We start from the raw sequence: 61,110 nt of genomic DNA on the forward strand, positions 1-61,110 counted from the left end.
GGTGTGGATTCTTTTGGGTTTTCCATATAGAGTATCATGTCATCTGCAAAGAGAGACATTTTGACCTCTTCTTTGCCAATTTGGATACCTTTTATCCCTTTTTGTTGTCTGATTGCTGTTGCAAGGACTTCTAGTACTATGTTGAATAATAGTGGCGAGAGTGGGCATCCTTGTCGTGTTCCTGATCTTAAGGCAAAGGCTTCTAGCTTTTCCCCATTGAGAATGATATTTGCTGTGGGCTTTTCATAGATGGTTTTTATGAGATTGAGGAATGTACCCTCTATCCCTACACTGTGAAGGGTTTTAATCAGGAAAGGATGCTTTATTTTGTCAAATGCTTTTTCTGCATCTGTTGAGAGTATCATATGATTCTTGGCTTTTTTCTTGTTTATATAATCTATCACACTGATAGATTTGCGAAAGTTGAACCACTCTTGCATCCCAGGGATGAATCCCACTTGGTCATGATGGATAATCCTTTTAATGTACTGTTGGATCCTATTAGCTAGGATCTTGTTGACAATTTTGGCGTCCATATTCATCAGGGATATTGGACTGTAATTCTCCTTTTTGAGGGGGTCTTTGCCTGGTTTGGGGATCAAGGTAATATTGGCCTCATAGAATGAGTTTGGTAGTTTTCCTTCTGTTTCTATTTTTTGAAATAGGTTTAGGAGAATAGGTATTATTTCTTCTTTGAATGATTTGTAGAATTCCCTGGGGAATCCGTCAGGCCCTGGAGGTTTGTTTTTTTGGAGGGTTTTTAATCAGTGCTTCAATCTCTTCATAATTAATTGGTCTGTTTAAAAAATCAATTTCTTCCTGTTTCAGTCTTGGTAGTTTATAGGTTTCCAGGAAGGCCTCCGTCTCTTCCAGGTTGCTTAATTTATTGGCATAAAGCTGTAGATAAAAGTTTCTAATGATCCTTTCTATTTCATTGGTGTTGGTTGTGACCTCTCCCTTTTTATTCATGATTTTATTAATTTGAGTCCTTTCTCTATTCTTTTGGATAAGTCTTGCCAGTGGCTTATCTATTTTATTTATTCTTTCAAAGAACCAGCTTCTGGTTCTGTTGATCTGCTCTACTATGCTCCTGGTTTCTAATTCATTGATCTCTGCTCTAATCTTGATCAACTGCTTTCTCGTGCATGGATTAGGCCTGTTCTTCTGTTGCGGTTCCAGCTTCTTGAGGTGAGAATATAAAAACTGCATTTTAGATGTTTCTATTTTTTGAGTGAGGCTTGGATGGCTATGTATTTCCCCCTTAGGACTGCCTTTGCAGTGTCCCATAGGTTTTGGACTGTTGTGTTTTCATTCTCGTTGGTCTCCGTAAATTGTTTAAATTGATTTTTGATTTCCTGGTTTATCGATTCATTCTTGAGCAGGATGGTTCTTGGTCTCCAAGTGTTTGAGTTTCTTCCAAATTTTTCCTTGTGATTGAGTTCCAATTTCAAAGCATTGTGGTCTGAGAATATGCAGGGAATAATTTCAGTCTTTTGGTATCAGTTGAGACCTGTTTTGTGACCCAGAACATGACCTATTCTGGAGAATGTTCCATGTGCATTAGAATAGAATGAGTATTCTTTTGTTCTGGGGTGTAGTGTTCTATATATGTCTATGAGGTCCAACTTGTCTAGTATGTCACACAAAGCTCTTGTTTCTTTGTTGATTTTCTGCTTAGGTGATCTATCTATTGCTGATAGTGGAGTTTGAGGTCCCCTACTATTAACGTATTTTTATCTATATGTCCCTTTATTCTGGTTAAGAGTTGACTTGTGTATCTTGCTGCTCCCCTGTTGGGGGCATAGATATTTATAATTGTCATATCCACTTGTTGGATACATCCTTTAAGAATAATATAGTGCCCTTCGGTGTCTCTAACTATAGTTTTTAATTTAAAATCCAATCTGTCTGATATGAGAATTGCTACCCCAGCTTTCTTTTGAGGTACATTGGGATGAAAGATGGTATTCCATCCCTTTACTTTGAGTCTGGATGTATCTTTAGGTTCAAAATGAGAGTCTTGTAGACAGCAAATGGATGGGTCATGTCTTTTTATCCAATCTGCAACCCTGTGGCATTTTATGGGGGCATTTAGGCTATTTACATTGATACTTATTATTGAGCGATATGATTTTAATGATGCCATTGCCTGTAAAGTCTTTGTTTCTATAGATTGTGACTTTCTGTTCTGTATCACTCTTGGGGCATTTTTACTATTATAGAACCCCCCTTAATATCTCCTGTAGGGCTGGTTTCGTGGTTACGAAATTGGTCAGTGACTGGAGATTCTGAAAGGTCTTTATCTCTCCATCAATTCTGAATGATGGCCTTGCTGGATAAAGGATCCTTGGCTGCATGTTTTTCTCTGAAAGAGCTTTAAAAATGCCCCTCCAACCCTTTCTCTCGTGCAGGTCTATGTAGACTGGTCTGATGTAATCCTGATACCTTTACCTTGGTACGTGAGAAATTTCTTTGCCCTGGCTGCTTTCAATACTGTATCCTTGGATCTAATATTTGTGAGTTGCACTATGACGTGACGTGGTGTAGGTTTGTCGTGGTTGAGCTTGGGAGGGGTCCTCTCTGCCTCTTGGACATGAATGCTTGTTTCCTTTGCTAGATTAGGGAAGTTTTCAGCTACAATTTGTTCAAATATCTCTTCTAGACCTCTGTTTTTCTCTACCCCCTCTGGGATGCCGATGATTCTGACATCAGAACGTTTCATTGAGTCAGTAATCTCCCATAACCTACATTCTTGAGATTGATTTTTTTGAGCCAAGTTTCTGCTTTAGCTTTCTCTTCTAGCAACCCATCCTCCAATCCGCTGATTTGTTCTTCTGCCTCATTTACCCTGGCCGTCAGAGCATCTAGTTTTGACTGCATTTGATTCATAGCTTTTTTAATTTCTGCCAGATTCGCTCTCATTTCCGCCCTTAGAGAGTCTATATTTTTGTTAATATTTTTTTCAAGTCTACACATCATCTTGACCATTGTTACTCTGAACTCCATTTCTGATAATTTGGTTATATCCATATCCGTCAGTTCTGTGGCTGAGGCCACAGACTCATTGTCTTCTCTTTGCCGCGGGCGGGGGGGATTTCTCTTTCTCGTCATTCTGATGAGGAGAGGTTGCGGGGTTGTCCAGAGCCCAAATTATTGACCAGGACCCATGCAGTGTGCACTTGTTTTATAGGGACCTTAGGGATGTGGGCTTTTTGATTTTTCAGCCTGCCTTCTGGGGGAGGGCCCTGCCGCGCTGATACTCAGGGAACCCTGTTTGGGTAGAGTCTCCCTGTCCCCTGCGAGGGGAAATGAGGATGGGCACACTGTGAGCTGGTATTTCTGGGCTTTTGTTCTCTGATGGCTTTTTGTGGCGGTTTGCTGTGCCTCTTCTGAGAGTCAGAGCAGCAGTGGCTGAATCCCAGCCTCTGACTCAGAAAAGAGAGATCGCAGTCTGCTCTCCACTGAGCTCTTCTGGCCACTTTAACTCTGTTTATGTTGGTGCTGCTAAACCCTACAGTGTCCTGGGATGTGCGCCCCACAGCCGGCGTCTCAGCCCTCACTTCCAGGGCCGGCGCGTCTCTGTTCGTTGTGTTTATAACACCACCAGCCACCAGATGCCAGACGCCAGCCGGCCCCGCGAGCTCCGTAGCTCCGTTAGAGTGTTGTTTGCGTGCACTCCGGAGCTCTGGTTTTCAGACTGGTCGCGCGTGTTCCCAGGCTCATGGTCTCAGTCTGCTCTCTCTCGGGTGCCGGTTCGCGAGTCAGCCAGCTCCCCAGTGGAGGTGGCTACTGCTTCCCGCTGCCCGAGCGCAGAGGCTCCCTCCCCCTTCTGTTTATCTCCCGAAATATGTGCACAGATTCACGGCTCCCCACTTCGTACCTCAATACTCAGTGCTGGAGTTGTTCATTTGTAGAGATCCAGATGTATCTTCCTGCGTCTCAGGCTGATTCCGTGGGTGTTCAGGATGGTCTGGTACCTATCCAGCTCGACTCAGGGGACCAGCTGAAAAAGGGGACACCTACTCCTCCACCATCTTAACTCCTCCCCTATGTGTCTGTTTTTGTGCCAATACCATGTTGTCTTTGTGATCACAGCTTTGTAATATAGCACAAAATCAGGCAATGTGATGCCTCCAGCTTTGTTTTTCTTTTTCAACATTTTTGGCAATCGGGGTCTTTTCTGATTCCATATAAATTTTAGGATTGTTTTTTCCTGCTCTTTGAGAAATGCCAATGGTATTTTCATAGGGATGGCATTGAAAGTGTAGATTGCTCTGGGTAGCATAGACATTTTAGCAATGTTTATTCTTCCAATCCATGAACATGGAATGTTTTTCCATCTTTTTGTGTCTTCCTCAATTTCTTTCGTAAGTGTTCTGTAACTTCTAGAGTATAGATCCTTTACCTCTTTGGTTAGGTTTATTGCTAGGTATCTTATGGTGTTTGGTGTTATTGTAAATGGAATTGATTCCCTAATTTCTCTTTCTACAGTTACAATGTTAGTGTTTAGAAATGCAACTGATTTCTGTGCATTGATTTTGTATCCTGCCACATTACTGAATTGCCGTATGAGTTCTAGTAATTTGGGGATGTAGTCTTTTGGGTTTTCCACATAAAGTATCATGTCATCTGCAAAGAGAGGAGTTTGACTACTTTGCCAATTTGAATACCTTTTATTTCTTCTTGTTGTCTGACTGCTGATGCTAGGACTTCTAGTACTGTGTTGAACAATAGTGGCGAGAGTGGGCATCCTTGCCATGTTCCTGATCTTAAGGGAAAAGGTCTCAATTTTTCCCCATTGAGAATGATGTTTGCTGTGGGCTTTTCATAGATGGTTTTTATGAAACTGAGAAATATTCCCTCTATCCCTACACTGTGAAGGGTTTTAATCAGGAAAGGATGCTGTATTTTGTCAAATGTTTTTTCTGCATTAATTGAGAGGATCATGTGGTCCTTGTCTTGTCTTTTATTAATGTGTTCTGTCACATTGATTGATTTGCAAATGTTGAACCACGCTTGCATCCCAGGAATAAATCCCACCTGGTCATGATGGATAATCCTTTTAATGTACTGTTGGATCCTATTGGCTAGGATCTTATTGAGTATTTTGGCATCCATGTTCATCAGGGATATTGGGCTGTAATTCTGCTTTTTGATGGGGTCTTTGCCTGGTTTTGGGATCAAGGTAATGTTGGCCTCATAGAACAAGTTTGGAAGTTTTCTTTCTGTTTCTATTTTTTGAAACAGCTTCAGGAGAATAGGTATTATTTCTTCTTTAAGTGTTTGGTAGAATTCCTCTGGGAATCCATCTGGCCCTGGACTCTTGTTTTTTGGGAGGTTTTTGATTACTGCTTCAATTTCCTTAATAGTTATTGGTCTACTTAGATTGTCAATGTCTTCCTGTTTCAGTCGTAGTAGTTTATAAGTTTCCAGGAAGGCATCCATTTATTCCAGGTTGCTTTATTTATTGGCATATAGTTACTGATAATAATTTCTAATAATTGTTTCTATTTCCTTGGTGTTAGTCATGATCTCTACGCTTTCATTCATAGTTTTATTAAGTTGGGTCCTTTCTCTTTTCTTTTGGATAAGTCTGGCCAGAGGTTTATCAATCTTATTAATTCTTTCAAAAAACCAGCTTCTAGTTTTGTTGATCTGCTCTACTATTTTTCTGGTTTCTATTTCATTGATCTCTTCTCTAATCTTTATTATTTCTCTTCTCTTGATTGGTTTAGGTTTTATTTGCTGTTCTCTCTCCATTTCCTTTAGTGTGAGATTAGCTTGTGCATTCAGGATTTTTCTACTTTTTTTGAGAGAGGCTTGGATGGCTATGTATTTCCCTCTTAGGACCGCCTTTGCAGTGTCCCATAGATTTTGGGCCAATGTGTTTTCATTCTCATTGGTTTCCATGATTTGTTTAAGTTCTTCTTTAATTTCCTGGTTGACCCAAACATTCTTTAGCAGGATGGTCTTTAACTTCCAGGTGTTCGAATTCCTTTCAAATTTTTTCTTGTGATTGAGTTCCTTTTTCAAAGCATTGTGGTCTGACAATATGCAGGGAATAATCTCAGTCTTTTGGTAGGGGTTGAGACCTGATTTGTGACCCAGTATGTGGTCTATTCTGGAGAAAGTTCCATGTGCATTCGAGAAGAATGAGTATTCTGTTGGTTTAGGGTAGAATGTTCTATATACATCTATGAAGGCCATCTGGTCCAAAGCTCTTGTTCTTTGTTGATCTTCTGCTTAGATGATCTGTCTCTTGCTGAGAGTGGGGTGTTGAGGTTACTACTATCGAAGTATTATTATCAATATGATTCTTTATTTTGGTTAATAGTTGACTTATGTAATTGGCTGTTCCCATGTTGGGGGCATAGATATTTACAATTGTTTGATCTTCTTGTTGGATAGACCTTTAAGTATGATATAGTGTCCCTCTGCATCTCTTACTACAGTCTTTAGCTTAATATCTAATTTGTCTGATATGAGAATTGCTACCTCAGCTTTCTTTTGAGGTCTGTTGGCATGAAAAATGGTTCTTCATCCCCTCACTTTCAGTCTGGATGTATCTTGAGGTTCGAAACGAGTCTCTTGTAGACAGTATATGGATAGGTCACATGTTTTTATCCAATCTGCAACCCTGTGCTGTTTCGTGGGAGCATTTAGGCTGTTCACGTTGAGAGTGACTATTGAAAGATATGACTTTAGTGCCATCATGTTGCCTGTGAAGTCCCTGTTTCTATAGCTTGTCTCTATAAATTTCTGGTCTATATTACTCTTGGGGTCTTTCTTCTTTTATAGACTCCCCCTTAATATTTCTTGCAGGGCCAGCTTGGTGTTCACATATTCTTTCAGTTTCTGCCGGTCCTGGAAGTTTCCTTGTCTCTCCATCCATTCTGAAGGACAGCCTTGCTGGATAAAGTATCCTTGGCTGCATGTTCTTCTCATTTAGCACCCTGGATATGTCTTGCCAGCCCTTTCTGGCTTGCTGGGTCTCTGATGTTATTCTGATGTTCCTCCCTCTGTACTTCAGAAATCTCTTCCCCCTAGCTGCTTTCAGGATTGCTTCCTTGGTTTTAAGATTTGCAAGTTTTACTATTATATGTTGGAGCATTGGTCTGTTTTCATTGATCTTGGGAGGGGTCCTCTCTGCCTCTTGGACACGAATGCTTGTTTCCTTCCCCAGATTAGAGAAATTCTCAGCTATGATTTGCCCAAATATATCTTCTAGTCCTCTCTCTCCGCCCCCTCAGGGATCCCAATAATTCTGACATTGGAACATTTCATGGCATCATTAATCTATCTCAGTCTGATCTCTTGGGCTTTTAGCTGTTTGTCCCAGGCCTCCTTGGCTTCCTTGTATCATCTTATCTTCTAGCTCACTAATTCATTCTTCTGCCTCATTTACCCTGGCTGTCAGGGTATCCAGTTTAGACTGCATCTCATTCATAGTATTTTTAAGTTCAGCCTGATTAGAACTCATTTCTGCCCTTAGAGATTCTATACTGTTGCTAATATTTTTCTCAAGCCTAGATATTGACTTCATAATTGCTACTCTGAAGTCTGTCTCTGACATCTTGCTTATATCCATATCCATTAGGTATGTGGCAGAGGCCATAGTCTCTAATTCTTTTCTTTGTTGGGGGTTCCTCCTTTTAGTCATTCTGCTGAGGGGTGGTTGAGGTAATTTACAGAGTCCAAAGTATTAACCACAACCCAAGCAAGATGCACCTGTCTTATAGGGACCCTAGGGGTTGTCGTCCTCTTGTTCTTCCAGCCTGTCTTCTTGGGGGAGGGGCCTGCTGCACTGTTACTCATCTTGCTTGGGCATAGTTGCCCTGCCCCCTGTTGGGGGTGTGGGAGCGGGTGGGCTCAATGGAAACCAGTTTTTTGAGCTTTTGTTCTCTGGCGGCTTTTTGTGTCTCTTCCGTCTCTTCCGAGAGTCAGAGCAGAAATAATGACCGCACCTAAACCTCTGACCCAGAGCAGAGAAATCGTAGTCTGCTCTTCACTGAACTCTCCAGGACACGCAGTCTCCATTTCTGTCTATGCTGCTAAAAACCGCAGCCTGCCATGATGATGTGCGCCCACAGCCTCTCCCAGAGGTCCATTCCAGGGCCGGGGTGTGTCTCTGCCCTTTGTGCTTCTAAAACTGTGAGCTGCCCGGGTTTGCACATGCTCACCCGCAGCTCCTGGATCCTGTCTGGGGTGCACTAAAGTCCTTTCCCACCGCTACCAGTCTGTGTGTCTCCAAGTTTTTCTTTTTTAAAAATCATGAATAGATGGTGGAATATATCAAATGCCTTTTCTGTGTCTATGGAGATATTCAGAATTTTTTTTCCTTTAATCCATTAATATGGTGAATTGCTTTGATAGGGTTTCTTTTTTGTTATTATGAGTTTTAGTTTTTTATTATTATTAGTTTCTTCATTTCATTTGGAACTCAAGGATAGAATTCAATTAATAATTCTCCTTAATTGAGGATACCCTACCATCATTGGTGGATGGCTCCTCCATTATATTATTTTACTTATTTTTATTTCACTATCCATAACCCTATTCCATTTCTCCTACCCCCAAAGGCTTTTGCTTTAAGGTGTTTATAATATATCCTGATAAAATAAAATGTTATTTTTTGTGTATGTCTTTGTGTTAATTTATGAAAATGGTATTGTCTTATATATTATACTTTGTTTCAACTCTTTTCACTCAACACTATATGTTTGAGATCTATTTTGTTGCTGTATATGCATCCAGTATACTATTTCTAAGTGTAGTATAGTACTTCAGATTCTGTATCCATTGCATGTATTTATCTCTTCCCCTAAGGGTGGTCACCTAAAGTATCTTTCAACTTTCTGTAACCACAAAATAATATTGTGGTAAATATCTTCATGTAAGTTACCTTTGATTTGTGTGCTAGTTTCTTTGATGTTTATACCCAGGTGTGTGATTGTTGGAGCATGGGATAATGTGTATATGGAATTCATTAAGTACCATCAGATTATTTTCCATAATACTGCTTCACTTACACTCCTCCACTAAAGGATGAGAAATCTTATTTCTTTACTTTCTTACCTACAATTGGTGTTATCTGATTTTTAATTTTTATTAATCTGATGGGTGTTAAGGTGTATCTCAATATTGTTACAATTGGTATTTCTCTGATTCTAGTGAATTTCTCTGATTTCTGCACTTATTTGAACTTCCTTTAAATGATTTGCCTACTTATATCCTCTGCCTATTTTTCGCTTGAAGTTTCCTGTCTTTTTGTTATTCATTCGTAGCTGTTCCTGTACATACCATGTATTGAGCTAGTTTTCCTAACACTATCTGGAAAGTAGTTGTGGTGTGACCTTACTTTTCTGATGGCTCTAAAAAGAATTGTTGATTTTCAGTTATTTAGCTTTTTTCTTGTTGTGAAGATGGGTTGAGGACCCCTAAGCTCTTTACATGCGAGACCAGTGCTGTTGATTATTATAAATTGACCTTGTGTCTGGTAACTTTGCAGAACTTTCCTACTAGTTTTAATTATTTGTTAATTCTATTAGATTTTCTATGTCACCGACAAATAATTACACTTTTGTATGTTTCTTTCCAATTATTGTATCTTCTATTCCATTTTTTTTTTCTTCTTACTGCATAGGACTCTTTCCTAAGTGACTGCTAAAGTTCTATGAATAATTTCTTAGTATAGTGGCCATATAAATAAGAATAAGTTATCTCCTGACCCTTTGAGACTTTAATAGTTAACAATAATTTTTTAATGATTTATGGACTCTGAAGTGATTTATCTTCTTAGGAATTTAGAATTTTCCCTCTCTGGTGTCTAATTTCATATCCCCACTTGAAGATTTAATGCCTCTTTTTATTTTTAAATGATCAGGATTTAGACATTAAGGTTCACAGTATCAGGTTAGTAAAGTTTTCAAAGGTTTCATTTTTAATGAAAAATGGTTGAATTATAATATACTTTTATGCATGCATGTATTGAGATGATAATTTTTGTTTTTAATATATTAATGTGATGAATTTTGTTAATTTTCTAATATTAAACCACCTTTGGATTCTTGGTATAATTTCAACTTGTTATAATACATTATTTTTTAAAAAATTTAAATTCATTTTATTTTATTTATTTTTATTATATATTACTTTTTATATATTCTTCTGGATTTGGTTTGCTAATGTTTTATGGTTTTTTCCCCTGACTTTTCCAGATATAAAACAATACTTCCTCCTTTCAGACATCAAAGAGTTTTAAAAATCTTTCTGCCTATAAACAAAGGATTTTCTTCTAATATAACAATCACTCTTTGTCTTTCTTAGAAAAAAATCACACTATTGCTATATTAATAGCTGAATTTACATTTTATTAGAGAGTTACAAATTTGATTGACATAATACAGTTGAGTTCCTGAAAGGCTATGTGTTGATTCAGATCACTGTTATTAAGTGGTTAGTTTTCATTATATCAAGTCCTCACAATACTATGTGCACATCATACTTTGTGGATATTTTTTATGTCACAGGCCAAATTTGAATTTCTTTGAAGGTATGAAAATATTTATTGATTTTTCCCCCTTTTTCCCCTCTATGCTGTGCCTTTTATTCCTGTGACTTACTCCATACCTGGAAGCCTGTACCTCTCACTCCCCTTTACACATTTTGCCCCTCCCCCCACTCCCCTATATTCATTAATTTGTTTAGTGAATATCTATTGGATATCAATTATGTGTCAAGTACTATTCTAGAAGCTGAGAATACAGCAATGAAAAAGAAAGCCCTGCCCTGATGAGGCATCATGGTGATGATACTCTTAGGACCTTATAAAGTCTCAGAATATAAATAGGACTTTATTGTGATGTTTCACAATGCATACAAAAAAGCATTCTTTCTAGTAGTCATGTCATACCTAGGGTCAAAACTTTAATATACCACTGTTAATAATAAAAAACAAATTTGACCTTCTTACTGTTGTAGACCTTTCTCATTGAAAAATTATCTTTATTGTCCATTTTGATTATAGTTTATATAAATATGCAGTTTTCATTCATAAGCAAGAATGAAACCTAAATAATTTTACCATAAAATTATGTTTGTTGTTGATATATAAATATTTTTCAAACAGCTTAGATGAATTCTGATTTTGTTAATGTATGAAATGAATTTGTAGTACACTCTGAAAATGCTTCTTGAAACACCTTCAAGTACAAATATGCATTTTCTTTTTTTATTGTGTTAATAAATGGATTTTTCAAAGATAGGAAATAGTATATTCATTTTGATTTACATTTAGCAACTAATTAGTTCATTAATTAGTATTAATGAACTCAAGTAGTTAGGAAATTTACAACTTTGTACATTTACAAAGAGTTTTGTTATAGACAAGTATAGCAAGTTAAATTCTAAATAAATGTTAATCAAGTATGTATAAATTGAATATTATTTCTAATACACTTCTTAGTTTAAAATATAGATAAAAATCACAGCTAATCCCCAAATTGCCAAACTGGTTGCAAAAATCTTGGTACCCAAAGCAGGGACACTGGATTCCTGTGGAGGAATAAACTTGGTTGCTTGTGCAATGTTAGAAACCTCTGAGGTGAGATTACCTTCATGGATGGCTTGAATTGCAATATAGAATTTGGTGCCATTTTCTATTTTAAAAGGTTCTGGTTTAAATTCAAAATTTTCTATTGAGCCAGCCTCCTTAGGTATCAGACTAGTAGTGTTCACTAAAGCAGCATTGTCAAAATCTTCTTGGAGATCCAGGAAACACTTACTTATTCTTATAATGTAGCTGTTGGCTGAAAAACAATAGATACTTCATGTATATTAAAATCACTAGGATGCCTTATTACCACCATACTGTCTTATACTTAGAGGCCCATCAGAAATGCACACTAGGATTTGGACATGGAAATCATAGATGTAGGTTTTATCTGACTATTCCATCTTCTTTCTTTTAAGAACAAATATGTGAGCAGTTTGTTAATCTAGTTATCTAATCACAAAAATTAATTCAAAATCATATAGTACTAAAAAACAAAATCTAGATTTTTTAAATCTTATTTGACAGAGACAGCCAGCCAGCGAGAGAGAGAACACAAGCAGGGGGAGTGGGAGAGGAAGAAGCAGGCTCCTATTGGAGGAGCCTGATGTGGGGCTCGGTCCCAGAACACTGGGATCATGTCCCAAGCCAAAGGCAGATGCTTAATGACTGCGCCACCCAGGCGCCCCTAGATTTTTTTTTTTTTTAAGAAATAGAAATATAAAGATCTGAATCTACTTTTAGAACAAGGAACACAGTAACATTCAAGTATAGGGAAGACATTCAGTACCTCACAACTGTATTATTTCTCATTAAGCTGAGAGGGAGTAATAGGAGGAGGTAGTGGGAGATCAGTAGAGTGGGAGGACAGGGATAAGGATAAAGGGCAAAAGGAAGCAGAGAGGCTAGGATGTGTACTAATTAAAATGTGCTTAAGAGCTCAGGCAGACTTTGATTAGTACCTTAATTCTACACTTTCCAGCTGTGTAACAAAGAAAAATATATTTCACTTTTTTTTACCTTCAGTTTTCTTACCTATAAAGTGGAGATTCAGTCATTCAATTAATTCAACAAATATTTACTGAATGCATACTACTTGAGTGGTGAGAATTATATATGATAATGCATGAAAAGTGTTTAACAGAATGTCTGGGACCTAAATGTTTGAAATATTAGTTATTATTATAACTGTTACTTTGTCAAGAAAAGAAAGGAAGATGCTGATGTGATTTTTTTTATTCCAAAATGCTTTTAGAGATCTACCAGAGCTATCAATATGAAAATATATTCTCACATTCTTAAATGCCATAAATAAAACATCAAATGTCTTTTTTTGAAGTGAAGACTATTTTTTCATGAAATGTTGAAAATGTTTTAAATATGTGGTGAATAACTTCAATTTATAGGTTAAAAAAAATTCAGACACTCTGCCTTAACATTCTAGTTTTTCAATAATAGGCCTTATTAATCCATTTTACTACTCTTCACACACACCCTGCCTTCCATTTAGGTGGTTCTATCTATCTATCATTCATCTATCTATCAATTTATTTATCATCTAGCTTTTATTTTAATTTAGATATTTTATTGTGAAATTTTGCTTTTTGACCTTGATCATATTATTTGGTTCCTTCTCTCCCTGTCTGACTCCCAGGATGTGCCACCCTCTCCCTATTTATGCAAATTGTACTCATTCTTCAAGGCCCAACAGGAAGCCCAACGTCTTCATGAAGACTTGTTTACATATTTTATCCACCCTGATGACTTTTTGCCACGAACTCCTATTTCATGGAATGGAGCTTTCTAGATTATTTTATGGATGTTCAATTTATCTTTTCAATTAGATCATATTCTTTGTCTTAGGACAAAGGGTATGTTTTATATTCCTTTTGTATCAACTAGAGTATCTGGCACTGTGTTGGGTTTGTATTTGATCTCTTATTGACCAACAATATAGGCATTAAGTTGATGCCCCAGGTGATAGAATTATAGAATTATAAAATATTGGAATTACATATACTTGTTTTAATACTTCTAGGTCACCTAGTAATTCTTATATTTGGCAGGTATGGAAACTGGGTCCCTGAGAATTTAAGAATTTAATTGGATTTTATAGAGGTTTTCATTTATTCTTTGAGATACTGCCACTGCCTTCTTTTGCAATGCTTGATGATAACATTTGATAGCAACTACAACCTCTTCTTATTTGTCACAAAGAAAGAGAGATTAGATTCCACCTAATTTTAGGTATTTGTTTATTTAGGTTAAACATAGTGAAGTTCTTTCTCTCCCAGGATCCAGATTTAATGCAATCTTTCTTCTTTTGGTTTCTATAATCAGCATGAGGGCATTTATTATGAACCCAATCTTGAAGTAAAGGCACCATCTTGACTGAATTGAACTCAGAATTAAACATTTGGTCAGGTAAATTTATTTGTGGCTTTTTCAGTGGAGGTATTTTTTTTTTAAATTCTGCTATATCTTTAAGGATCATGGCATGAAAAAATAATGTATTTCCAAAGTCGTCATGATAAGAGTTTTCAACATTGAAGTACAAAAGAGCTCTTTGTGGGTATTCCGTTTTCTTTGGTTTTAGAATGATTTTTTTCCTTATATAATGTGACAAAAAGAAATACAGCTTTGAAAAATGCTACATAGGAAATGAAAGATTAAAAAGCATCTTTTCTTTTGAGAGTACGCGCAGTGTGAGGTTTATAGTAATCCAGGGGAAAGAGTGTTGAACATGGGGCTTTTCAGCTCTGACAACCCCTGAGAAATCGTATATGTTGATATGGTCTATTGATTTCATTTTCCCACCTTTAAGGGAAAATAGCAAGATTGGCTTTATCTCAAAAGAATCTACTAGTATAGCACAATATTGGAATATGATAGGCATTCAATAAGTACTAGTTAAATTCAGTCTAAAGTATAGATAAAAGTGACTCAACCTTTTAGAACGAGGACAATTTATTATAAAGAACTTTGAATGAATGAGATATTTCAGCTTTGAACTTTATTCAAACTCCATGGCCAAATTTCTCCAACTAGTGAGTTTCTCTGCATATGATCCTCTCTCTCCATGGGACACCTTCACTTAACTTTGCTAATTTCTTTCATTCTTTAAATCTTAGGTCAAGGATAGTCTTCCCTGGGAAGCCTTTTAAGATATACCTTGTGATCTTAACCCCTGCCTAGGAGTTATGACTTTCCAATGGGCTCCCATATCATCCTGTGCTGACAACAACACTTTTCATATCACATTCTGTACAATTGTGTGCTTACTTGCCAAAACTGTCTTCTGCACGCAACTGACTGTTAAGAGTAGGGTTTATTTCTTAGGAACCTAATAGTGTTTCAACAAAAGATCAATGAATGAATGAAGTTGTACAGATACAGAAACACTTAGAAAAACTTTTCTTTGTTAAAGGGAGAAGAAGATGCAATAGAAAGCTGTTAACTCATTCTTCTCAAAGTCATTTCTAAGATGGTTCATATTGTGAGAGGCAGTTTGGCACAACAGAACTGATAAGAGTGGGTTAGATTTCTAGGATATTAAATATAGAAATAATTTGGGCCGTTCATTACCTCTTTTTTATATCTGAAAGTTGGTGAGTAATGGCCCATAGTAAACACTCCATACATATAATTTATACATTAGACAATTCCTAGCAAATGAAAGCCAAATGGATTTCTTTTATATATTTTAAAACATAATATGACACTTACCTTTTCCTTTGTCAAGGACGTTGCCAGGGGCAGTCCATGAAAGTTGAATGTGATCGTCTTCAACCTTAGCCTCAAGGTCTGTGATTTTGCCAGGTGGGAACACAGGAGTATGACTACCAGCAGGAGGAGCTCCTGATACAGTAAATGACCCTCCAGAGGTTAGTCGGCTGAAGTCTTCTACTTTAGCTTCTGACACGTCATCTTTGACTTCAGGTCTGGGTGGGTTCGGTATAATTTTACCTACAAGAAAGTAATTTTGTGACTTTTCATAATGCTAGGTCTATTCTTTATTTTGTAATCTCATCTTGCAGCCATAGAGGGTTTAATATTGATTGAGTGTAGACATTGAAAAAGTAACACCTGTTAGTGAAAAAAAGCTTGTTTTATTGGTGTCATTTTAAAATTGATGAGACATTATGCAATGTTAGAACTATCTCTTAACACACCTATCTTTATTACTTAACTGTAAATTCTTTGAACACAAGGATGGTGTCTTATTTATCTTTTTAGCTACATCATCTAGCACAATGCTTGCCACATAGAGAGGTGCTCAGTAATTTTTTTTTTAAAGATTTTATTTATTCATTTGACAGAGAGAAAGAGAGAGAGAGCACAAGCAGGGGAAGTAGCAGGAAGAAGGAGACGGAGAAGCAGGCTCCCCGCTGAGCAGGGAGCCCAATGTGGGGCTTGATCCCGGGACCTGTGACCTGAGCTGAAGGCAGACACTTAACTGACTAAGCCACCCAGGCACCCCAGTAATTTTTTTTCAATGTAAATGAAATGAACTGAGGGGGGTATAAACAAAACATGTGGGAAGCATAGTCCTGTGCTAGGTCTTTTAACATAAATATGGCTTTGAAATACACAGATGATTACATAATTGTATGTTTTCCATAGTACATAATATTTTCAGTGCTTACCACATGTAACTTATCTAAACAAATGACACATTTCTATATTAATGCCACTTACCATTTTCAACATAGCCTGGTATATACATAGCTCTGTTTTGTTGTTGTCTTAAACTTAGTCTAGCGATGTTATTTCTCGCTTGGGCATGTACTTTTAAACTGTATCTACCATTTCCATGGTATTCTGTAAAATATCTTGAGTAGATGCCATCATTCTTCACAGTATCAGCGCCTAGATATTATAATATAATAATTAGCCATTCAACAGAATGACAAGTCCTAAGCACCGTTCATGACCACTAGTGTTGGCAATCATTTTGGGAGTGAGTATAGCACGGTGGTTTAAGTACATGAACCCCAGAATCAGACTGCTTGGGTTCAGAGCCTGGCCTGGCTACTTGCTAACCTTTTACCTTGGGAAAGTAATTCATGGTAAACATTTAATTAACATTAGCTATTATTATTTCATATAGGAATCCTAACAAAATAAGGAAAATACAATTAAACTGGAAGAGGCATATGCAAAACACTGACACTAATAAAATAGAGAAAAATTATACTCAATTTCCATGAGGAAAGTAAAATTGTTCATAAAATTTAAAGATAAATGTGCTCATATCTAAGTGTAGTCAAGATAGCAGAATAAAAAGTATTAAAAACAAAAATCAAATTTGATTTACTTAAAAATTGATTCATTCACATACGTAGGAAATATTGATTTCTAAGTTATGCAACTGTAGTAGGATTTTAGGTTCAGTGAAAGTTGATGCAGATTCTTATTACCTGCACCATTGTCCCAAAGCTCCATTATTACTTGATGTCCATCTTCGGTTTCTATAATGGCTGTTACGTTGATTCCCAGAACAGGCAAAAACCCTTGACTGACTTGTGCGTAAACAATCATTGGGCTAGGATAATGTGTTGTACTTCGGCTCATGTGAGCAGTTGCAATTACCGGGAGTGTGGTAGGACTTCTTGCTCGAGTAGTCATTGTCACCGTTAGCATCTGAGATTTGGCATGTTTATTTAGAAGGCTGTAAGTCCAAGTACCTGTCTGAAAATCCAACATATCTATTTGAGAGTTTTTGTAATACTTTCCTATTCTTGGTTGGAATAAAAAATTATTTAGAAATTTAAGCAGAGTAATAGTAATGATTTTTAATATTCAATTTTATAAGCTGGTAAATAGTATGGATACAAATCTCTATTCTTGGTTTTTTTTTTTAAGATTATTTTGAGAGAGAATGAGAGTGAGAGAAAGAGCAGGGGCAGGGTGGGGTATTGGTACGGGGAGGGGCAGAGGGAAGGGTAGAGGGAGAGACTGTCTTAAACTCCATGCTGAGCACAGAGCCTGACATGGGGCTCGATCTCAGGATCCCAAAATCACAACCTGAGCTGAAACCAGGAGTTGGACATTTAACTGATACCACTCAGGCATCCCTTGGCTTCTTTTTTGTGACAGATGATCTGTTGCTGCTTTAATATTGACAGTGTAGTAGATGTTATCTTCACTTTTCCCCCTCGAAGTTGATTGATAAATCATGGAGAAAATAAAAGAATATTCTTACCTCTGCAATACCTGGTATTCGAAGACGGGCAGACCGAATATTTAGTTTATCTACTTTGAAATCTGAGGCTTCATATTTTGTTCCTTTTGGATCTTGGAGAAGAATTTCTGGCTTTTGTATTGTCCATGTGACAACAAAGAAAGTGTCATTTCCAATTGTACTATCCACAGGTACTGTACCATTTATCCATTTTCTTCCTGTAATATTCAAGGCTTTACTTTCTAGCTGTTATGTAAATAAAACAAAGAACAGAAAGAACCAATCTGTAATTATAGTTAATAAAATTTCAAAGCTTTGTCAGTTCAGAGTAATTCTAAATTTATGTCTAAGATTTCAATGAAATAAGAATTATTTTCAAGAATTTTACAAATAAAAACATTATGATTATAAATAATAGATGAATCAGAAAAAAGATGGCTACAAGTGTCACAGAAAAGCAAATTCAGTAAGAATGTTTTTCAGTAAAATATTTTCAGGCAAAAGAGTTATTTATTAGAGAAAGAAATGACTAAGATAATGGAAATTTATTACAAATGTGAAAAGGCAAATAATTTTTCTGAGATACCAACCTGAATAGCCTGCTGAGTGATGCTGCCACTTCTAGATGAAATTCTACTGAAAGCATCAGTAAGGCCATTTATGTCTTTATTGGCATAAAAACGATATCCTCCTAAAATGGAATTGTATTTACTTTTATAATACTAATTTTTATTGGGAAAATCATGCTGTTCTTGTGCTCTTATCAATATAAATTTGAAGAAAACTTAAAGAACTGGCCAAATATTATTGTTTTTATATCAGTCATTAGATGTAAGGGCCTGACACATTAGTAAAGCTGATCTAATCCCTAAATACTGTTATAAAAATGAAATTTAAGACGATATTTTGAACAAGCTGCTTATTTTTAGTTGTGTCTAAGGTATACCAAAACAATTTTAGAGAATACCAGTTTAGAATTAAGTAAAAATTAAGTGAGAAAATAAATAATATAGGAGTTAACAAAGAAATTACACAGGAATAAGGAATGGAAAAGGATGGGGACGCTTGGGCAGCTCAGTCAGTTAGGTGTCCGACTCTTGATTTTGGCTCAGGTCATGATCTCAGGGTCATGAGATCCAGCCCCTCCAGGGGCTCTGTGCTGGGCATGCAGCCTGCTTAAGATTCTCTCTCTCCCTCTCTCTCTGCCCCCCCCCCCACCTTGTGTACACACATGCTCTCTTTTTTCTTTCTCAAAAAATGAAAAAAAAAAACACAAAAAAACCCAAAAAACCAAAAAACCAACGGAAGAGGATGGATTGCTGGGGGCAAGAACTGGTAATCAGGACTTTATAGCCTTGGGCAAATTGTTTGTACTCTGTAGGTTTCCATTTCTTCTTCTGTGAATTAGGGTTATCTGAATCTTGACTGTATGATTGAACAGGACAAATATGAGCAAGAATTTTGGAATTGCAGTTGAGGAAGTCATTAGTAGCCATGGAGAAAGAAGTTTCAATTTGGTGGTATTGGTAGAAAGTGGTGAGAAATTAATGAAGACAGAGAATATTGACGATATTAGAAGCTGGTATATGTAGAAATGCAGAGAGGTGGGGGCAGGGAAGAGGAAAGATTAATTTGAAGGATAAGGACAAGGAAGGGACAAAGATTAAAATTTAGGATAGGAAATGTATGAGCAGTGTTGCAGTTTAAGGGGAAAGAGCCCTGCTAATGGGAGAGACTGAAAATATATTTTCTATTCAAACTATATTCCAAAGGTTTACCAGTCATATTTGACAGGGTCTCCAGTTCTCTGGCAGCAGAACGTCCCAGAGCAATGGTGTGGATGATTGCACCACTTTGCTTTACCTCCTCAAAGCATGAGCTTATTTGATCATCTTCCCCATCTGTTAGTAATATGATTTCAGAACCAGAAGTACTCTGGTTACTGTGGATAATTGCCTGGTAATGAAAAATCAGATGATTAGTACAGAATATCATAACTCAATAAATTTAAAATAAGAATAAACCCACTCTTTAGTCTTGGAGAAGTCTTTAGGCCTATGCATCAGAGTAAGCAAAAGGAAACTGCATTGTCATTCCAGGCTGAGTTGGCATAGAAATGAGTGTAATGTACAATAGTCTTGTAGGTTTTCAAGACAAAGTGTTAACAGTGCTTCTAATCCTTTCAGATATATTCAAGCTACCCAAGAGAGAAATAATAAAACACTTAGAACAATGCCTAGCAAATAGTAAGTACTAAGTGAATGTTAGTTATTATTATTATTTCAGGAGATGCTTGAGGTAGAGGCAAATGACCCTGGCAGTTTTGGCAGCATACTAGGCAACATTTGCAAGGCCATGACTAAAGGCAGGTATGCAAAGTTAAATGATGTGCCTTTTTATGTATTTTAGTTGATCATTGAAGAATCTGAGGATTTCCTGGAAAAAACATTGACCTGCCCTAAAGTAGGAAGTTCATAAATTTATCAAGTATTATAAATTTTTTTGTCTTTTCCTGATTTCTATCAAGAGTATTTGCTAAAAATCTTTAGTCAGACAAATTGAGAGTAAATTCTACCTCTGCCATTTGCTAAATAGAATATCTAGCATTTAGTTCCCCGCCATGTATAATAGAGTTCTCTAAATAGCACAGTGTAATGATTAGCTTTTTGGATTTTGGAATAAGAAAGACCAGGTTTTGAATCCTACCTAGATTTGCTAGTTACTGACTATATGATCTTAAGAATGATATTTAATTACTCTGAACCTTAGCTTCCTTATGTGCAAAATGGGTATAATAATAATACCTGACTAAAAAAGTAATGGTAAAGATAAATAAGATCATACATGTATTTAACATAGGCAATAATGTAGTACATGCTCAATAAATTTTAGCTGTTATGGTGATGATTATGTAAGTACAATGCTATCTATTGCTATGGTTTTGTTTTAAAAGTAATTAAGACGTATTTATAACTTTGAATGTGACTTGACATAATCTGTTTAGCAATAGACTCTGTGGTCAAAATATCCATAGATATATATCAAAATATATTAAGAAAAACATACGAAGCAATATGTTAAAACATTAAGACACATTCCCAATATATAATACTATCATATTTTACAAGTGAATAAACACATATAAGAATTATTTTTGTTATAATAATAGCAGTCCTTTCTTGAGCACTTACTTATCTTACATAATTCTCATAATTAAATGAGATAGGTACTATTGTTTTCCACATTCCGTAGTTGAGTAAACTAAGACTTTCTGAGTTGGTATCTTACCCAAGGTCATTTAGCTAATAAATAATAGAGCCAGAATCCTAGGTTTGCCTGAATCCAGAGCCTGTGTGCCTTCTTAAAACAACATGCTTTATAAAAATTAGACTGCACGAGAAAGGTAAGAGATGGTATTAATTAGTGGCCTGGAAAAGTGTAATAAGCTCTACTTTTTTAGGTGAAACAATGAGAGGGTCAGTGAAGGAAAGCAGTTTTCTGTTTTTGTGACTTAAAAAATGACAACAAATAGGCTTCAACAGAGGCTATCTTCGGTTAGAGGAAATTCAAATACATACCATAAGGCAGGTTAATATAGTGCTGAAAAGTTGCTCCCAATATTTTATTTCACAATTTTTATTTCATTAAACTTCCACCGGTGTTTCTTGGGTTTGGTACTATACTGCTTGAGGAACTATCTTTGTGATTTTTAATTGTCAATTTAACTTGATGAATTAGGGTTTTCTTTATAACATAGAAAGAGTACTAATTTCCCTCTTCCACAGTCCCTTCAACAACATTATTGTTTACTAATAGTAGTTCAGACGTTGGGAGTGATGAAGAAATGGTGAACTCCTCAATAAAATTGCAGTGATTATGTGCATGCTGGATTTTTCTTCCCTTTCTTGACCATTCCCCAATGCAAAACTCAGTAACTCAAGAGTACATTGGTGCAATAAACACACTCAGAGAGGCTACCCAGCTGTAAACAACAGACAGTAGAGGAGTCTTTTAAAAAATATACTATTTCGGTAAGGGACCTATGAGCTCATGAGCCTTGTTCAAAGATAGTGGGGTAAAAATAAAAACAATGGTAAATGGCAAATGATATTTAGAAAAGCATTTTTATTTTACCTGGAATCCTGCTCTGAGACCACTGCAAATTGAAGTTCCACCACTAGCTTCTTGAGGCAGATTTGCAGTGATCTTTTCATAAGCATTATCACCAATTATTTCTGTTAGGTAGTTTAGGGTTGTAGCCAAACTTTCAAATGTGACCATCCCAACCAAAGATCCCTTTTCAATAATTTGAATCAAGTATAGTTCTGCTGCTTGATTCATTCGAAAGAGACGGTCTTCCTGTAAGAAAAAGATGTCTGATTAATTCCTGAGTCTCCTCAACTCTTGACAGATTGGTGAAAGACAGAGTTGTTCATGGGCCAGAGATCTTGATAGTAATTGATTACCGTGTTTTAGAATTTGAGTCCTTTATTTTATTAAAAAGAAATAATATTAAAGAAAAAATTGAAAAATCAGTCATGTTATACTTAGTAAAGCCTTAAAAATCTGTGCCTTTTTATTTAACAGTTTTATATTCAGGAATTTCTGCTAAGAAAATAATTTAAAAATGCATACAAAAATGTTCATTGCAACATAATTTTTATAACAAGCTGAAAACTCTAAAATGTCCAGTAACAGGAGGCTGACTAAATTATAGTATGCGCATATGATACAATCATTAACAATTATATCATGAAATCATTTTTTTCCATAGGGAGTATTTAAGGTATAGTAAGTAAAAAAAATCATATTATAAAATATTATACAAAATATAATCACATTTTTGAGGAGGAAAAACAATTACACAAACAGAAAGAAGACTGGAATGACATATGCTCAATGGTGGAATTATGGATAAACTTTTTTGTTCAGTTATAGTATTTCTAGTTTGTTAGAACTAAAAGTTAAAGAATAAACATAATCCATAGTCCAATCATCTTAATGTAACAATTATTTTAGTGTATTATCTTCTAGTACTTGTCTATATAGAATTATTGTACTAAAAGTTATTAGGGTAATAAATACATATTTTAGTTAGCTTAATAGAATTAAACCTAAGATTAAATTATATTTCCAGTAGCTTAGCTACTTAATTTAACAGAACTAACAAATAAATGTTTTACCGAGCTCATGCTTCCAGATTTATCAAGTACCAAACAGACTACTCGCTGTTTGGACTTCAGCAATGAAAATGTAGGATGAGGTGGTGGATCAGTTCCTTTCATGGGAGATGCATTCCGAAAATCATCAGAGTCCATAATTACATCCCATGTGCTTCTGCTACTACACATTTTGTTTTGTAGGTTTGGAGCTTCTGTATTGTGAGTCTTTGCTGTACAAAATTCAGTTACCTGGAAAAAAATCAATTAGAAGACACTATTAAAATAATTGGTAAGCATTACTTTCTAAATATGCAGCTGGCTGCCACATACATCCTCCACAGATTTTATCTCCTGACAATTAAAAATTATTTCATAATCTAACAGTCTCACATCCATTTTGCATACGTCAATAGAGAAGAAGCAAGGTGAAACCATCACTGGAAAGTTTTTGATGATTCTTTTAGGTATAGGGAGATCATGACAGTTGGGGTGGGGGGGAACGTGGTGGCTGGTACAACTGCTTAAGTTAACTTCTTATTTTCCCTTCTGGACTCTTGGGTGACTCAAGCTTGAATTAAGTTTAGTGGAAAAGGGACTGGATTTGCAGTAATTTCTCACTGCCCTTTAAAAGTGAGATAAAGAAAATGACCTTCTTTAATTGCCTAAGTGTTTTCTATATCTTTATAGTTGACCAAAAAACTTGAGAACAGATATTTTCTTTCATCTATTCTTTTTCTTTCTTTCTTCTTTTAAAGATTATTTATTTATTTATTTGAGAGAGAGAACACAAATGGGGTGAAGGGCAAAGGGAGGAGAAGCAGACTTGCCACTGAGCAGGGAGCATCAGGCTTGATCCCGGAGTGTGCTGGATTCCAGGATCGTGGGATCATGACCTGAGCCGAAGGCAGACACTTAACCTACTGAGCCACCCAGGGGCCCAGAGAACAGATATTTTAACAAGCTGGATTATTTTTGGCTTTGGTGAACTCTGACATAAAATAATATTCCTGATAAAGTAATGAAAATGTAGGGAGAAAATAAGGAAATGTGATTGCTGCTCTTTCAGTTGCAAATGGTGAGTTGTATCCAGCAATTCTGCCAAATGATATTTCCTTACTATAGAATCTGTGAAAATTCTCTGAGTTTTAAGAATTTAGTAACTTGGAAAACTGCTCCCATAAACTAATGCAGCATTCAAGAAGGAATTCTTCTTGCAGTAAGCCTCAGCTTATCAGAAATATATTTTTTAAATATTTATTAGAGAGAGAGGGTGCTCATGTTCGTGTACGTAGGGGGAGGGGCTGAGGGAGAGGGAGAGAGAGAATCCTTATGCAGACTCCCCGCTGAGCACAGAGCCAACCTGGGGCTCGATCCCAGGACTCTGAGATCATGACCTAAACCATAATCAAGAGTTGGATGCTTAACCAACTGAACCACCCAGGCACCCTGAGAAATATTTTTATAAGTGGCATTGCATGTTTAAAAATGCACTCCCAATACAAAGTCTCCAGATACAAGCTCAAATTTAGAACTAAATTATTAAATTTGAATGCCTTTTATTTAAATGTTAAGATTTTGTTTTTCTTCTAATATGGATGATTTACATTGACTTCATTTTTTAAAATATTTTTTATTATATTATGTTAGTCACCATATAGTACATCCCTGTTTTTTGATGTAAAGTTCGATGATTCATTAGTTGCGTATAACATCCAGTGCACCATGCAATACTTCCCCTCCTTACTACCCATCACCAGCCTATCCCATTCCCCCACCCCCCTCCTCTCTGAAGCCCACAGTTTGTTTGTCAGAGTCCATAGTCTCTCATGCTTCATTCTCCCTTCTGATTACCCCCCTTTTCTTTATCCCTTTCTTCTCCTACTGATCTTCCTAGTTCTTATGTTCCATAGATGAGAGAAACCACATGATAATTGTCTTTCTCTGCTTGACTTATTTCACTTAGCATTGACTTCAGAACGATTGACATATCCCAGAAGGTGTTCATTGCATGGGAGAAAAATACAGTTTTAATCAAAGTGGTGATTGATAATCAAGTCTTGCTGATATGAAATGCCCATCAAATCTGGTCCCTTTTCCCCTGCCACTGCCACTGCAGACTTTATTTATTTGGAGACTTCACGTCTCTAATCTATTGCTGTAGCCTTCTGACTACTCTCTCTGCCCCTGTCATCTCACTCCATTTTCCTCCTCACTGTTAGTGCAGTTATCTTCCTGAAAGAATTAAGCTGATACCACCAGTCTGAAGCTGTTAAGATAAAATCCAAACACCTTTGCTTTGTAGGTCCCAGTTTGTTCTTTCAATCTTGTTTCCTCCTCCTTGCTCTCACCATCCTCTGCTTATACCACACTGATTTTTTTTCCTGTTCTTAGAGTATGCTAGAAATCTTCGCAAGGATCTTTGCTAACCCAAATGGGAAAAGAGACAGGAAATCTTATGCAAATTAGAAAAGGTGACCCGTTCTCAAGTTTTTTTTTTCCTGCTGCTATTTATCTGAAAATTGTTCTAATAAATATTAAAATTTTTAATGACCATGATGCAGATAATTTGGGCAGTGCTCAGCTTGTACAATCATGCATGGCATCCCTGCACTTTTCCCCACTCTTTGCTTTTATAAACTGTTCTTTTCGTTTTGTTTTTTACTTAAAATTGCCCTTCCTATTTCTATTTTGGCAAGTTCGTACTCATTCCTTTTCAAATACTTTTTTTTTTTAAATCTCTTTAGAAACAATTTTCTGACCTCCAGGTGGAGATGTTTGCTGTACTCCCATAGCACTTGGTTTATATATCGTCATACTTTATATTCATATATATTTTTTCTTATTTCTCTACCTTTCTTATTAAACTGAGTCTGTCAAGAGCAGTTATCTTTAATTATTTCTGTATTTCCAGCTCCTAATACAGTGCTGGGCATGAAGTGGAAATAATGAAGTTGAAGGGAAGGAAATCATGGAATTGAACATTCGGTATTTCAGGTCATATCTGTCTTGGGTGAGCTGATGCCCTGGGTACAGATGGTATGCAGTTTATTTAATTTGTGTTATGATAACTAGAAGTTAGTGTTATTCTGGACAAGATGTGCAGTATTTATCTCTGAGACATGGCTTATAAGATTAGTTGCCATCTGTATTTTAGCTGTATGATGTTCTTCATTATTATTTATCTCTCAGGTAGGCAGCATGAGTTATTTCCTGACAGTCAGATGCTTTTGGGATTTATAGCTTGGTACAGACAGTACATATTCCATTTATCCTCTTGTGTCACATGATCTGATACCTACTTGGATGCTGAATTCTGATCCAGGTTCAGCAGGTTAAACTGAACTTTCTTAACTCATGTTTCAACTATTTCTAGAAGGAGCCTTTTTTAGGCTGGAAAACAACTTCTACTTAAATAACTAATTAGGTTCTTTTAAAAGTTTTAGCAAATATTAAGTCTATATTTTGATTCAAGTTCTTCATCATTAGTGCCCTAGGCTCTAAAACAATTTTAAATTTTATTGGAGATAATAGGCCTTTACAAACCTCTACCCAAAGAAGTATTTGTTGCTGGTGATTTAGTATATGGAATATTGCTTCTTTTAAATAAGTTAGTCTTACTATCTAGAGGTAGTATACTTTATTTTGATTTGTTTTTGATAACTTTCATATTTAAAAATCTTTTTTACATGCTTAGAAACCTTCATTAGGTAACTACAATATGTTTACATTAATTAAGTTTGGATTTATCCCAGGAAAGAGACAATTGACTATTATCCAAATATTTTATAAATTTTAAAAACTAAAACTTTAAAGTTTATTTTATACTCACCGTGTGCTAAGCACTGTGATCATACTTTATTCATACTAGCTCTTGTGAACCTAACAACAATCACCTGTAACGTATTATAATTTCCATTTATGAGACTAGAGAACTAAATTTCAGATTTAACAGTTTGCTTGTAATGACACAGTTTGAAAATGACAGACTGAGTTTTGATAGCAAGTCTTTCTGACTCCAAGGCACCTGTTCTTATCCACTGAACTTTATACATTGAAACCAGATATTTCAGGTCAAACATTAGCTTTAAAACTTGAATTATTGTGTTATTATTTTATAATTGATCGGCCTGGTAATTGTGAACTTTTCCCTTAAGTTTGTCATGTAGAAACAGAACCATGTATATTTTCACAGTATCACTTTGCAATAGCTTGATGTACTTTAGCGTGAAGATACTAGAAAATCTAGAATGTCAGTACTTTTCCAAAGCTATAGAATGAGTTACTTTGGAAAAGTAGTATGACTAACACTTAGAAGGGAGAATTAAAAGTAAGGTTGTAGTTTTAGAACTATATAAATCTACAGAAGTCAAATGAGGGAAGGGATGTTGTAAGAAATAATGTGTGTTATCAGTGAAAAGGGTACAGTTCTACTTCTGAAGAAAAGAAACAGGTTTATAAAAAAAGGTGGAATAATTTATGGACATACCCTGACACAGGCTAGCGAAAGTAGCCATTAAGTTAATTGTCTGAGTAATCTCCTTCATTTCTTTTGGTATACATAATTTCATAGTAGAAAATATAGCTTCTCTAATTAATTTTTCCTGAAGTGTTCCTTTGTGAAGCTAGAAAAAGAAGGTACTTACAGAATCGAGACTTTGCACAAACATTATGGAGTCCCTTGCAGTCTGGGATTTTTCTGGGATAAATGTACACTTTGCTTCATACAGTCCTGTCTGTGAGTCACGCCTGCATGGCCTTGTTATACAGCTGCTTCCCTGACATTCCTTGAAAACCACATTAATGCCAGTAATATGAGTTGAACATCTATGATGAAAGAATTAAATTATATTTATATATGAAGACCAGAAATCATGAGAAAAGACTAACGTCCTACAATCTTTCCCTTAATGATAATTGCTACAGATCATGGACAAACATTTCATTTTGACAGAAGAAGTCACAGTGTCCTGCCTCTATTTACAATTGATATCAATAAGAACAATCATGCCAACTCATAGTTATTAACATTCACTGCTCACTAATGTAATCAATAAATCTATTATCCTTGTGACCTTGAACTAAAGATAATTCCTAAGCTATAGGGATGTTGTGAAGATAAAATGAGTTAAGAGATACAGAGGAGTTGCTTCCTAGTGGGGATGAGGGAGTCAACATAATGCTGAAAACCCTCTTAAGTTTCTATGTGTGTGATACAAACACATACACACATATTGCTATGTAGATATAAACATATGTACACATATGCATGTATACCAGACATACAAAACCATGTGTGGTTTTGTGTTTATAGGATTTTGCAATTTACATTTTGAAATCCACTGAGCTAGATTGTAGGACAAAATAAAAATAAGCATTGCATGGAAATGCTTGTGCATTCAAACAAACCGTTTAGTCTTTATGATAAGTAAGATAATTGTCAATTTCCTGGCAAGGAATGGGGGGTGGAGTATGGGTAAAAGATTCTAAAGAGTTTCTAGTTATCTGTAGGATTTAGTTTTATTCTGCATTAATATTAAGTGTCATGATATTAATCCACTTAGATAAATTTTTTTGTATTGCAAGGATTAAAGGAGATGGTGAGGCATATATTCCAAGAGGGTTAGTGCTAGGGTAAGCCTAAAAATTAAACACACAAAGTGCCTGGCACACAGTAGAAATTCATTAAATGTTATTTTAGATAATTGTTTTCATAATATGTCTCTTTTTATGACTGATAAGAAAACTTATTCGTTTTCCATTGATTTATCAAAAATTTGTTATTTGATATATTCTTTGTTACTTTACTCTGTCCCAGGCCCCAGTCTAGGGAATTAAAAAAATAGTCAGTCCTCAAGGATCTTAAAGTCTAGTGTGGAAAATAAAATTACACAGACCACTACTGCTCCATATGAGAGAAGGCCATGTGTATTGCCTTGGGGACATTCTCACATCTAACACCAAGTGGAGGGATAGGAAAAAGACACTTGGGAAACGAACATTTAAACTGAGTCTGGAAGAATGAACAAGCATTGTTTGGATAAGGGAGGTAGTGTGGGGAGGAGTTGCATGGGGTGAGAGCCCTATCTGCATGAGACTCCAGGCAGCTCAGCAGGGATAAAGCGAACAACATGAAGGACATGGGGAGAGTCATGTTTCTCTCACACCTCTTTTCTCTGACATGTTTTTTGTCCCAAGACTTGTTTCCAATTACACTGATTTCTGTTGTTCTTTAATACTCATATTTAAATATCTCATCTATTTATTAATAGGACCTGTCTAAATCTACCCAGAATTATATTTATATTTAAGGAATATAATAATAATAATAAAATATTTATATTTCAAAAATCATTTACTCACTTATCCTTATGCAAAATACTTTTTTTAGCTTAAGATTAAATGAAGAATATATTTAACATGAAGCTTTAGTAGTTTAATTGGTTTCAATGAAACAGATTCACCTTAAAGAGTTATGAATCTAATGGAGTAAATGATTGGGAAAAATAAATAAATAAAATGAAATAAAGGATATGATAGGAACTTGAACTCCAGTTCTCAGATATCTTAAGGTTTAGGCTACAGCTTTTTCCTTTCTCCTCTGACAATAACATATTTTAGCACAATCCCCATGAATACTGAAATGAATCCCAATTCCTGATTGATCTTGACTCTAAGGTAGAATCCCCAGAAATACCTGGACATATACGTAGTAGGACACGTTGGATATTGCAATTAACTGTATGAGCATTCAACCACTGAGATAGCTTTTGTTTGCCTAGTATAGAAAATTTAAAAATAGTTAAGTGAAAAGTTTTGAAAACACATTTGTTCAACACAATGATACCTTGTTGCTTCAATAGTGTTCCGACTGGAAATATAGAATGGCCGATCCACATTATACTCATCAAATATTCCCCATCGGAGGTGGGCCCACTCATGGACAAACACTCTGTCTATGAGAGAATATTGCCACTCATAAATTTATATTTGGAATATTTAATACAGTGTTCATGTATATTATGTCTCCCTCCCCAAGATCCTTAGCTTAATTGAGTCAAAGAACTTTAGAAATTGACACCTTTCATTAGGTCAAAAATGTTGAAATGGGTTAGTATTTATTACTTATTTTTATTAAATTTATTATTAAACAAACACAAAGAAATATAATTATGTTGAATATAACTACTATATTTCTAGATAAAGATATTAATCAGTACTTATTTCTCTTTTTAAAAAATCTTTAAAAATACCATCAATCACAGTGTCATATTTGTTTCCAATGGAAATAAAAATGAAATTATAAAATAGATATCTCTACCTCGGGACCCATAGATAGGCAAATTATTAGTCAACAAGAAGTTTGGAGTAAAATGTATATATTGTCCTTTTTCCCCACATTGTCCATATTGAAGTGTATAGGGATCATCTCCATATTTTAGGTAAGGATTGGCAACTATGACATCTGCCTAAAAAGCAGAAGAATATACCAAAACATCACAAGAGTGATAGAAACAAGGATTTCTTTTATCTAAATTAAGACAAGTAATATTACTAATTAAATTACTAAAGTAGTGGCTAGGAATTGCTAAAAAATTATGAGTATTGATTTTTAGGAAGCACAGGAAGAAAAAAGCAGTGTAGGAGCTAGATAAAATACCCTACCTGGTCATATGATTCTTGTTTGGGCATTGAGTACTCAGATTTTGACTTCCAGGTATTTGGAATTAAAATGCTTACATTCCGGAAATAAACTCTTCGTTTGGTGGCGTGAAACAAGTAAGTTGAAGCTTCAGTTACCATTTCCTGACAAAATATGGTAACAATTTCATAATGAAATGAGCATGAAAGTATATATACAAACAAGAAGAAGCAAATCTAAGCTCCCTTTCCCCCAAATACTTCAGCAAAGCCTAACTGAAAAATAAGTGCAATTTTACTCTGTTTCTTTAGTGTGTAAACTTTTCATTTTCACATGCCCAAAAATCAACTCTATTTTTTACCTATTCAGACCTGCATTCAGTATTATGGGTGGGAGAGGGAAATGAATTCTGGGTGAGATACAAAGGGGATTAGGACTGGGAGCTTGTTGGCAAGTTGCTTATTTAATTAAAAAGAGGTGTTTAATAATTAGCTTGAGTTTATAGTTTTATAGATTTTATACTTTCGAATTGAAAAAGAATTCACTTTTCTAGAGTTATTTTGAGTTACTTTTTCATATGGAGTGTCTTCATAAAAGGCAAAGTTTTACCAAGCAGTAATGAAAATAAAAATATGTAGGTCTCATTGGCTTCACATTCCAGTTTTACCACTTATTTTAAGACTGTACAAATCATTAGCTTCTCTCATTTATGCAACAAGCGTAATAATTTACCTCATAGAGTTATTGAGAGGATCAAGGAAGATAGTATATATTAAAATGCTATATATAAAATGTTTTTATTATACTGACTAACCCAAATAAAATTAAGAAGTAAATCAACTTCAGAAATATGCAATATTTTCTTTAAAATCAAATACATCAGAGTTTGTTAATTTTTCAGAGTTGAACAAGTATGAACAACTGAAAATATATATAATGAAGATCTAGAGCTTAAGTGTAGGTTAGCTATTTAAACATTATACAAATAACTTTACAAAGGTAGAATACGAAAAGAATTCTCCAGTAGGTCTAAGGTCTTTCTGTTAGCTTAGTAAGTTGAAGAACTACTATAATTTGGCCTTTCGATAATTTACTAGGGGAATGACTAATACTCTTAATATATGAGAAATCATACTTAAACTAAGCAGATGCTAATCTTGACAGTTTAGATACATATTACATAAATGATGAATACTGTCAAAGCAATTTTGGAAAGTAGTAACTGTGAGCATATGTATGTGGCAACATGGTTGGAAAATACTTATTGGAATAAAAATAAGTGTATAATAAAATTTTCTCTCTTACCTTTATGTTTTGAATGAGTTTTTCATCTTCTGGTACCCCAGGGTTAATTGCAATTACAATGCCATCATATCCATTGTTATTCAAATTTGCCATTGAGCTTTTCACTCCAGGCAAGAGATGTAAAGCTAGGAAGAGAACAACATATAGACTGAGCACCATTATTGCACATTACAATAAACCTTACAGAAATGCAAGGAGAGTATTTATGTATCTCCTTAACTCAGGAATTTGAATCTAGACCAAAATATGTGCACAAATGTAACATTATGAATTACTAAAATATTTTGATGAACTTCCTTATCTCACTTCTTTATCCTAAAGATTTAAGTTGTTAAATAACAATGGGGATTATGCGGAACACATTTATCACACTTTCTCTGACAGTTGAGGTCTTAAGTACTCATTGAGTTGAGTAATTCTTTAGGTTGTGTAATTGTCATCTTCATCATGGTGGTTAGTCATGGTCATTGTCATCATCATTAAGAGATTGTCCAGTCCTGGGATCTTTTCATAGAAAAGGACTTTATTGAAGGATGAGGAACTGAAATAAAAAGCACCAGGAAAGAGCAGATGAGAAAGGTGTGTTTGAAAAACAAAACAAAACAAAAAACAAATGAAGGAACTAGAGTGGGAGTGGCAATGAATCAGGGTCAAAGACTTCCTTTAGGTGGGAGTGATATAATCACAGTGGTCAGGGACAACTATGGATCAAGAAGAAAATGGGTTTATTGATTACCTTCTGTGATAACTACCTGTGTATTTCAGTTTTCAAATAGATTGAATGCTGTTAAGTCTTGTATAACTTGAAAACAATATGCTTTTTAAAAATTTTTAAAAGATTTTTATATTTTTATTTAAGAGAGTGAGCATGAGTGGGGGGGGGCAGGGCGGATAGGCAGAGGGAGAAGCAGACTCCCCACTGAGCAGGAAGCCTGACATAGAACTGGATCCCAGGACCCTGAGATCATGACCTGAGCTGAAGGCAGATGCTTAACCGACTGAGTCAACCAGGTGAAAACTTAATAAGCTTTAATTAAGATTTCTTTTTTGGACTGAACAAATCTGCCAATGTCCCTTAGCTTAAAAATAGTTGTACACATAGCATTGTGGCTGGCTTTGGAGTCAGATAAATCTAAAGCTGACCCTTGCCTTTAGTCACTGACAGTCACATGATTCTTAATAAGAGGTGTATGGCTCTTTGGGAAGCACTTCATACAAGACTCCTGGCCCCTAATGAGCACTCACTAAATATTATCCTTTATTATTAAACATTATATATCATATTATAAATACAAAGCTTGTTATAAATTTTTTCCAATTATATTCTATATTTTCATTGGCTTCTTTTGTAAAACTTTAAATACAGTCTTCCAGTGTTTAACTGGGGAATAGAGTCTGTGAGCCTACCCGAAAAAGACAAAAGTAGAAATTGTCAGAAGTGAAACTGTAAGCTCATTGTAATGTTCTTTGACCATCTCCATCTATTGACAATATTCTTTCCTTTTTGTCCGGCTTAGGTGTGGTCTCACCTATAAAATCTCATATTATCCACATTAGAAATAATCTTCCTTTCTTTTGTACTCATTTGAATCACTTATTACATATAAACTGTATTGCGTTTGTTTTTTATTAATATACATAGTATACCTCCCCTACCTCCCAATATACATGTAAATTCCTTGGAGGAAAGAGATTTATTTATTTAAACCTCTCTCGCTCTGAATTCTCTAAACTGTAAAATGAAGACAGTAATAGCTATCTGTAAGGAATGTTTGGAGGTTAAATGAAATAACATGTGAAAGCACTTATGTGTACAAGTGCCTATAGTAGGTCCTCAATTAATATTCCTTGATTTTCATTATCCCTTTTAATTTATATGAAGAAAATATATACATGAGTGCTTCTATGTGCCAGGCTTTGTGCTCTGCTCTTTAAAGACTACAGAAATGAATAAAAACACAAGCACTATGTCAGAAAACTTGCAGACTCATTGGCATGAATTAGATTAGAATGAAAAAGACTGAAATACAAGGTAGAAAAGTTCTATAAGAGGGATACAAATACAGTGCTAGGAAGCCAAAAGTTGGGGAATAGATTATATATGATGAAGGGAAATCAGAAAAGACTTCAGGGGCATACTATTCTTCAGGAAACTAAGGCCTGGAGAAGTTTTTTAGTTTGCTCTAGATCACACTTTCAGGAAGGAGCAAATTTGGAATTTGAACTCAGGTCATCCAGTTTCAGAATCTGTGATTTTAAAGTATATATGACTTTTACTACCTCCCAAAAGGGTAAGTCAGTGAGTATCAACCTTGAAAATTATTGTGAAAGTAGTGTTTTTGTTTCTATTATACACTACTAGTTGACAGCAGAAGATTTAAGAGAATGTGAATTGCTATGATTAATTTGTATGAATCAATAGATTTTTTATCTTGTTTCAATTTTAGATTAAATAATAGAATTTTCTTTTGGCTGTTTGTCCTGAAAAACTAGAGTTACTAATTCAGAGATTTATGAACTATCCCTGCCCATATGACCTCTCATGTTCCAGTACAGTCATTCTTAGATGTCATAGTTAATCCCTATAGAGATTATGCTGGAATTAACCAACTGTTACACAAATTTGAAATTGAAGAATACGGTCAATTCGCAGCTTAATTTCTATGAGATACTCCCTCAGAATTTTCTCTTTAACTCCTCTTTTTCTTTGCTGCTTCTTTCATTTCATGACTTTTGGAACATCATTATATTTTGCTACCGATGTTCATGCTCAGCATTTATGAATATTCTCTTCATTCTTTTAATTTATTAATCTATTCATTCATTTATTCATTCATTTATTCAACAGATTTAATTGATATTTGTAATGTGTCAAGCACTCTGCTAGGCAGGGGTATATAAGATTGAGTTATGATCCCTATTATCTTCAAGCTGTTTCTGATCTAGTGGAGTTTCTGGACACTAGTAATTATTTTGATTGATTTTTTTCATTGCTCTTCCTACAACATTGAACATTATTTCAATTCAGAGAATACTCTGATTATTATGCAATTTATTATTGTGATTTTTGTATTTAACATTATCATAAGTCAACTTTGCTAACTCCTACATTGCTATATAGCACACTCTGTAAGTTGCCTCGATATCCATTTACCCTTGCTTCCTTGCTAATAGAACTTCAGTTTTGTTCAGATATCTTCAGCTCTCATGTAGTTGAGATAAAGGTCATTCCCATCTCAAGCTCAAGGGTAAGTTCAGGTTGATCGAAGTCCATGGTCCTCAAGTGTGGTTTACAGACCCCTAAATGTCTCCAAGACCCTTTCAGAGGATCTGAATGGTCAAACTCTTTTGATGATGATAGTGAGAAGTTATTTCTACTTTTTAATGTGTTCACATTTAATAGTGATGCAAAACATATAGAGGATAAAACTACTGGGACCTTAGCACAAATACAAAAGCAGTGACACTAAACTATACTTATAGTCATTTGAGTTCTTCCCTCCCAAGCACTCGTAGCATAAAACAATGGGGGGGCCTGGGTGGCTCAGTTGGTTGGGCATCTGACTCTTAATTTCAGCTTGGGTCATGATCCTGGGGTCGTGAGGCTCTGTGCTCAGTGAGGAGTCTGCTTGGGGTTCTCTTTCTTCGCCCCTCCCCCTACAATATAAAAATAAATAAAACAATGTCTGTTTTACTTAAGAATGGAATTGATGAAGCAATAAAAATTAACTTTATTAAAATCTCTAATCCAAATACACATTTTTTTTTTATATTCTTTGTGGCGAAATAACAGTTCTGCTGAATAGCAAAGTATGATATTTGTACTTGAGGAAAACCACCTGGGCAAAAGATACATGCTGAACTAGTCATTTTCACAAGAACCATTTTTACTTGAAAAAAACTACTGATGAACTATGGTTTTTCAGACTTAGATATTTTGCAGATTTTTTTTTTTCAAAAATGTCACCATGGAGGAAGACAACCAACAGTATTTGTTGCCAATGATAAAGTTTGAGCTTTTAAAAATTAGAATTTTGGAAACCTTGTGTTATTGAAGCTTGACCACTTTTCAGTACTTAAGGACTTACCTGATGAAGTTGGTGGTGGTATTAATTAATGTGAGTTTTGGATGTTGTATAATGAAATATATCAACATTTGGAAGACTTGCATATCTCAGTGATCCAATATTTTTCAAATTACCAATGTATGATATTAAAAAATTATGCAAGGCTAATGCCATTCAAAATATAAGATATACCAACTGATATTTATTTAGCAGATAATCTATTTATTTGCTTTGTGATATGATTTCTAAATCAGTGGATGTTTAAAAATACTTATTTCTAAAATTTCAGTAAAACCAATATCACTTAAAATTTAATTACCAATTAATAAATATTTTATTTTAGTGATACCTTTCATTAAAATACTCAAAAAATATTAATAAATAGTAAACAGTTTCTAAGAAGTCACACTTGGCTTGCATTTTAATCATTCATTCCTTAAAAGCCAGGAAACAATTTTTTTTGTTATATTTGTGGATATACTTATGGATGACTTGAGGAGCACTTTAAAAAATTTGAAAGAAGAGGAAAACTAGGGGAAGGATACAGTATTGAACTATTGAATCACTTCTTCATAGTCATTTATCAGGAATCAGTATTTGCTATTTCCCTGAAATCAACTCATTTGGGTAGTTTGAAATGTATACACAAACACATTTAAACACATACAGTAAAATATTATAGGCATGATGGGTTAGGAAGACAATTTATGGTATAGGAAAATAAGCATCTTGAAAATTAAATATTTTGTAAAGCATTATGATTAAACTCCTTTTGGAGAAATTTAGCCAAGTGGCAACTTGGGAATATTTTAGAGTTTAATAACAGCCAGGAGACCAGTGTTTGAAGTCTGTATATACTATTCATTTACTCCGTACAAACTATTTCAACTTGTATAGCCTCTATTTCCTCATTTATAGCATAAATTAACATCTACCTCTAAGAGTTTCCATGGAAATTTATTGAGATCATATAAGTACTATTACTATATACAAAATGTGATTCAAATAGGAAGTATTATTATTTAGAATATTCAGTGGGGTTCCCAATACCACAAGTCTATTCCATACAGTAAGTCTAAGAAGTTAGGGATGACTCTTGGTAAATGAAGAGACTTCACTGTTGAGAGGTCATGTGGTCTGAGTAGTTTATGACATAGTAGCGATACATTTGTGCTGGAACACCTTATTTTCTGATATCTGCTCAAATAATAATTTAATTATCCATACTTAACAGATATTTTACCTGAGTTTAAGACCCAAGTTGTCCAGCCATAGAACAAAATGTTCTCTGTATAAGTCAATTGTTCTGTATACCAATAAATCATATGTGGTGGGCCTTAACCAGCTGAGCTAACTGGCTGGGCTCAAGACCATCAGACAGTTCCCTTGCCATTTTTTCTCCTTTAATAGTTTGGTAGTTATAGGCTCTATTTCTATTTGTTCTAGAAATTTTAACTTGCATGTTTGTCTTAACAAACTCTATAAAGTTAATAAAATTATCTTTTGTTCCAATTAAACAAGGACCTTAGGAAACTTGAATTTCAATCTCCCTCCCAATTTATATTATCATTTTCATATATCTTAATTCCACATATTTAAAACCACAAGACTTTATTTTTGTTTACAAATAATCAGTATTTATATTTTCTCACATTCTTGGCTAACTTTGCTCTTCAATTCTTTTTATCTTTCAGATCTTCTAACTAGGGTTATTTCCTTACCCCAAGATATATTCTTAGTAATTACCTTTCTCTCAATTCTTATTTCCCTGAAATAGCCTTACTTTTTACTCATTCTTAAAAATATGCTTCCTGTGTATAGAATTCCAGCTTGACAATTCTCTCTGCTTAATGAAAATAAATGTTCAACTTACTTCTGGCTTCCATTGTTACTGTTGAGAAGTCATCGGTCAGTCTAATTGTTATTTTTGAGAGCATTCTATTATCTCTGGCTTCAGTGTTCTGCTACTTTCACTGTGATGTGATTAGGATTAGACTTTTTTTTTTATTCTCTTGCCTGGGATTTTTTGAATTGGGTTCTTCAATATTTGGATTGGTTCTTTAATCAGTTCTGTACATTTAGCATCCATTATTTTTTCCCATCTTGTTTCTGCTTCATCTCCCTCTACTCCCCTTTTGGAGGGGTCTAAATGTGTTTCAGCACTTCTCACTCTATCTTCTATGTCTTTTAACCTCTCAAAATCCCCATTCATTTGTCTTCCTCAGCTGCTCACCTGGATATTTTCTTCTAATTTAACTTCCAGGCTAAAACTTTTGTCTCTTGTTTAAAATTGTTTAAATCTGTTCATTGAAGTTTTAAAGTTTTATTACAGTTAAAAAATTTATAGGCATACTCTTTCGTACTTTAAAAAATCTCCTTGCTTTTGTTCATGTATTTTAAGTCTCCCTTTTATTTCTTTAAACTTAAAAAAATACTTTAAACATTCTTAGTCTATATTCTGTCTACTAATCCCTATAGTTATATATATATATATATATATATATATATACACACACATATATATATACACACACTTATATTTATATATTTACAAGTGTATGTACTGAAGTTTTTATTGAAATATAGTTGACATACAATATTATATTAGTTTCAGAAGTAAAACATAGTAATTTAACATTTATATGCATTTTAAGCATTACTGAATTCTTACTAGTTACCATAAATGTAGTTACTATCACCATAAAAAGTTATTACAATATTATTAACTATATTCCCTATGCTGTAAGTTTCATCTCTGTGAACTATTTATTTTATAACTGGAAGTTTGTACTTCTTAATCCCCTTTACCTATTTTGTTCATTCCTCTACCTATCTTCCCTCCGGGAACCACCAGTTTGTTCCCTGTATTTCTGAATCTTTTTCAGGTTTTTGTTTGTTCATTTGTTTTGTTTTAGATTCCACAATTACTGAAATCATATGGTATTTGTCTTATTCTGACTTATTCCATTTAGTATAATACCTTGTAGGTCTATCCTTTGTTGTTGCAAATGGCAAAATTTCATTATTTTTAATGACTGAATAATATTTCATTGTAGGCGTGCATGTATGTGTATGCATATGTGTGTGTATGACATCTTCTTTATCCATTCATCTATCAATAGATACTTAGGTTGCTTACATATCTTGACTATTGTAAATAATGCTATAATAAACACAGGACTGCATATATCTTTTTGAATTAAAGTTTTTGTTTTCTTTGGGTAAATATACAGAAGTAGAATTAATGGATCATATGGTATTTCTATTTTTATTTTTCTGGGAATCTCTATACTATTTTCCACAGTGATTGCACTAATTTACATTCCCACCAACAGTGCACTAAAGTTCCCTATTCTCGACATCCTCACCATCCATTTGTTACTTCTTGTCTTTTGATTCTAGCCATTTTGACAAGTGTAAGATGATATCTCATTGTGGTTTTGATTTGCACTTCCCTGATGATTAAGTTGAGCATTATCGTGTATCTGTTGGTCGTCTGTATGTCTTCTTTGGAAAAATGTCTATTGGGTCCTCTACTCATTTTTTTAAATAAGACTTTTTTGTCTTTTTGGTGTTGATTGTATATATTCTTTGTATATTTTGGATGTGAACCTCTCACTGGATATGTCATTTATATTTATCTTCTCCCATTCGGTGAGTTTCCTTTTCGTGTTGTTGATGGTCTCCTTGCTGTGCAAAACTTTTTATTCTGGTGTCATCCTAATAGTTTATTTTTGCCTTTGATTCCCTTGCCTGAGAATACATGGCTAGAAAAATGTTGCTAAGGCTGATATCAAAGAGATTACTGCCTGTGTTTCCTCTAGAAGTTATGACTTCAGCTCTCACATTTAAGTCTCTAATCCATTTTGAGTTTATTCTTAAAGTATGGTGTAAGAGAGTGTAGTTTATTTTAGTTTCATTCTTCTGCATGTAGCTGTCTGTCCAGTTTCCCCAACATTATTATTGAAGAGACTATCTTCTTCCCATTGTATATTCTTGCCTCTTTTGTCAGAGATTGATTGACCATATAAACATGGGTTTATTTCTGGGAATAAAGAGTTATTCTGTTCTATTGATCCATGTGTCTATTTTTTTGTGCCATACTGTTTTGATTACTATAGCTTTGTAGTATAGTTTGAAATCTGCGATTGGGATACCTCCAGCTTCATTCTTCTTTCTCAAGATTGCTTTGGCTAATCACGGTCTTTTGTGGTTTCATGCAAATTTTAGGATTATTTGTTCTAGTTCTGTGAAAAATACGATTGGAATTTTAATAGGGATGGCATTGAATTTGTACATCGTTTTGGATACTATGGACATTTGGCCACTATTGATTCTTCCAGTCCATGAGCAGGGTATATCTTTCCATTTATTTGTGTTGTCTTCAATTTCTTAATGTCTTATAGTTTACAGAGCACAGGTCTTTTGCTTTCTTGGTTAAATTTATTCTTATTTTTTGATGTAGTTGTAAATGGAATTGTTTTCTTATCTTTCTGCTAGTTTTTTTTTTTTTAAAGATTTTATTTATTTATTTGACAGCATGAGAGAGCACAAGCGGGGGGAGAGGCAGAGGGAGAGGGAGAAGCAGACTCTCCACTGAGGGGGGAGACTGATGTGGGGCTCTATCCTAGGACCCTGAGATCATGACCTGAGCCAAAGGCAGATGCTTAACCAACTGAGGCACCCAGTCACCCCTCTACTAGTTTGTTGTTAATGTTTAGAAACACAACAGATTTCTGTATATTAATTTTGTATCTTGCAACTTTACTGAATTTATTCATTAGTACTAATAGTATCACTTTTTGGTGGAGTCTTTTTTTTTTTTTTGGTGGAATCTTCAGAGTTTTCTACATATAAAATAATATCTTCTGCAAATAGTGACAGTTTTACTTCTTCCTTGCCAATTTGAATGCCTTTTATTTCTTTTTCTTCCCTGCTATGGCTAGGACTTCCAGTACTATGTTGAATAAAATTACACAGTGGTCATCTTTGTTTTGTTCCTGATCTTAGAGGAAAATCTTTCAGCTTTTCACCATTGAGTATGTTGTTAGCTGCAGGTTTGTCTATGAAGCCTTTATTATGTTGGGGTATGTATCTTCTCCACACACCTTGTCAAGAGTTTTTTTTATAATGAATGGATGTTGAATTTTGTCAAGTACTTTCTCTGTATCTGTTGAGATGATCATATTATTTTTCTTCTCTATTTTGTTAATGTAGTGTGTCACATTGATTTGTGAATATTGAACCATCTTTGCATCCCTGGACCAGTTGATTGTGGTGAATGATCTTTTTAACATATTGTTGAATTTGTTTGCTAATATTTTGTTGAGAATTTTTGCATCTGTGTTTATCAAGGATATTGACTTATGATTTTCATTTTTTTTTTTTTTGTAGTGTCTTCATCTGGTTTTGGTATCAGGGTAATACTGGTCTCATAGAATGAATTTGGAAGTATCCCTTCCTCTTCTATTTTTTGGAATAGTTTGACAAGAATAGGTATTAACTCTTCTTTAAATGTTTGGTAGAATTCACCTGTGTAGCCATTTGGTTCTGGACTTCTGTTTGTTGGGAGTGTTTTGATTATTGATTCAATTGCATTACTAGAAATTGGTCTGTTCAAATTTTCTGTTTTTTACTTGGAGGATTGTATGTTTTTAGGAATTTTTCCATTTCTTCTAGGCTGTCCAAATTTGTTGGCATATAATTTTTTTGATATATAATTTTTTTAAATGATAGCTCTTATAGTTGTTCATTTGTTTGTTTGTTTGTTTAGAGACAGTACAGAAGTAGGGAGGAGCAGAGGGAAGAGAGAATCTTTAAGCAGACTCCATGAGCATCCCGAAGATGACATTTAGATGACCAACAGACTCATGAAACAATACTCAACGTAACTAATCAGGGAAATACAAATCAAAAACACAGTATAACCTCACACTGGTCAGAATGACTAGTATGAAAAAGATAAGAAAAAACAAATATTGGTAAGGATGTAGAGAAAACCTCACACACTATTGGTAGGAATGTAAATTAGTGCAGCCACTCTGGAAAACAGTATGGAGTTCTTCAAAAAATTAAAAATAGAAATACCATAGATCCAGTAATTCTACTATTGGCTATTTACTCAAAGAAAATGAAAATACTAATTCAAAAAGATATATGCATCCCTATGTTTATTGTAGCATTACTTACCATGGCCAAGATGTGGAAGCAACCCATGTGTCTATTAATAGATGAAGAGGTAAAGAAGAAGTGGTGCCATATATATATAAAAATACACACACACTCTCATATACATACAATTGAGTATATAACACAGCCATAAAAAAGAATGAGATCTTGCCATTTGTGACAATATGAATGGGCCTAAAAGGTATTATGCCAAGTGAAATACGTCAGATAGAAAAAAAGCAAATATCAGATGATTCCACTTATATGTGGAATCTAAAAAAACAAAACAAGTGAACAAACAAAAAGACTTAAATACAGAGAAAAAACTGGTAGTTGACAGAAGGAGATTGGTGGGTGAAATAGGTAAAGGGGTTAAATGGTACAAACTTCCAGTTATAAAATATATAAGTCATGGAGATGAAAAGTGCAGGATAGAGAAAATAATAATACTGTAATAACATATGGTGACAGATGGTGACTATACTTATCATGGTCAGCACTAAGTAATGTATAGAATTGTCAAATCAAATGTTGTACATCTGAAACTAATCTAACATTTCATGTTAATTATACTTAAAAAATAAAATGGGGTGCCTGGGTGGCTCAGTTGGTTAAATATCTGACTCTTGATTTCAGTTCAGGTCATGATCTTAATCAATTGAGCCCCACCTCAGGCTCTGCTGGGTGTGGAGTCTGGTTGATTCTCTCTCTCCTTCTCTCTCTGCCCCTCCCCTACTCGTGCTTTCTCTAAAAAAATAAAACAAATAAATTAAATAAATAAAAAATAAAAAAATGAAATGACCCAATGGGGAGAAAAAGAGATGTAACACTGTTTCTGATACTGTATTATGAATATGATTATAATAATATTGTGTGCCATAAAAATTTTATAAATTTCATTAGTGTATAGGCTGGGCTAATGTGAAGCAATCGGATTACCCTAGACTACCATAAAGCAATCACGTTCCTGCTTTGTTATCAATGCATGAATCATTATACCTATAAATAAATATGAAACATTCACATTATTTCTTTTCATTTTTGTTGTCTAGTGTTAGTAATGTGTATAACGTCTACACTGTTTTGTATTATATAAGACAATATTGATGTAGGTACTGGCAGACAGATGATTAATCTTATAAACAAACAACGTAACCTTTCAGTATTGATAAATACAGTATAGTGCTGTAAATGTGTTTTCTCTTCCATATGATTATCTTAATAACATTTTTTAAAGATTTTATTTTATTTATTTTATTTTATTTTATTTTATTTTATTTTATTTTATTTTATTTTATTTTATTTTATTTTATTTTATTTTATTTTATTTTATTTTATTTTATTTTATTTTATTTTATTTTATTTTAAGAAGCAGGCTCCCAGTGGAGCAGGGAGCCTGATGCAGGGCTCTATCCCAGGACTCTGGGATCACGCCCTGAGCTGAAGGTAGACGCTTAATGACTGTGCTACCCGGGCGCCCCTCTTAATAACATTTTTGCTAGCTTACTGTATTGTAAGTATACAGTATACAATACATATACAAAGTATGTGTTAATCAATTGTTTATCTTATAATTAAAGCTTCCAGTCAATGGTAGGCTATTAGGAGTTAAGCTTTAGGGAAGTTAAAACTTGTATGTGGATTTTTGGTTGTATAGTAGGTCAATACCCTTAACCCCCTCATTATTCAAGGGTCAACTGTAGTTTTCATATCTCTTTTTAATCAGTTCTCTTCCCCATTTTTATTTTTATTTATTTATTTATTTATTTATTTATTTATTTATTTATTTAAAGTGACAAAAAAACCAAAATCAAGCCAAAACAACAAACAACACTGTCAATCAGGAATTCTACATAGAGCAAAACTATCCTGAAAAATTGGAAACAACCCAAATGTTCATCAACTGATGAATGGAAAAACAAAATGTAGTATATCCATACAGTGGGATATTATTCAGCCATAAAAAAAGAATGAGGTGCTGGTACATGCTATATCATGGATGAACCTTGAAAACATTATGCCAAGTGAAAGAAGCTGGACAGAAAAGGCCACATATTGTAAGATTCCATTTACATGAAATGTCCAGAATAGGCAAATCCATAGTGATAGAAAACAAATTAGTCATTACCAGGGTGGGGGGAGGGGAGAGGAAATGGGAAGTTACTGCTTAACAGATATATGATTTCTTTTGGGGGTGATGAAAATATTCTAGAATTAGATAGTGATGATGGTTGCACAACATTGTGAATGTAGTAAAAGGCATGGATTGGATTATTTATATTTTAGATAATTCTAAAAAATATGCTGAAAATAATATTTTTTAATGGTAGTTTTTAAGGACACTGTGGCGCCAGGAATTAACTCTGGCTACAAGGTTTTTCTAATTTCAAATATTACCTCATGAATGCCTATCCAATATATAGTTCACGCTTTACAGTTTAAAATGGTTACAATGATAAATTTTAAGTTATGTGAATTTTACTTCATTAGCAAATAAATATGATTGTATTGGATTATAAATAAAGGAATAAAATAAATATTTCTGAGTCCATATGATGTGAATAAAAATGAGGAAGGACAAGTCTTACTTAAAACATTGTTAGTAATAAATATAGAAGGAATGAGGAAATAGAAATCACTTTTAGAACATTATGGTAATATTACTGCAGGAAAAGCCCATATTTTCATATGCTTATTTGCCACCTGTATATTTTCTTTGGTGAAGATCTGTTCAGATTTTGTTGCTTACTTTTTTAAATAGTTGTTTTTATTTTTACTGTTGAGTTACAAGTTACAAGTCATTTTCAGATATATGATTTGAAAATACGCTTTTCATTTTTTTTAACAGTGTCTTTTGCAGAGCAAGTCTTTAAGTTTTATAAAGTCAGTTATTAAATTTTTCTTTTATAGGTCATGCTTTTGGTGTCATAGTTGAAAAATTATCTCTAAACCCAAAGCATACAGATTTTCTCATTTGTTTTCTTCTAGAAATTTTATAGTTTTATATTTTGATCTATGGTAGTTTGTTGACTTAATTTTTATATAAGGTTAACACCTAATGATATGTCTCAAGAATAGGATTCCTTATTTTCCTTATGGATGTACACTTTTCCAACCCTATTTGTTAAATGGTGCTTTCTTCTTTGAATTGTCTTTGCACATTTGTCAAATGTTAGTTGACTATATTTGTGCGGGTCTATTTCTGGGCTCTCTATTCTATTTATTCCGTGTGTCTGTCATTTTGCTAATACCACACTCTCTTGATTACTGTAGTTTTATTATCTATTTTTTAATGGATTATGGATCAGTTTATTTCCTCTCAGCTTTGTTGAGATATAATTGACAAATAAAATTGAACATATGTAAAATATACTTCATGATGATTTAACATACAGGTACACTGTGAAAGGATTTCCCCCATCTAATTAAATAACACATTCATCATAGCACATATTTATTGTTTTTGTGTGTGAGAACATTTAACTCTACTTACTGAGCAAATTTCAATTATACAATACAGTGTTATTAACTATAGTCACCAATGTATAAATTCGATCCAGACCTTATTCCTCTTGTATAAAATATGCTATTTTATATGCTTTTACCAACCTGTCCCTATTTTCCCCTTCCCTCAGGCCCTGGCAACCACTTTTCTACTCTCTTTTTCTATGACTTTGACTTTAAAAAAAGTAAGATTCCACATGTAAGTGATACCATGCAGTATGTGTCTGGCTTGTTTCACTTAGTGGAATGTCCTCAAGGTTCATTTATGTTGTTTCAAATGAAAGGATTTCCTTCTTTCTCATGGCTGAATAATATTCCATTGTATACCTATGCTGCATCCTTTTTATCCATTTATCTTTTGATGGACACTTAAGTTATTTCCATATCTTGGCTATTGTGAATGCTGCAGTGCTGCAGTGAACATGGTGGTGCAGATATCTCTTCAAGATCCTGCTTTGGTTTGCTTTGGGTATATACCAAGAAGTGGATTGCTGGGTCATATAGTAGTTTTATTTTTAAAGTTTTGAGGGACCTCCATCATGTTTTCCATAGTGGCTGTACTAATTTACATTCCTACCAATCATGCACAAAGGTTCCTTTTTCTTCATATCCTTGCCAACACTTGTTTTCTTTTGTCTTTTTGATGATAGCCATTCTAACAGGTATGAAGTGAGATCTCATTGTGGTCTTGATTTGAATTTCCCTGATGATTAGGAATGTTGAGCACTTTTTCATGTACCTGTTGGCCATTTGTGGATATACCACATTTTGTTTTTCTGTTCATCAGTTGATGAACATTTGGGTTGTTTCCAATTTTTCAGGATAGTTTTGCTCTATGTAGAATTCCTGATTGACAGTGTTGTTTGTTGTTTTGTTTTGGTTTTGTTTTTTTTTGTCACTTTAAATATGTCATCCAACATCCCTCTAGACTCTATGGTTTCTGATGAGAAATCAGCTGTTGATATTATTAGAAAAAGTCCCTCATAGGTGGTGAGTTGCTTCTCTCTTGCTGCTTTCAGGATTTTCTCTTTGTCTGGTTTTCAACTGTTTGATTGTAATGTGTTTCAGTGTGGATCTCTTTGAATTTATACTATTTGAGGCTCACTGGCCTTCTCGAATATGTAGACTCATGTCTTTCCTCAAATTTGGGAACCAAACTTTGGAAAAGTGCCGAGCATTACCTATTCTAGTTGAACATATGCATACTCAATGACCGAGAAATTCTATTACTAATTATATAATTCAAAATAATGTGTGCACATATGCACTAAAAGACTTGTAAAAAAATGTTCATGGAGGGCGCCTGGGTGGATCAGTCAGTTAAGCATCTGACTTTCATCAGTGTCATAGTTTTCAGTGTACTGTGGTTTTATAGTAAGTCTTGAAATCAAATGGTGTAAGCCCTCCAAGTTTATTCTTTTTCAGACAATTTTTTGATTGTTCCAGTTCCTTGGGATTTCCATTTAAGTCCATATAAATTTTAGAATTGTCTTCTCCCTTTCTATCAAAAAACCTGCTGGGCTTTGATTGGGATTTTGTCTAATTTACAGATCAATTTTGGCAAAAATGGCCATCTTAACAATATTGTCTTTTGGCTCATAAATGTGATGTATCTCTTCATTTATTTAGATCTTAATTTCTCTCAGCAATGTTTTATAGTTTTCAGTGAATAGGGTTTTTTTTTTTACAATTATATTATCTCTAAATATTTTATATTCTTGATGCTATTATAAATTGTATTTTTGTAAAATTTCCATTTCCAGATTTCTTTGCTAATGTTTAGAAACACAATTGCTATTTTGTGGATTGTCCTTGTATACTGCATCCTTGCTGACCTCACATATTACTTTTAGTAGTTATTTTGTAGAATCAGTGGGATTTTCTACATAGATGTTTATGTTTGCAAACAAGGAAAGTTTTCTTTTCCAATCTAGATTACTTGTGTTTTTTTCCTATCTTACTGTATTGCTAGACTCTCTAGTAGAATATTGAAAAGAAGGGGGAAGATTGATATTAATTACCAAATCCACCATTACTGTACATGAAAGTCCATAGTGATGGTTTTAGAAACCTTCCAAATGATTTTCATATTAAGTCAGTATTGAGATCTATTAAGCTACACAAAATTTCATTATTGTTGGGGTCTTCAACCTCATATGTTTAACTGTCTTCTCATGCACTTCGCTTCAGTTCTTTGGACATACCAAGCTTATTACTACATTAGTAGAGTAATATTTGATATAGGAAGCCAAGGATAAACAGAAATCACTCTCTATTTCTTGTATTTGTTTCTGTCATCCTATCAATATCTATCTCCCAGACTGACTTTCTCCACAAGGAGGAAACCAGGTAGTTCCATGCTTATATCATCCTTGCCTCACCACTTAGGAAAAGAGCAGTTATTCTTCTACCTCAGCTTAAAAAGCCTGGTGAGGGATCTGGTTGCATTGGCTTAGGTCATGTGTCCACCTTCTGAACCAATCACTTTTGCTAGGGTGTTAGGATTCTGTGATTGGGATGTCCAGAGTTAAGTGTACACTGTGGGAAGGGAGGCAAGACCCTAAATCACCTATTTAGGCTACCTGTTAGAGTTGGGAATAAAGCAAGGGGAGCAATGATAGATATTCCAAAGTGAGTGGTATCAACGTGGCTAAGGAGTAAATCATTGGGAACTTAGGCATTCCCTGGTTTTTGTCTTCTTCAGTTCCTAAGATGTTCTTTCATGATGTTGTATTACTTTTTATTATTAAAGATTTGAAGTAGAATAAAGCTCAAAAGAATCATTACCCTGCTGTATGCTGCCATATTCCCTGGGGCTCAGTCATGTCTATCCTGGCCAGGTCTTTCTTTTCTTTTCTTTTTTTTCTGAGGGCATAAGAAAGTTTATTACTACATAACTGAGATCCCTAGAGAGAGTAGGGGAAGGCCTCTCGAGCAGGCCCAGAATGGCTTGAGAGAGCCGAGACAGGTGACTGGTCTGGGTTTTGTTTTTTTTTTTTAATGTTATTTATTTTATTTATTTATTTTTATTATTATGTTCAGTTAGCCACCATATAGTACATCATTAGTTTTTGATGTAGTGTTCAACGATTCATTAGTTGCTAATACACCCAGTGCTCATCACCACTCATGCCTTCCTTAATACCCATCACCCAGTTACCCCATTCCCCCACCCCCTCCCTTCTGTGACCCTCAATTTTGTTCCCAGAGTCCAGAGTCTCTCATGGTTTGTCTCCCTTTCTGATTTCTTCCCATTTGGTTTTCCCTCCCTTTCCCTGTGGTCCTCCGTGCTATTCCTTCTGTTCCACATATGTGTGAAATCATATGATTATTGTCTTTCTCTGCTTGACTGATTTCACTTAAGCTTTTCTTATCTATTTAAATCACCCTTCTTGGTTTAGTACACTGACACTGCCAAATCTCTGTCAGTGCTTTCCCATTCAGCAATTTTTATAGTTTCCCCTACCTCAAGGAACCCTTTTCCTTGACTGCTGCCTGCCAGCCCTTCCTACCCTACCATATCACACACAGTTATGGACTGATCATGCTGCTTCTTTGGTCATAAAAGCTTGCTAATCAGACAGTTCATCCAAGGGGAGAATTCTAATAAATTATGTTAAGTCTGTGCTCATAGACTAATGAGAGAGGGTTAAGAACTTTGCTCCCACACAAGGAACATTTAAAATGTTTCTGAAGACATGCATACGATAGGCATTCAATTAATATTTGTCATATTGAATTGAACCTGAAAAAATGAATTTCCTGTTAAGAAGTAGACAAGGTAGGAGGGGAAGAGGAAGTCCAACATGAGCCACAGGGGAACTTTACACAGGCAGGTAAGCTTGAACAGTGATCCCCAAATCCCTGAGGGCAAATAGCTACTTTACACCTACATGAACCTACAAGAGATTTTTGATGTCGATAACAATGCCAAGAATTTATGAATAGTTCCTTGTCACTGGGTCACATTCTGTTGCCAAGAATATTAATGCTACCCTCTACTTGAACTGTAGTAAGCAACCAATTACCATTCATACTTTGGGAACGTGAATGTTGCTACAGCAAAATATTCCTTGATGGACATTCATCTCTTTTGGAGCCAAAAAAGATAAAAACTACACAGGACAATAGATCAAATGACAGATGGGACTAAGGGGGTAGTCAGGACCTCACTGAGATACCTAGGAACATGCTGTAGATAGGCTTCCTTAATTAATTTTTCAAAATAAATGAAAGCAAACATAACATTTATATTCCCAGTGCTGAGCACTACATTGGCAGAATTAAAAGCTGAATTGATAGTGTAGGCTTTCTTCACTTCCTCTTGCCATTTAGTTGCAATTAATTGATTAATCTGTCTTCCCCTAAACATATAAATTCTGTGAGGGCAGGTATCACATTTGTCTTGTTTACCTTCACTGCTCAACACCCAGTACACATCATAAATGCTTAGTAAATATTGTTGTTATGGAAATGAAATGATAAGAAATCAGGAGAGAATGGAAGAATGACTGAGCTCCTTCTCTGTGCCATGCATTTTGATAGGTTTATATATTACAATTGGTATTTTGCTTTTCTTTTCCTTGATAACTCTGAAAGACATGTGTTATTATCATAATTTTACAGTTAAGAAAACTGGTAAGGACAACTTATTTTGTTGAATATCTGCTATTTGTTGGGTCCTATACTAGGAATGTTATCTATATTAGATCTTCAAAATACTGTGGAGTGTTTTTTTCTTCCCTTACACATTTACAAAAAAAGCTAGCATGAAGTTAATAAAGAAAGCTAGCATAAAGTTAATAAGAATTGATGCTGATTTAAGTCCATATCTTTTGATTACGAATGAGTGCAAAAAACTAAATATTCATTGAATGAATTAATATATGGTTATTATTAATTTATTGATTAATAGACATTTATTTGCACATGAAACTCTTACAAAAAGCAACTTTGCCAGTAGCACTTATCCTAAACAAAAATAACTTCTAGATTGTTCACCTGAAAAGTGAAAATTTGTACTTGCAAATCTCTTCTAAAAGTGACTTCAGCTTCTATTACAACTTATATAACATGTAAGTCAACTCTGACACAATTTTTCAATCACAACCCAGGAAAATTCTTCATAAGATCTTTAAGTAATACACTTCAGAACTTAAGAACCCTCATTTTTAGTAAATTTTCATTGAAACCCATTCTCATTGAAACCCGTTTTCTCTCCTTAATGTAAAATGCAGTAATAATAGACTTTAAAAATCTTATTCTTTATTTTGCTGAACAGAATTCTGCCTCTATGTTTAATGTTATTTTGTAAATAAAGCTGGATTTTTAAAAACTAATTAAATAGCAACAATACTATTTGTAACATACTTTCTCTTTTCTCGGCCCTAGGAAAATATTCTAATAATTTAACTCTCTGAAATCACATATCCTTCCATTTCCCAGACCTGTGCTCTAAAACTTTCCTCATTTTTTATTTATTCTACCAGTTAGCCTCCTATCAGACATTTACTGACCGTTCATTTCTTTTCCTACCACAGTCCTCTATTAGATCTTACTTCTCAATGGAACTCACAGTTTTGGAAACTATGGTCACAAAATGTTTGTATGGTCCTGTGGATGAGCTCGATTTAGGGTCATGCAAATAACACATTTTCCAACCAGAAGTCTCTCTAATATATATTTGATTTTCTATGTTCTGTATGAAAATTTAAAAGATAAAATTTGATTACAGAATCTATTTCTTATATATGCAAACAAAGCATTTCTAGTTATATAGATAGGATCTAAACCAATCTCACAAATTAATGTCTGATTCAGAGCAGAATTTTAAAATGTTGCTATTCCATTTTAAAATGTAAATGAATTAGTCGTTAAGAGAATGCAAATTAAAACCATGAGATTCCACTAACCCATTAAAAATCTCAATAAACTGGACAGTTTTACTAGACAAATACAAATTATCAAAACAGAATCAGTCATAGGAAACTCAAGTAGACCAAGATTAACTTTTGCTCAACTAATAAATAAGAAAAAGAAACTGCACTTGTAAAAATGAATTAATGACATACATTTTTGTCACACTGACAAAAATTTTAAAAGGACAGTATATCTACTTTTGGTGAGTATTTAGGAAGGTGAATACTGCCATATACAGTTGATAATTAAAAGAGTTACAGGGTTCCCTGGGTGGCGTGGACAGTTAAGCGTCTGACTCTAGGTTTTGGCTTGGATCATGATCTCAGGGTCTTGAGATAAAACCCCATGTAGGGCTCCACGCTCAGCACGGAGTCTGCTTAAGATTCTCTCTCCCTCTCCCTCTGCCCCTCCCATTCATGTTCTCTCTCTCTCTCAAATAATACATCTTTAAAAAAAAGAGTTGCTAATACTTTCTTGTGAAGAAATTACCCATGTGAATCAAAACACCCCCAAAAAAGGTCTTGTCTCTGAAAATTCACTTTAGAAATTCTTCCTAACAAACTAGTTAAAGGTATAAATTAAGATTTTGCTATAAGAATGTTCTAAAAAAGTGAAAATTGGATAGATTCTAGATTTCCTTGAATGAATTTTGTTATGTATATATGATCATTAAAAATTTATAATTCGATATGTTAATGATTTAGTGTTGAATTTAAAAAGCTTGTATTATATTGTAACGGAATCAACAACATACAACTATATGGGTGAATCTCAGACATTTCAGTAAAAGTAGTCACAAGAAAATATGCACAATATGATTCTACTTATGTAAAGTGCATAGTCAACTATAATTTTTTAAAAAAACTTTGTAAACAGATAAAAACAATTTATGTGGTTAGATGTCAACATAATATCTTTTGGGGAGATAATACAGAGAACAGAAAGGGGGCATCTGGGATGCTGGTAATGGTCTTTTCTTGATATTGATTTTGATTACATGGATGTGTTTATGGAAATTCAGCTTTCAAATGGCAGAAGCTAAAGTTTGCTTCTCAGAAATGGGAAGGAATGGTAAAAGATATAGATAGGATATTATATAACATAAATATTTAAAATAACCCTCCTTGACCTGATTTTATGTCCTCATACAAGGGAAGACACATAAAATAACCAGTTCATTCTTCCCTTGCCTCATTCAATAGTTAATTACTGAGGATTTATTATGAGCCAGGTCCATTTGTAGTTCATAATGTGAGCAAAACCAACAGGTTACCTTTCTTATGGAACTTATATTCCATTGGGGAAGATAAACAATAAACATTCTAATGTTCCATTGAACATTAAAATATATCAGCTAGTGTTAAAAGCAATGAAAGATGATGGTGACAAAGTTGTTGCTTAAGATTAGGTTGGCAGAAAAGGCCTAGGTATAGAGATATTTAAACAGATGTGAAAAGAAGGAGTCAGCTATGAAAAATCAGGATTTTCAAAAAAACACAAATGACTTCTGGATTTGAATTCAGGCGGCTGGGTGGAGCAGTGTTGCTATTTATGTGGAAGTACAGGAAGAGTGAGTCTGACAGCAGGGTAGGGAGGGACTACATTTCTCAAGTGTGAAATAAGTTTTTAGTTGCTTTTGAATGAGTCTGGCCTTGATATCTTTAAAATAGATTTGAAAGACAAAAGTAAAGCCCTGAACAAGTGTAATCATGATTACAGAAGGGGTTAGTATCAGAGGATTAGGCAGAAGTAAATTCATATAAAATTTGAATCAACCTAAATAGAGGCTGAAGGCTAGTTGGAAGATTACTTAAGAGGAAATGTTAAACCAAAATTTGTTATTGCAGTAACAATAAGGATATAGTTCAAGATAGTTTTTCCTCATTAGTTGGGTGACTCAACATTCCTGTCTAAGGGTACAATATTGTCTTCCTGTGGCTTAAGCCTATACAATAAGGTTGCTACTGGTTTCCTTTGGTGGTCTTTTTTCAGTTCTGGGCTGGATTTATTACAACTGGTAGTCTGGAGAAGACAAATTCTATGCTTTTTTTTTTTTAAGAGAAAGAGAAAGTGAGCACACATGGGGGGAGGTAGGGAGAGGCAGAGGGAGAGGGAGAGAGAGAATCCTAAGCAGGCTGCACGCTCAGCACAGAGCCGATTGCAGGGCTCAGTCTCACGACCCTGAGATCATGGCCTGAGCCGATATCAAGAGTTCAACACTTAACTGACTGGGCTGCCCAGGAGCCCCTGTGTTTTTATTTACTGAGCATGGTGTTAGTCACTGGGGATATAATGGTGATAAGAGATTGTCTCTTGACCTCAAGAAGCTCACTTCTGGAGGGAAATAGGGACAAGTAAACTGTCAGTTAAAACACAGAGGACTAAGTGTTATGCCAAGGGTGAGAATGAGGTGATTTGAGGGAATTGAACCCAATCAGAAGGGGGATTGGAGAAGTTAGGGACTGTTTCCAGGGGAGTGACACCAAGTCTAAGACCTGAAGTATGGGCATGAGTTATCCTTGTGACTGCCGGATGTGGAAGTGGAGATGTGGTGGAGAGGGGGCTTTCCAGGGAGAATGAAAAGCACTTCACAGCCTGGGGTTGATAGATTCTGCAATATGCGGAGAAAGGGTAGATAGAGCCCAGTATATACAGTGTGAGAAGGTGTGAAACCTGAGATGGGAGTGGTAAGCTGGAGGTAGAACATGGAAGGCATTTGGTCATATCGTGCGGTTTGAACTTCACACCAACTGCAAAGGAGAGTGACAGGATCATATTTGTACTTTAGAAGGACTCTGATCACAGGGTGAAGAATGGTTGGAAACAGCCACATTGCTAGCACATATGTCTTATGTGAATTAGAAAACAACTTGTATGAATTAGAAAAATGTGCGCTCTCTTGGCAGACAAATGATCAAATACTGCTCCTTCAACCTTCATCTTGGGAGCTGAGTTTGGACTGTATTTTATCCCTGTTTTCCTTACTACCAATATGATTGGATGCTTTTGGGCGGGACAAAATGGAAAAGTATTATGTAGGAATCCAGGTGACAGATGCTGGGGGAATGAACTAAGGAATAGAGACAGGTAGATGGCTTTTGGAGATATTCAGAATTGACAGGACTTGGTGACAAATTGGATAAGAAGGGTAAGAAAAGGGAATGGGAAAGTTTCTGTATTTATATGTGCATTTACATATTCAGCACTTTACCCTTTCCTCTCTCCTCTTTTATTTCTTCTCCCTAGGACACAGTTCTGTTCTCCAGAGAGCTTACAATGTAGTTGAGGGGGCTAAAGGAGCACTTCTGTCAGATAAGTAATCAAGTAAATACATTTGGGAGTGAGAATACTATATGAAGGTGGAGAGTAGGACACAAAAGGAGTGGTCCATTCTCTCTGAGAGTTGGGAAGGCAACCAGGAGAGCAGTAAAAAGGGGAGCATGCAGTGGTGCCTGGGTGGCTCAGCTGGTTAAGTGTCTGCCTTTGGCTCAGGTCATATCCTGGAGACCTGGTTCGAGCCCTGCGTCTAGCTCCCTGCTCAGCGGGGAGCCTGCTTCTCCCTCTCCCGCTGCCTGCTGCTCCCACTGCTTTTTCACTCTCTGTCTTTGTCTGTCTGTCAAATAAATAAATAAGTAAAATCTTTTAAAAAAAGAGGAGCATATGGCCAGAAGACACACAAGGGAGACTGAAGATGGTGGGGTTAGAAGTGGAGAAGGATGAAGGGGCCATGGTGGCCTTGACAAAGATCCAGAGATGTAAAACAGTGTGGACTTTTGGGAAAACTGAAAGTCTTCACCTGATTGAAGCTGTGAGACCAATGGATATGGTGCAATAAGGGATATAGAGTCCGAGGGGCGCCTGGGTGGCTCAGTCGTTAAGCGTCCCCTCGGCTCAGGGCGTGATCCCAGCGTTCTGGGATCGAGCTCCACATCGGGCTCCTCTGATGGGAGTCTGCTTCTTCCTCTCCCACTCCCCCACTCCCCCTGCTTGTGTTCCCTCTCTCGCTGGCTGTCTCTCTCTCTCTCTCTGTCAAATAAATAAATAAAATCTTTTTTTAAAAAAAAAAAAGGGATATAGAGTCCGGGGCCAAATGATTGGGGCCTAGTATTCATTCACTTGACAAATATTGTGGTGCCTTTGTGCTAGGTGCTTGGCAAAAGTAATGTATAAACAGGCATAGTCTCTACTTTCATGGTATTTAGACTTTATTGTGAAAGCAGTTCAGGAGCTAGTATAGTCTTTCTCTGGTTACTTTGGGGGCAATGTAGTAGATGTTTTGGGTGGGCAGACTGAAGATAGATCGAGTAGGGACCATCTTTATCCAGGAATGATAATGGGTGCTGAACTGAGGCCTCCTCAATGAAGGTGAGGCAGGGAGAAATTAAGATTAAGGAGATGTCACTGATAGACTCGTTTCTAATTGGATATCAAGTGTGAGGAAATCGGAGGACCAGGGGATTGTCTCCTGGTCTCTGATTTGAATGACTGGGTGGTAGGATGTTTTTCTCTCATTGAGATAAGAAACTTAGAAAGAGGTGTGGGTAAAGAAAAGAAACTCAGTTTTATTATTTTGCTTCCTGACCAAAATTAATAGATTTATATCCAAATAATTCTCTAAACTACCCACATTCTCCAGATTGGCTCAAAATTGTGTGTGTGTTTGTGATGTTCATGGTGTTGGCACAGAGGGTGGAGGTGGAACAGGAAACTCAAAAGGACTTTTTGCAATAGTACTCTTCCCTGACATTAGACTGTCTGGGATCTGGAAAGCAATGATTTCCTCTGTGAAGGAAGCTGGCTGATTAAGTTTCTAAATACTTTTGGGACATCGTGCCTGTTTAGAGAAAAGCAAAAGATTTTCATAGTTGGTAGTTCCAAGCTTAGCAAGAGCTTCAAATTATGGAATAAGCGATGGCTCTAGGTTCATATCATCAAACTCCTACTTTTCAGTTTCTCACATACCTCTAAAACAATTTTATGTAAAAGACACTCCCTTATTTCTTGACAACCATGTGACAACAAATAGGACACACGATGTGAGGTACTTTGCTTACATTCCTCATGGGGTCAAACCCATCAGGAACTAATGAGCTGATCATCATATGAATTATTAAAGAAAGCAGGGTCCTGGGATTGTAAATCAAATAATTAAAGTGTAACAAATATTATTTGAACAGGTATTTTATTAAAATGTTATTATAGGCGCTAAGGCTTTGAGACAACTTCCTTGTTCATGGAGCAACATAAAGTTATTTACAAAGTATACTTATTTTTTCATATGTCAGCTTTAAAGGTAGGACTACCACATGAGGATATAAAGACTGTGCTTTGTGAAACTCCAGCAGTGCCATTCATGTAAGGAATGATTTGAATGGATCCCTTTAGAGTTGTGTATGTGGTGGTCCTGATAAGGTTTAGGATTCTGTGGAAACAGAAGACAGAAACTGAAGGACATGAGACCAGTCCAAAAGAAGAAGCCATGCTGGGCACCAGAAGTAAAGGGCTGACTGGAGATGAACACAAAGACTTGCCAAGAAGTCCAGCAAGGAAAATGACTGGACTTTTACCTACGGAAGGATGAATGGATGGGGAGATAAACACAAGTGTTTTTTACAAGAGGGAATAAAGTGGAAAGATAGAAGTTTCGTGTCTAAGGATTGGGTCTGTGTATCAGTTAGTTTGTCACCATAAGTTTGTCCAGTGATATTGTTGAATGTGATCAATTACTGCGAAACCCAATTATTGAGCAGGATTAACTTATTAGTATATAAACATGAAAAAATGATGTTTTCCAGTAGCTATAATGAGCTGTGTTCCATTGAGGTCCCCTATCTCTTTGGGTAGCAAATTCTCTTACTGACATCATAGCCCAATTCCATTAGTATTGTCAGTTTTAGCTATTCAAACAGTTCTAGTTTTATGGTAAGACCCAAATCCTGTTCATATTAAAACTTGTATATTTACTTGAGCTGCAGCTCTTTTCTTTCTCTTCTTCTAATTCAGACTTGTCTTCAGTGACTTGAAATAGTGGGAGAATGGGGTATATGGCCTCAGTCTCAATTAGCTGCTTCTCCCTTTTCCTAGGTGCATTCTACTTGAGTCTTGGGGAGGAGGAATAGGAGAGGCCAGTGTCTTGAGCTCTCCTGGTGTTGTGTAGTTTCAGATGTCACTCAGGGTGGTGGGTGCTCAAAGGCCGGTCTCTAGCAAGTTCTTAGTTGGGTTGTGTAATCTCTTCTCTCTACACAATTCCTTGGCATGGGAGATCCCAAGTAAATCAAACCCAGTCATCTTCTACAATTCCCCTCAGTCAATAAGAAACTACATTCTTTAATGTATCAAACATGCATGAAATCCTTAGTGCATGCAGGTGATTCCATTGGCAGACCTCTCTTTTCTACCTTCTCTTTCTTGCCCATTTCTTCAGTCTTAGCAGCATGTAGAACTCTGCTCATCTAGTGGTTCAGCAATATTGGTATGAGAGAATTACCATCTCTTAATTTATGTGGCTTCCTGAGATTTACCACTAACAGACCAACCCTCTTTTCTCTCTCCTAGTTTTCTTCTTATACTGGGGAATGGTTAGGGTAGTGGGATTGGTGAGTGGTGATAGCATAGCTCAGCTGACCCTTGCTGTAAGGAGATGTGGCTGGCAATATTCTAAACTTGAAATCTGAGATACTTGGATTACCTCATTCTTGGAATCTGGGAACACTTTTTGTTCTCAGATTTGGGCCTTCATGATTGATTTCAGGAAAATGGAATCTGGGTGAGTACTAAATTTTATCCTGTTTCAAGAGCAAAGGTCCCATACTGAGGGCAGAAGCAAGAGTGCGCCTAGGAAATCTGAATATGAATGGAGGATCAGATGTGTGAATGGGTGAGGATTTTATTTGTGATGGAGTTGATGAATCTCATTCAGTAACAATGATGTTTCAGACCACTTTGAAAACATAATTATTTATATCTTGTGGTTTTTCCTAATATTGGGCTTTCCTGTGACGCTGTGACCTCTATGAGGACTGAGAGTGTCTTTTTCATTCACCACTTTTCCACAGCACTTACTGCAGAATGATGGCAAATAGTAGGAGCCTCATAAACTGACTGACTGTCGGATAGGTGGCTCTCAGTGCTAGGATCCCTGAGTTTGGGATACAGCAATACAAACCTTGTTAACATAAAGTTGCCATAAATTGGGCACTAACTATGTGCAGGAATGGGGCCAATCACCTCCCATTTTCTAATGGGATTCACACAGCACTTGGAGGTGCTGCTAGTATCTAATTTTTACAAAAGAGAAAAGTAAGGCTTAACTATAGTTCAATTCTATACCAAAGTCTGTCTCCAAAGACTTAAAAGTTAAAATTTTTTTATCAGTTTACATATATAAAGCTTAAAATATCAAATATTTCTATAGTACTTATAATAAAATATAGCACTTCCTTGTTCCACAAATCAAACCTCTCTTAACCACACATTACCTCTTCCAATTTCTACTCCTTCTCTATGTTCTATTTCATAGTCAAGATTCTTGAAAGGATTATGTATACATACTTTCCCTGTTTACTTACAACACATTCTTTCTTTACCACAATTGCCCTTATATGTAGGTCATTTGTAACTTTGTGTTGTTATGCTTAATGACTACCTCTGTGCTTCCGTGTTCTGTATTCAGTGCCACCAATGTGAAGTGAGTAATCAGCCAGGTCACAGGAGCTCATAGCCTCCTGCCCTTTGTCTTTTAAGATTATTTATTTAAAAATTTAATTCATTTAATTTAGTCATATATTTATAATTATTTTTAGTTATGTATATATTTATTATTTGTAAATAATTCATTATTAATCTGGGGAGGTTCCACACACCTCCTGGTAAGGAAATTCCTTGCTGTTCCACAATTGTCACTTGTCACTGTTGCATTCTTCCATATTTGATGTGGCCTTCCTGAGGCAATTTGGAGAAACTAGACTACATTTCCCAGAAACCTCATGATTTTGGGTGAGAGTTGGTGAAAACAGACATTCACTTGAAATTTGAAAGGCAGAGGTAAAGCAGCAGCCATACATGTCTGAAGGTGAGGCAATAAGAGGCAGTAAGAAAGAGATGGGCTGGTATCCTCCAACTCTTCTTCCTGAATGCTGGCCTTGCTGACTACACTGATGCCAGAACCACCACAGGACGCTCAGCAACAAACCCACAGAGGTGGTAGCTATGCAGAGGCAACAGTCTTCTATATGAGCCTCATTCACAGTTTTATTCCAGTTCTTGGTCTTGCTGAGCTCCCAACATCTAACACCAAAAACCAACTCCAGTGTTTCAGGGAGGCTTGATAGTAACTTTTTTTTCTGGATCCTCCAACTCCTTTCTTCAGTTCTTTACTTCCTCAGCTTAACTCCTTTAATAGATTCCCTACTCTGTGCGTAGTGGTTCTGTTTCCCTGATGGAACTCTAATACCATTATTGTTTGAGTTATCTTTTACTGTGGATCAAACTGTCCCAAAGCTTAGTGGCTTAAAACAACCATTTTACTATTTTCATGATTCTCTGGCTTGACTGGGCTAAGTTAGGTGGCTCTTCTGCTAGTCTTACTTAAAGTTTGGTGACTATGAATGGAATCATGTAGAGGTTTGACTCATTTAGTGCTATGGACTGAACCATTTGAAAGCTCAGAGGCTTAAAACAACAACAATTTTTCTCCAACCATTATATTGTCTTTTTGTTGACTGGGCTTAAAAGGGAGTTTCCTTTGTTGGTCATGCTTAGAGTCTGGTGATCGTGAATTGAATCGTCTTGAGGCTTGCCTGGGAAGTAGAGATTTTGGCCTCTTTCTTTCTCCATATAGTCTCAGAAACTCTTTAGTGGTCTCTTCATCACTACAGCTGAAGTTTGTGTATAGAAGCTCAGAGTTCCCAAGAACACACAAGTGGAAGCTTTCATCATTTCTGCTATACTCTGTTAGTTAAAGCAAGTCATTGGGACAGCCAAGATTCAATGTAGGAGGTGACTACCCAAAGCCATGTTGTGGTATGATGAAGATGATGATGATGATAATAATAATAATAATAATAGGAGATAATGATAATAATGATAATAATATGAATTGTGGATCTTTAGAAATCATTTTGGGGACTAGGTATATACTTTTCTGTTTGGCCTACAGTAGCCTGGCTCACTTCACTATTACTTCGAGTTGTGCTCTTCCTAGACTCATTTTATGTTGGTTTCACAGTACATGTTTATCAGGCACTGTGTTTGGGTCCCACCATTTATACATGCTTTATTAGGTCATTCTGACCTGAAACACTAGCCACCACAAGTAGTATGAATAAGAGCATGAGAAGGTATTTCCCTCAGTCCTGGTTGAGCAGCTATGATTGTGAATGTATATCACCCCTCAGCATTTAGCTGGTAACACTGTCCGCTCCTGCCTCAAGGGGCAGCAGCCACTTGGGTGGTTGCTAATATGAGCCTTTTTTCCATTCAGGAATCCTGCAGTCATTTGATTCTCTAAGGTTGGTACAGGGGTTGTCATCCTCCACCTAGAGCTGCTTCTTTTCCTTTGCTAGGACAATTTAGATTTATTTTCTGTAGCTAGATTCCCTGCGACAGGTGAT

General features: G+C 35.3%; 1 protein-coding gene across 1 annotated transcript; it reads right to left on the bottom strand.

Moving 5' to 3' along the window:
- Nucleotides 1–11,460: 11,460 nt before the first annotated feature.
- On the bottom strand, nt 11,461–32,000 carry LOC103663105 (calcium-activated chloride channel regulator 1-like). Its single transcript, XM_008690815.1, has 14 exons — nt 31,842–32,000; nt 30,560–30,700; nt 30,216–30,363; nt 29,742–29,850; nt 27,541–27,721; nt 22,919–23,146; nt 21,870–22,094; nt 19,514–19,691; nt 18,326–18,426; nt 17,757–17,981; nt 16,972–17,242; nt 16,250–16,420; nt 15,278–15,517; nt 11,461–11,807 (listed from the first exon to the last, which is right to left on the bottom strand). The coding sequence occupies exons 1-14, from the start codon at nt 31,998–32,000 to the stop codon at nt 11,461–11,463; spliced, it is 2,724 nt and encodes a 907-aa protein (XP_008689037.1).
- Between the last annotated feature and the right edge of the window lie 29,110 nt (nt 32,001–61,110).

This window comes from Ursus maritimus, unplaced genomic scaffold, assembly GCF_017311325.1.
Source record: "Ursus maritimus isolate PB19 unplaced genomic scaffold, ASM1731132v1 scaffold_12, whole genome shotgun sequence".
NCBI classification, from domain to species: domain Eukaryota; kingdom Metazoa; phylum Chordata; class Mammalia; order Carnivora; family Ursidae; genus Ursus; species Ursus maritimus.

Bases quoted from the DNA above. Each gene is read 5' to 3' on its own strand.
- LOC103663105 (XM_008690815.1), bottom strand. From the start codon at position 32,000: ATGGTGCTCAGTCTATATGTTGTTCTCTTCCTAGCTTTACATCTCTTG. The intron at 23,147-27,540 runs GTAAGTACCTTC...ATTTTTTTCCAG, and splicing joins TTGTGCAAAGTCTCGATTCT to GTAACTGAATTTTGTACAGC. The intron at 16,421-16,971 runs GTAATAAGAATC...TATAATATCTAG, and splicing joins GCTTTGGGACAATGGTGCAG to GCGCTGATACTGTGAAGAAT.